This window comes from Mytilus edulis, chromosome 11 (assembly GCF_963676685.1).
Source record: "Mytilus edulis chromosome 11, xbMytEdul2.2, whole genome shotgun sequence".
Taxonomy (NCBI): domain Eukaryota; kingdom Metazoa; phylum Mollusca; class Bivalvia; order Mytilida; family Mytilidae; genus Mytilus; species Mytilus edulis.
This window is the reverse complement of record NC_092354.1, coordinates 72,722,286-72,779,968: the sequence shown is the minus strand read 5'-3', so window position 1 is coordinate 72,779,968 and position 57,683 is coordinate 72,722,286. Positions and strand designations below refer to the sequence as shown.

Here is a 57,683-nt window from a genome sequence, read left to right as displayed (position 1 = left end):
CATAGAACCTACATGTCCAAATACGCGTGAACATTAAGAAATAGCTTATTTTGAATAATGGAATCGATATTTTGAAAAATGGAATGGACTGCTGCAATCCTTCAGCCCCTAATTACATACATACCTTATACCTTATATAGCTTATTTATAGAAAACAAAAGACATATAGTCAATATGTTCCGCAACGCTTATTAGAGGAGTAACACAGACCCTTCGACCCCTTTATACACTACTTGAAAGCTTATAGAAAGAGGGATACAATGGTATATTAATAAGCTTTCGAATTAGGTATAATGTATATTTGGAATTAGGGGTTGAAGGGTCGCGACAGTCTATTCCAATATTCCAAACATCCATTCCATTATTCAAAATTGGCTATTTTTTAATATTCACGTGTATTTTGGCATTTAGGTTCTCAGTAACCTCTCTAACTGTCATTGCGGCACATACTGTTTATATCATTTTGTTCCTCTTTTAATAAGCTTTCAAATGGTGTATAAAGTTTTCCTTAATTTGTGGCAGACGGGTCGTCGAAGTTCATTCCATTATTTAAAATCAGCTTTTTCATAATGTACAGCCGTATTTCTATTTTTAGGTCCTTCAATACTTCTCTAATATGCGTTGCGGAACATATTGACTATATAACTTTTGTTCCTCTATTAATAGGCTTTCAAATGAGGTCTATTAACAGCAAAGGTAACGTGAAAATAAAAATAAAGAATACGTTGAGTATTTTAATACTTATATATATATGTTTTGGTATTCAGGTCGTCCATACATTGTGCAAAGGAATTTCGGTTAAAAATAGTTAGGGAAATCCAAGAGTTTATTCTCAGAAACTAAATAAATGAATGAATTAAGTTAAAAATTTTAAAGAGTGCTTTGCATTTTTTTTTCAGATATTAATTTGAGTATTTGTAAGATAACAACAAAATGACGAATTCAGAAATACAGTTCAGTTTTATTGAGATAACGATATATTTTTATCGAGATCTCGATATATTTAACCGAGATAATGATTTAATAATCCGAGATCTCGTTTTAATAAATCGGGATAACAATATAATAATCCGAGATCTCGATTTAATAAATCGAGATAACGATATAATAATCCGAGATCTCGATATAACAGTTTCGTTTTCTCGAGAAAACGAAACTGTTATATCGAGATTTCGGATTATTATATCGTTATCTCGAGAAAACGAAACTGTTATATCGAGATCTCGGATTATGATATCGTTATCTCGAGAAAACGAAACTATATATATTAAACCAAGATAACAATATAATAATCCGAGATCTCGATATAATAAATCGAGATCTCGATATAATAAATCGAGATAACGATTTAATAATCCGAGATAACGATTTAATAATCCGAGATCTCGATATAACAATTTCGTTTTATCGAGATAAAGATATATTTTTTATCGAGATCTCGGTAAAACGGTAATGTTTTATCGTGATCTCGAATTAAAAAAAATATTTTCTAATGTTTTGTGTGTCCCCTTACGGCTTCCGTAGAAAGCAATATGTTTCATCGTATTCATTTTTATTTTATATTTTCAAAAGGAAAATACAAGGAAAACGGACTAAAAACAAAGTTACTTTTCTTTCAATTGATTTTCTGATTATGTATGTAAATAATTTCCTATTGGACTTCACCCGTTTCATCTCTCAGCTTGGAAAAACTAAGTTTAGTAGATGCTGTATTTTTTTCTTGTTGTAAAATCACAGTGTTTAGGTAGATTGATGGAAGTTAGGTACAAAACGAACCCCTGTGTCCATCCTTTCATATATTGTGTACATGATAAATATGTGTAATTGGATTTCATAGAGATTCTTTCCTTAGATTAGTTATCATGGTTATAAGGTTATTGCATGAATATTGGTGAATATTGTCCCGAGCATTTTTTTTATTGAATTTACGAGACTAAGGGAGCAAATGCTTTTACGAGATATAATATGCCACAACGCTCATATGGTGTAGCAAAATTGACTCATATCGGTTTTATTAGCTCTTCAACGTTTATAGATCTGCTGCAGTGAAATTAGTACCGTGAATGTTATGAAATTTTTTTAACATTACACATAACTGTATAAGATAATCTATACTATTAAACGAGAAGACCTCATTTTTGGTGTCGCTTCTCTTCTTTCCAGAATAAATTAATCAACACGCCTCTGTGTCCTATAGGTACAGTGCATAGTCGCATTTGTCATCCATTCATATGATTATTCAGATTGAGTTATTTTAGGAGAAAAACGAGAAAAAAGGCATCCGGATATTGTCCCGTCATTGTACGAAATTTTAAGTCAGATTAGACTTCCGGTTTGCGTTTTTCTGTATACTTTGAACATACATATACTACGAATAAAGTGTATTTTCAAAATTTTATCTGCTATCATTTTCAAGTTTACTATCCACGGCGGTCACAGAGTTTATTAAATAGAGAGGGTCTGTATACTTTATCAATGATCACCATGGATCGATTAGTAAACTTAGAATTGAAAGTTAATACGCTTTATTTAAATAGTAATGAATGTTCATAATATACAGATAAGCGCTAAAGTTATTCATGTGAACTTTTGATACTTTTTCTGAAATTCTCCTGTCATTAAATCTTTTACAAAATTCATTGATTACATAAAAAAAAGAAGATGTGGTATGATTGCCATGTTAAGACAACTCTCCACAAGAGACCAAAATGACACAGATATTAACAACTATAGGTCACCGTACGGCCTTCAACAAAGAGCAAAGCCCATACCTCATACTCAGCTTCAAAAGGCCCGAAATGACAATGTAAAACAATGCAAACGAGAAAACTAGCGGCCTTATTTATGTACAAAAAATGAACAAAAAACAAATATGTAACACATAAACAAACGACAACCACTGAATTACAGGCTCCTTACTTAAATAAATGTTCATAACATACTAAATGTATGTTCATATTGAAATTGATAGAAAACCAAAAATTGGGAACTTTGGTAATAAAGGTGGAGGTTAAAAAAACATTTTCCTGTCCCCAATAACCTATGACTTATGATACTTTTGCTGAAATTCTCCAGTCATTCTGTATTTTACAAAATTCTTCCAACAACACTTTACATACTTTAAACTACGCTCTGAATGCCCGCGATTTCGCGGGTGTGTTCTAGTGTAATTTAGTAAAATTACACATATGGAGCAAGATCTGCCCAAACCTCCGGAGCACCTTAATGTTTTGGTGGGATTTCTGTTGCTCAGTCTTTAGTTATCTACATTGTGGTTTGTGTACTTAATGAATGGCTGTTATTTATTTTGAATTTATTGAACCATAAAATTAATTTTTGACTCTTCACATTGAATAATCCGCGAAGCGGATTATGTTAAATGTGAAGAGTCAAAAATTAATTTTATGGTTCAATAAATTCAAAATAAATTATTGACATTCATTATAAATAAATTTCTATCAAAAATTAGGCTCAAAGATATATATCAATACGGATAACAACGTACACAGATGTTTGCGTATGAATACACAACGTTAGAGTGGGCGTGTCTTCATAAAAATTGATAACATTGAAAATAAAGCTAATTCTTTTATCAATTGCAACCAATCAGAAGACAGTAAATACACCAAATTTATTTATTTATGTTTGTCTGTTTGTGTTTTTATTTTTAGCCATGGCGCTGTTAGTTTATTGTCGACTTATGAGTGAATTTCTGTCATTGTATCTTTCGCCCTTCTTTTACTGTCAATGACCAAATATTTGTTCAATGATCCGATCTTCTCGCTTAGTGTTATTCATTTGGTTCAATTAAAATAATTGTACGAATTTATATTGGAAAAGAGTGGCTAAAAATACCAAAAGTCCAAAATAAAACTGACATCGCCATGGCAAAATTAAAAAAAAAATCAGAGACAAACAACGGTATACACATCTTAGAAAACGACCATGCAACACGCCCATAGCAAATATTGGGGATGATCACAGGTGCGTAGGAATGGTAAGTGGATCCTTTTCTACATGTGGCACCCGTCGAGTTGCTTTATTGTATTCCATTGTCACATTGAGAAAAAGTGTTGCTAATGTATGTACATTTTTGGATAAATCTAATTCAGGAGGTCACATTCGTGAACAAGGAGGACGGAATTGTTGTTCAATGATTTGAACATATACTTCTACAATTGCGAAACAGATCTCTCATTACAGTCAACCATGTCATGATGAAGTCCGTAAGATTTTCGAAGGGTTGAATTCAATATTACCCCTGATTTAATGGCTTCCTTGTGGGAAGCATACTCTATCAACTTAAAGAAATCATAAAAAAAAACCGTCATCCCTGAAATATCGTTTCAACTGGGAAACTGGGAAATATATAATCTGTATGTACAGTTTTGTACGTGTACACAGGAGCTACTGGAATTGGATATTGGTATATAGAAATGGATTTTATTTTCAAATTATCACACAGTATCCAAGGTATCACAGATTAACAAAGAGGGTTTATTTTAGAATATACCACATGAATATTAAACTAAGTTTAGTCCAAATAAAAAAACTAACAACTTGAAACCCTTTGAGATCTTGCTAAATCAAGATATGATACTAGTAGTAAAAGTTTATTTTAAAGTTAAAAAGTAAAACAATAAAACACCATATCTATACAAATTCTTATATAATTATATAGAACACATTAAAACACTATTTCTATAAATTTTCATCTTATTGTATTAAACACATAAAAATATTTCGTGCACATAGCATAAATCTATCTTCATTAAAAGCGCTAGGCTAACCACAGATTATTAATTATATAATAATGTTGTGTTTAACATTGGCTATGCGAAAAAAAGTAACCAGGGTGAGAGACAATAGTGCACGACCCGAAGGGGAGTCACCCTGGCTACTATTTTCCATAGTCAATGGTTAACACAACATTAATATCATTATTATACTGACTGTTTACTTTTTCAAAAAGTGCTAATTGTGTTTTTTTATGTAAAAAAAACTTTATAGTTAGAAGCCCTTTATGTAACTCTGCATATATATATATTATCAATTTTGATGATCCAATACCTATTAAGTTTACTGGTTGGTAGATTCTTATAGACACTATATATATATATATGGCGATCCGATGGATACATCTGTTGTAGGGTTGTCACTGACTCAGACGTACTTATGAATATAATTATTTTCTGTGACTGTATCTTACATTAATTTGTAGGATCCTTTACTATAGATAATTTAGCTGATCTGTAACAATAACATCTTCATGCCTTATATATCATGTACTGTAGTACGCCGCTAGATTAAAACTGACGTGGAAAGGTAACACATGCCCACCGAAAGCTCTTTTTTGAGAGCCCAGGTGGTCGTGTGGTCTAGCGGGACGGCTGCAGTGCAGGCGATTTGGTGTCACGATATCACAGTAGCATGGGTTCGAATCCCGGCGAGGGAAGAACCAAAAATTTGCGAAAGCAAATTTACAGATCTAACATTGTTGGGTTGATGTTTAGACGAGTTGTATATACATTATGTACACAGCCATGTATCACCATCATTGATGGCGATCCGATGGATACATCTGTTGTAGGGTTGTCACTGACTCAGACGTACTTATGAATATAATTATTTTCTGTGACTGTATCTTACATTAATTTGTAGGATCCTTTACTATAGATAATTTAGCTGATCTGTAACAATAACATCTTCATGCCTTATATATCATTTACTGTAGTACGCCGCTAGATTAAAACTGACGTGGAAAGGTAACACATGCCCACCGAAAGCTCTTTTTTGAGAGCCCAGGTGGTCGTGTGGTCTAGCGGGACGGCTGCAGTGCAGGCGATTTGGTGTCACGATATCACAGTAGCATGGGTTCGAATCCCGGCGAGGGAAGAACCAAAAATTTGCGAAAGCAAATTTACAGATCTAACATTGTTGGGTTGATGTTTAGACGAGTTGTATATACATTATGTACACAGCCATGTATCACCATCATTGATGGCGATCCGATGGATACATCTGTTGTAGGGTTGTCACTGACTCAGACGTACTTATGAATATAATTATTTTCTGTGACTGTATCTTACATTAATTTGTAGGATCCTTTACTATAGATAATTTAGCTGATCTGTAACAATAACATCTTCATGCCTTATATATCATGTACTGTAGTACGCCGCTAGATTAAAACTGACGTGGAAAGGTAACACATGCCCACCGAAAGCTCTTTTTTGAGAGCCCAGGTGGTCGTGTGGTCTAGCGGGACGGCTGCAGTGCAGGCGATTTGGTGTCACGATATCACAGTAGCATGGGTTCGAATCCCGGCGAGGGAAGAACCAAAAATTTGCGAAAGCAAATTTACAGATCTAACATTGTTGGGTTGATGTTTAGACGAGTTGTATATACATTATGTACACAGCCATGTATCACCATCATTGATGGCGATCCGATGGATACATCTGTTGTAGGGTTGTCACTGACTCAGACGTACTTATGAATATAATTATTTTCTGTGACTGTATCTTACATTAATTTGTAGGATCCTTTACTATAGATAATTTAGCTGATCTGTAACAATAACATCTTCATGCCTTATATATCATGTACTGTAGTACGCCGCTAGATTAAAACTGACGTGGAAAGGTAACACATGCCCACCGAAAGCTCTTTTTTGAGAGCCCAGGTGGTCGTGTGGTCTAGCGGGACGGCTGCAGTGCAGGCGATTTGGTGTCACGATATCACAGTAGCATGGGTTCGAATCCCGGCGAGGGAAGAACCAAAAATTTGCGAAAGCAAATTTACAGATCTAACATTGTTGGGTTGATGTTTAGACGAGTTGTATATACATTATGTACACAGCCATGTATCACCATCATTGATGGCGATCCGATGGATACATCTGTTGTAGGGTTGTCACTGACTCAGACGTACTTATGAATATAATTATTTTCTGTGACTGTATCTTACATTAATTTGTAGGATCCTTTACTATAGATAATTTAGCTGATCTGTAACAATAACATCTTCATGCCTTATATATCATGTACTGTAGTACGCCGCTAGATTAAAACTGACGTGGAAAGGTAACACATGCCCACCGAAAGCTCTTTTTTGAGAGCCCAGGTGGTCGTGTGGTCTAGCGGGACGGCTGCAGTGCAGGCGATTTGGTGTCACGATATCACAGTAGCATGGGTTCGAATCCCGGCGAGGGAAGAACCAAAAATTTGCGAAAGCAAATTTACAGATCTAACATTGTTGGGTTGATGTTTAGACGAGTTGTATATACATTATGTACACAGCCATGTATCACCATCATTGATGGCGATCCGATGGATACATCTGTTGTAGGGTTGTCACTGACTCAGACGTACTTATGAATATAATTATTTTCTGTGACTGTATCTTACATTAATTTGTAGGATCCTTTACTATAGATAATTTAGCTGATCTGTAACAATAACATCTTCATGCCTTATATATCATGTACTGTAGTACGCCGCTAGATTAAAACTGACGTGGAAAGGTAACACATGCCCACCGAAAGCTCTTTTTTGAGAGCCCAGGTGGTCGTGTGGTCTAGCGGGACGGCTGCAGTGCAGGCGATTTGGTGTCACGATATCACAGTAGCATGGGTTCGAATCCCGGCGAGGGAAGAACCAAAAATTTGCGAAAGCAAATTTACAGATCTAACATTGTTGGGTTGATGTTTAGACGAGTTGTATATATATATATATATATATATATATATATATATATATATATATATATATATATATATATATATATATATATATATATATATATGCTGTTTTATACCCTAGTCCCACTAGGCCACGATCGCACTACGATCTGTGAAAAAAATGCAAATGTTGATGATCGTAGTACGATCGTGTAGATCGCAGTAAGGTCGTTTCACGGTCGTTGTGAAGTCTTCAAGATCGTGATGAGCGTGGCCAACTTTGAACATGTTCAAAACAATCGTGGTGCGGTCGTGGCGAAATCAGATCGTAGTAGAAGCGTAGTGAGAGCACACTTAGGTCGTAGTAAGATCGCAAAGGTCGCTGTACCATCGTAGCGAGAGCGTAGCGGAAGCGTGATTCTATTCGGAGAGACTGCACTACGATCTCACAGCGACGTTATTACGACCTCACTACGACCATCACGTTCTCACCGCGACCAAACTACGCTTCCACTACGACTATACCACGTTTACGCCACGCTGTTGAAGACCATAGTACGATTCTAGCACGCCCTTGCCGTCCTCATCACGCTCTTCTTACGATCTGACTACGTTCATACTACGACCATCATTCTCATTGTCATTTAAACATAAAACGTATTATATATATTCATGTTTTGTTTGTCTGTGTGTAGTTCTTGTCCATTTTCTCTAACGGCTCAACCATGCTTCTCGTTTATGTAGATTAGACCGTTGGTTTTCCCGTTTGAATGGTTTTACACTAGTAATTTTTTGGGACCCTATATAGCTTGCTGTTTGGTGTGAGCCAAAGCTCCGTGTGGAAGGCCGTACCTTTGCCTAAAATGGTTAACTTTTATAAATTATTACTTGGATGGAGAGTTGTTTCATTGGCGCTCATACCACATCTTCCTATATCTATTGACACATCTGCCTGTGTCATCTCTGCTATCGTTCACTAAAATATCGTTATTTGAGCTTTATGTACCAGCAAAAGGTTGTAATTTAGATTGGAGTGGTTGGTCCGAAATCTTTTCTTAATCAGGATTCGTTACTATCAGAGCTCCCTCTGCTTCTATATCAACCCCTACCACCACGCCTACGTAATCTAGAAGGTTTGGTGGCTTGACTGTATTGTTTCCCAGAAATCTATGTACTAATCAGAAAAAGAAGGAATGGAATAGTATTGATATGGAACACGATGTTGACGTTATTACTGACAACGTAGTAAGACCGCGGTATGAACGTAGCATAATCGTGATAAGAAAGTACTATATTCGCAGTAAAAGCGTGGTAAGATCGTGTTGCAATCGGATAACTCGAGGTATGGTCGTAGTGAGAACGTGATGAGCGTAGACAGATCTTGTTAACAGGGCCGTAACTACATTGAGGCAAATGAAGCAAATGCCTCATGTTTTAAATTTCAAAAAAAACTATAACAAAATATTGTCTTCATATGACTGTCTTCATAACAAATTGTTTTCATTGAAAGTGTCTTGCAAGAAGCAAGTTCTCTTCACTCTCTGATGTCGCCCCTGCATATTTTTCGTAATCCATGTTTCTATTTTACTTTTGGTTTTCAGAGTTGATGGTCTATTGTTTGTACTTCTGTGTCCCGGTTTGTCTTTTGTTCATTTATTGTCCTACTTATGACTAGCCTGAGTGTTGATTTTCATTTGTAAACGGGACACACTGTGTAATGTTGCATGTCCACCGATGTCCAGGCATTATGCGAGAAAATATTTTATGAATATACGATGCTACTGGACACAGAAAAAAGTGGTCGTTTCTGCATGAAGAATTGAACTTAATATAAAAAAATACGAAACTGCCTTTTTTGTATATAAAACCATACCCAATTTTTCTTAGTATGGATTGCAAAATTAGGTATTTTCTGTAGGTGAGGTATGCATAGAAGTGATAGATAAGTATTATAAATATAGAAATTGAATATCTTAATCAACAACAAAATTTAAAAAAACAAGAATGTGTCCATAGTACACGGATGCCCCACTCCCACTATCATTTTCTATGTTCAGTGGACCGTGAAATTGGGGTCAAAACTTTAATTTGGAATTAAAATTAGAAAGATCATATCATAGGGAACATGTGTACTAAGTTTCAAGTTGATGTAACTTTAACATCTTTAAAAACTACCTTGACCAAAAACTTTAACCTGAACTTTGCACTATCATTTTCTATGTTCAGTGGACCATGAAATTGGGGTCTAAACTATAATTTGGCATTAAAATTAGAAATATTATATCATGGGGAACATGTGTATTAAGTTTCAAGTTGATTGGACTTCAGCTTCATCAAAAACTACCTCGACCAAAAACTTTAACCGGACGGACGAACGGAGGCACAGACGGACGGACGGACGGACGGACGGACGAACGGAGGCACAGACCAGAAAACATAATGCCCCTCTACTATCGTAGGTGGGGCATAATAACTGTATCATATATCCAAGCGCCTGTGGATAAAACTAGATAGCTGGCATGGTTTAAATTTAAGTAAGACCACCAATTTCCCGGTATCAAATCATTTGTTGAAAAAAACATCGACGTATTGCCATATGAGATCATATGACCTTTTACATTCAAGGGTTAAATTTGCATTAAGTCGTGTTTAGACCCTTTAACAGAAAATAAAGGCATATGAAGTACACGTGCACGGGAGCTAATCGCACACAATGTCAATGTATAGAAAAAAATACAAGTGGTCAAAGTTTTTATTCCTGTTCTTCATCTTGAGGATCTGGAGGGTCTTCAATAATGAAAGAATCATAAATACTGTAAAACAAGGTCAATCTGGTCCCTAGTGTCGATTTGAGCAGTACTAGTATTTAACGTATATTACTGCACTAATGACTGTCACTATATTTAATTAAATCTAGTCATAAAAAATCTCAAGTCAGCACAATACAAGACAAGAACAGACAGACAGACAGATCCGGTATTAATGATTATGAGAATTACGATTTTTGCTTTATCCTACATATCGGTCTTTTAATGTTTTGAATGTCCCTAAAACTTCAAAGTCTTAAATAACAATGAATCTATGTTTTTGCTTTGAGACCAGAATATTGTCGAAAAAATAACTAAAAATTATTTGCGTTTCTTTGTAAGAAAGAGTCCGGGAAACGCTCAGAATGCACGAATTTGCGTTATTTTTCTCAGAGCTTCCCCAGACCCCTCGCCAAAATTTTTTCGCTTCGCTACGCTCGGCGATTATATTTTGCCTCAGTATTAAAAGGGGCTAGTTACGACCCTGGTTAAGCGTAGTGAGGTCGCAGAATAAGCGCGGTGAGAACGTAGTATAATCGTAGCGGGATCGTTGTAGAAGCTTAATGAGGTCAGGACGTAGTAGCATCGTGAAAGCAATGAAAATTTACATTTTCATGCCGCTCATACCGCGACCTCAACACGATCTGAATTTATTTTAGGTCGCGATAAGCGTAGTGCGATAGTGGTCTAGTGGGACTGGGGCTTAAAAGAAATTTGATTTTGTCTACTTTACTGATAGAGAGAGTTACAAATAAATAGATTCAAAAGTATGTGCTTTTAGGTGAAATGATTGATTTTAACTCTTTCTAAATATTAATCATTATTGACTAGTTAAAGAAGTATAATTCTGCTTAAGGTTGTGGTAGTGTAACTTGCTATGAAATACCTATATCTTGTTTATTGTTAAAATTATGAACTTATGTTGACTGTTAGATGAAGCAGAACACTAATAGGCATCGTGTCATAGCTTTGATTGTCCGGTATTGTTTTGGATTGTGTCTAAACAATGTTAACATGGTTAACTCCATACCCCTACCCCTTCTTTTCCTAAACAATTTTCTAAGCACTCGGTAACTTACAAAAAAAACAAAACAGGGATGGGTTCATAAGTATTAAAGTATTCAATAAATGTTGGCTTCAACGGCAGTAAACAGAAGCAAACAAAGAACAAAAACGTTCTATAACAAACTACAGTTTATTAAATCTCTTACAATGTCAGAAAAATTTAAATGATATCTGCTATTTTCCCCTTATTGTTCAATTGTAATAGTTAATTAATTGTCAGGCTAATAAAAACAAGCCATTTCTCTGTCAAAGCAACTAAGCTCCGCCTTTTCACGTGAAATTGACAATGATTGAAGTGAAAATCAATAGTCTGTTACAACAGCAAGGCATACTATTTTCGCATAGTGCAGTTAACGCTATTTATTTCTGTAAAAAACTATACAAAAATAGTGCAATTTTACTATAGAAGGACTTTCTTACAGGAAGTATAATAATGATTTATATAAAGCAAAACAAAAAAAGCAAATACATAAAAAAAAAATAGAAAATAACAGACAAAGGGAAAGAAAAATAAATTCTTGATTAACATCAGTCAGGATTCTATTTCGTCAAAATTATCTCCCCAATACGCCAGTCAATTTTAATAACCGTAAAAAATTGAAGCCATCATCGGGAAAACGCGCTGACAATTGAGCTCTTGAAAAGCGATAAATATATCTACATAGATGTAGCACCATTACGATCCTTAAATGCCAGTTGTATTTTAAAAGACAAATGTACATGTATCTGGTAGCTATTGAGGATCATTTTATATACTATTCTGTAAGCAAACAATTTAAAAATATTTTGGCTTATCGGTTGTCCGGTGGAATTTTCGAAAATTCAAAAACATTAAAAAAAAAATCTATTTGAATATTTCATGAAAGGACAGACTAAACATTTTCAGAGGTTGAAGGCTAATTACTCTAGAAAACACACAGAAAAAAATGAATTGTTTTTGAAGTAATAAATTTCTAAGATACAGTTGAAAAGTCCGTCATCAAGTGCTTTTAATTAAAATTTGATATTCGAACACACCTACTCTGATTTGATGATTCATCAGAAAATATCTTTACTTGAACTATATATTTGATTTAAATACTGTGATTTTTTAATGTTATTAAATCAACCCGTAGCCTACATGTATAAAAATAATAAAATCTGAAGCGAGATAGTGTATCAAATATTTCTGCTTTTTATGTTTTAAACACATAATAGTCAACCCTAACACGTCCGAACATGGAAGGGTGCACTCGACTTTCTCTTTTCGATGCAATTATTGTCCATTTTAAGGGTTTAAAAAAAAACATTACAGCGGCAGAGATAAAGAATCTTTGCTTTAGAAAGATCAATCTATTATCTTTCTGTTTCTTTCCTGATAAAAAAGTAAATTTCTTTTTTCGGTATTTTTCTAATACTGTTTAAATTTTAAAGGTTAGTACCCTCATATTCTGAAACAAATTTGTCATTGTTTATATTTGCTTGACCCTGGAGTTTAGAACAACATGTCAACAATGAAATGTCATTCGAAGTGACTTTAGTGTTTTCAATTTGATTTGCAAGGTCAACATAGCAATCATCTAATCTTAAAGCTGACAGGAATTTGAAATATCCCTTTTCCTCAGTAAACATTAGTTTTTCCATAAGTTTTCTAATTTTGTCACTTTGTGCTGGAAAAGCATTTATAACGTCCTTGTCATCTATAGTCAATACATCTTCTTCGATGAGATGGTCGACTATATTTTCAATTTTAATTGTGGACACGATTTCAGTGTAGTTCTTTTGTAATCGAACACGGAACAAAGGTACTTGCCAGGTTGATAAATCTAAAGGATAAGAAAAAACATGTATTCATAAAATATTTGTACGTTAAACTTACACATTTGTGATGATCTACATAGAAACTTGTATATAAACATTGCATTGCTTAAATGTTATATGTTTAAGATCAGTTTTTTCTTTAAGTTTTGACAGAATGAATAATCGATGAGGTAGAAGTTTTTTATTTCTTATTTCTACGTTTCATTCATTTCGTTTTCATTCCATGATTTCATATTATCGAAATGGTAGCTAAACGTTTGATCACTAATGATATGTCAGCCTTGAATGAACTTGAACAGCGCATTCGTGATTTTGTCTGTCTACCTTATATTTTTGTTTGTGTCAGATTTTAGTTATCTCATTTGACATAGACATTGTACTACTATAAATAAGAAAAATAACATTTTTTTCCGAGTAAAATTCAAAACAGAGGGTTCCTTATTAAATTGCTAAATAAAAAAAAAAAACTCAAACACATCAAGCGAATAGATAACAACTTTCACATTTCTTACCTGGTATAGACATTTTCTTATGTGGAATATGGTGGATTAAACCTAGTTTTATAGCTAGCTAAACCTCTCACTTGTATGACAGTCGCTTATATAAAGGAGCCATTCTTTTTAAATATTTTGTGAATATTTGGTTTAACTTATATCTTGAGTTTCTATTGCAATGGTTTCAATCTATTTGTTCCATTGAGAACTTTTTTTTATGACAGCATGCAAGAGTTTTATAATGCAATTTAAGTCTTCATTTTCTCTCCTTGTACCTTGATACAGGAACACACCTATGCTGTTACATTACTATGTTATATCAATTATTAGATACACCTTGAACGTGCTAGCCTGAATGAATGTAAATAATTTACACGAACACATTATTGCCATTTGAGAATAATTTTCAACAATTTAATGTGTCTGGTATGTAGCTGTTTGATCTTATGTTATGGAAATGCTTGATGAATGCAGGATAACAAACTTCATTTAACGACAGCTGGGTGAAAGTTGGTATATATATATATATAGATGATGATAACAAAAAGAAACGTTTGAATTTCAACTATAGTTGATAGAAAGTAATTTATCATAAATCATTAACGCTTCATTTTCATATAATAGGGCAAACAGTTTACATTCTATCCTTATTTTATTAATGTAATATAGACAAATTTACAAATATTCTAAAGGAAAAATATAAAGTACCTGATTTTAAAAGCAAACATATTTACCTTGTGTATTGTCAAACATACTCTCTCTAGTTACATGATCCTGTTCAAGACATTTCGTCAATTTATGGTAGCCATGTTTACGAAGTATCTCCAAAAAAGCAGAATACACCGATTGTCCTCTGCTAATGATAATTGTGATAAGCCTTCTTGTTTGGTGTTGTTTGTCAGGATATTGTTCAATATAGCATCTGTCATCTGTTGATATCAGACACTCATTTATCATATCATCCAAAATCCTCCTTAAAGTTCCTACTTCATTGACTATTATTTGGAAATGACGATTCATCTTAGCCTCTAGTTCTGCTGTCTTGCAATCTAAAATAAGAATAAAAACAAATGGTATACGAAAAAACATACACTGAATTGGCGTAGTACTGTATTGTTCAAAAGTAATAACTATCTGACTAAACTCTTGAAATTGTTTCCAATAGCAACACTATTTATATCACTGTAATTGAAACCGTTAAAGTAAAATGTGATTGCAAGATAAAAATAATCTGACCAAGTTAACCATCAGAATGCAAATATATCAATACCGTTTTACATGACACCGTAGGACGTAAATCCAACTCATTCTACTACATCTTATTGCTTCGTTTTAATTTTTTTGACTCATATTCCAAATAATCAATATCATGATGTCCAAAATGATTGATCGATTGGTTGTTGATACTAACGTCATTTTCAGCTTTCTGTTCTATCTCTTTGTGATAAGTTGTCTTGTTTGTGGAAGCTGGAGTGTCCACAGAGAACCAACGAAAAGCGACAGTAAAACTGGCAATAGTAGTAAAATTCAATGTTAAGGTCAGAGCAATTGACTCGAGCGGGATTCAGAATTGCAACAGACATTAAGAAATAATGCATGGCAGCCGTAGATTTGTGTAAACTGATCGAATATAAATGCCCAACCCATGCCTTGAATTATTTCGATTCTAATAGGACAAATTCTGTAATTTTGTTAACCGTGAAAGCCCTATACATACGATATTTTTTTGGCTGTTCCATTTTACGCAATTTTGACAATTTAGTAATAATATATAATTCAATGATTCCAACGTAATTTTATTCGCTCTGGGGCGTATAAAAAACTTTAAAACGCCCGGTATTTACATTAAATTTAGTTTTTTGTTTACGGAAACATACTTGTGATGTCACCTTATTTCGTTGCCATGCCAAGACAATAACATTATTTCCCGGAATTTTGGTTTTATGAAATTATATCATGAAAAATAAATTGAAATGGACAGATTTGTTTATTTTGCTGTAGAATAGAGACAACAAGTGAAACTGCGAGCTACTGCTCACGGATGATACCCCCGCCGCAAGTGGATAATATTAATAGTGTAAAAATATGCAAGTGTTCAGTAAACAGGAAGTTATCTAGTAATGACTCTGAAAACGCATCACACGGTATAGCTGACTTATATAAACATTGAAACCAAATTTCAGAAATCCTTGTATTGTAGTTCCTGAGAAAATTGTGACGAAAATTTTTAACTTGGCTATCTTGGGTAAAATCATACAAGTGTTTGGTAAACAGGAAGTTGTCAAGTGATGAATCTGAAAACGCATCACACGGGAAAATTTTTAACTTGGCTTTCTTGGGTAAAATCATACAAGTGTTCGGTAAACAGGAAGTTGTCAAATGATGAATCTGAAAACGCATCACACAGTATAGCTGACTTATATAAACCCTGAAACCAAATTTCAGAAATCCTTGTATTGTAGTTCCTGAGAAAATTGTGACGAAAATTTTCAACTTGGCTATCATGTGTAAAATCATACAAGTGTTCGGTAAACAGGAAGTTATCAAGTGATGAATCTGAAAACGCATCACACGGTATAGCTGACTTATATAAACCCTGAAACCAAATTTCAGAAATCCTTGTATTGTAGTTCCTGAGAAAAATGTGACGAAAATTTTCAACTTGGCTATCATATGTAAAATCATACAAGTGTTCGGTTAACAGGAAGTTGGTGAGTGATGAATCTGAAAACGTATCACACGGTATAGCTGACTTATATCAAGCCTGAAACCAAATTTCAGAAATCCTTGTAGCGTAGTTCCTGAGAAAAATGTGACGAAAAATATTCATGGGACGGAAGGACTGACGGACTGACGGACGGACAGACAGAGGTAAAACAGTATACCCCCCTTTTTCAAAGCGGGGGAATAAATATATTGTATCTGAATGTTGGCCTTCTTAAATTTGGGATTTTGATGTTGAAAATCCAGAATATCTGGCAGCATGAATAAGTTGATCGTAACATGGAACAGCCGTTTTAGTGTATTACTGCGTTTCCGTTAAAGGTAGATATATTGTGATTATACTGGTTGACGATAATAGTTCGTCATATTGGAATTACCTTTTGATGACAATTCAGCTGTTTCTGTAGTCTTTTCATCCTTATGAGTAAAACAATTAGAGATTTTGTTGAAAAAAATTCCAAACATATACATATTATCATGATTATAGTGGCATTTGATTTCAGTTAGATTTTGAAAATATGATGAGTTAATAAATTAATGATTGTCTATTCATCATGGCGCTTTCAGCTCTCTCGTATATATCGTGGTGGACATTTGAATTAGCACAGAGAAAACCAACGACCTACTACAATAACTCCAACTTTATATCAGCCTTGACAACCGAGGAGGCTCCCGCAACTAAAAGGTGGTGTGTATTATATTTTACTTGTTAATATTTGCTTCAAGTGACTCAATAAGGATTCAAAGCTGTCAAATACAACTTGAACATTGGTATCTATACCTTTCAGGAAGCACATACTTTTATATGTGTTTTCTTCAGGACAAATATGTTTTTTTTTTTTTTTTGTAAATGATATACTGATAAAGCTTAGTTCAAATAGTTTGGTTAGCAGTTTCCTAATTAAACAAATCATCTGCTTTATCTTTGTCTAGCGTTTACATATCTCGGTTAATAATGCTCGCCAATGGATGTTCACACTTCACGGACTTACCTAACTAGATTGTGATCTTTACCGAAAGCTTTTACTTCTAAGTGACCAGTGATATGTGTTCACGATCTGATATCTCTAGACACCATTCAAGTCGTGTGTTTTGTAAATTTACTTACTGTCGCCTTAATTTAAATTGTTTTCTTAAAAACACTAACATGTAAACTTTTCTTTGTTCTACATCATTAAAACGTCTTTCTTACGGTAATTGATCTTTAACACCACAACGCAAAACAAAGAAAGAATACATTGTTTTTTTGTGTAACTTGTTTAATATGTGGATATTATCAATACACTATGCGTCAAACAATTATAAGTATTTACCTGAAACCAACAACTCAACATCTCTTTCGACTTGTGTGCCTTTTTATGTTCATTGCAATAATAAGCTTTGGATTCCTGTAGTTGTGAGACATCTACCATACCATCTTGGTTATCGTAGCTTCCGAAAATACACTTTATTTTTAACGTGTACACAACATTCATTTTGTAACGTCGTATGACTGCATTTACTGATGACTCTGCTTCTTCCCAAACTCGTTCATTTAACTGTACAGATGGCTCCTGCCAATACCATACTTGAAATTGCACAACATTACGAAACACGCAAATGGCTAGCTTTATGCATCCCGTCTGGTCCAGATTGAATACACCCATGCCACGGTACAATGCTAACTTGGTAACCTTTGTTGAAGGTTCAATGCTTATCTGGTAACGGCGAATGTATCCAACCAATAAATGGTTGAAAAATGCTGGAGGGAGGAAATAAAAATCCATGCACAACCATGAGCTTCGTGTACACTCTATATCAGCGACATTGAAATTTTCTACAATATTTCTAATTGGTTTTGTTTTGATCAAACTTGGAACGTAATAATCGATCGACTCCGTGTATGAGTTGATGTGGGCATCGCTGAGAACCTCGTCTGATATTTTGACATCAGTTGTTTCCAGAAGATTGCTTCTCTTCCGTCGTTCACCAAGGTTTAGATTTAATGAGAAAGATAATTCATCCAAACAACCAGCATCACTCTTTTCTTGTATTTGTGAATCGTTTGTATTTGGAACACTTGGCTTGACTATTATGTCAAACTTTTCCATAACGTTCAAGATATGATCTTTATAAGTGAGAGAGTTAGATATGCTTTTTTGACCAAATATCTCAATAATCAAACCTTCCGATAGTCTTCCTGACTTTATAAGCTCAATCCAGTCGTTATCGTGTAAGAGTTCGTTTTCCCTTTGGAATTTAGGGGCCGAGATGAGACACTTCAAGACATCAACTAGCCATTGGGGCTGTAAAATAATATATTCTGGAATATCTTCAAAAAAGATTATATTCCCCGTTTCATGCTGGTAATTCAGAAAGAGAAAAATTTCTTTTTCGTCATGAATTGCTGGATCAACCATTTTGCCTTGCTTTATGACGTCCCGATACGATATCACGGGTTCGTTCTCCTTCATCTTTAAGGAATCTAACCGTTGCTCAAGTTTAATCCAACGAACAGGAAGTTTTTGACCCCATGTGTTAACTTTCGAAGCAAGATCAAAGATTCTGTCTCGGAGAACACCAAACTTCTTCTCCTTCGGAAGTTTATTGGATACTATTATAAAATCTTTTATGTGTTTATGTTTCTGGTGGCCTCTTAGAATTTCATTCAATTGCTTCTTAATTTCGTCTCTCCTAGATTCCTCTTTTTCCTGAAATAATGAATAACAAATGAGCACCGATAGTTCTACCAGAACGCAATTGTCACGACTGGTGTTAAACTGTACATACTAAATTGCGCATTGGTACCATAAGAAATGAAAGTATCGATAAACAAAATGTGACTATTCAGCAGATCTGAAACACCGAGAAATTTTTAAAGAATAACTAATCTGATAATTAACCCGAAGCGCATGACTTAAATATTGGTGCTGTGCGGTCACGAACTGAAATTTTCGATTTTCGACTTTTACAACGCATACTGTTGTATAACGTCAGAGGAAATAAATAACCACGTTTATTTCACATGTGAAATTATTGGTTTTTATCTCACTTATAAATCTATGTAATTCATTGCAATAAATGTAATAATACCCTATAAACAAAAATCAGATAACTCCTAAATAGAAAAACGAATTAATACATTGTTAAATATGACAATAAATGCCATGCATGGTTGGTACAACTCAAAGTTATGTCAAAAGGGAACTAACTCTCATGTATATCTAAACACAGAACATGCAGAAGTTAGGTAAAATAAAAGGAATTTATAGACTAACGAATGGATTCAAAGGTTATCATTGCATCATACTATGTAGTCCAAGAATAGATTGCATACCTTTAATTTGTCACTGCACGTTCCTACTACAATGACTGATGGAAGATTTTGTTCCGATTTGTCGTCATCTTGCTCTGACAGGCCATTACAATTCTCATTTTCGCTGTAACAATGAATAGCGTCCATCCAAAAGTTGACATACTCTGAAATTACATACGATATTACGGTCAGTAGATAGTGTTTAGCAGATAAATTGTTAACACGTTTAATCAACATATAACATGTATAATAGTGTCATTGTTTTTTTTTACCTGGTTAAAATATTATTGAGTCACACGTTTATCCTACCCCAAAATCATCAGAATTTAAGAGTGCTTCAGCTTAGGAATTTATAATGAAAGGTTTCTTTGTTATCAATTAAGTCTCAAGTCACTATTTGAAATAATTTGGCAACCTTGGTTTTTGTTTTCCCGAATGATAATATTAATATTAACGTAGCTTCTGTCCGGTGTATTTCTGTATGATTACAATGTGAAAACACATAAAACAATCTAAATATTTATAGAGAATTCAATAGAAACGAAGTCTCCCTAATTGAAACAGTGATTTTATAACACATAAACCTACCTCCGATATGTTCCAGAGGAATTTCGGCTAAATCTGTTAGAGTGTCATCCAAGTCTTCTGATGTAAGGGACCCCTTTAGGTCTTTACTAATATCCAATACTAATAAATAGATGGCATGCTTGTTTAAAAATGTTTGGTGAGTGGCGTAAAATTCATACTGACCGGCAAAATCTAACATGACTACCTCAGCAAATTCATCCATCGATTCTTCAGAAAATTGCAGTCCATCAAAGTCTTTCAGCAAGCTTTCTCCTGACTTTTGAACTGTATCTTCAGCGATCGGTTGCCTATTGACTTTTTGTTTCTTTTCTGCTACATATTTCGTATATCCAGTGTTACTAGATGTATCTGTTGTCGATATACCGATGTCTAGACTTTCATGTGATTGCACTTTTACTTTCTCCTTGAACTCAAACTTTTTATCAAAGGATATATTGTCACTGAAAGATTTATGCCGTTGTCGAATTAGGTTTTGACATAAACGCCGTTGCCGATCTTGTTCTGCATGGTCTATTAACTCTGAAATAAAAGAAACATGTTGATATAATATCATGTAAAAAGTTTATGATAATTGAAAATTCTGAATAAATCGGAACCAATTTTTTTTACAGATATCCGGACGCAGACACCATGAAATTGAAAGGGAAATATATAACAATGCAGTATGCTTGTATCAGAATTTCTAGACGTCTAAGCTCTTTATTATTACTAATAAAAGAGGGACGAAAGATACCAAAGGCACAGTCAAACTCATAAATCTAAAACAAACTGACAACGCCATGGCTAAAAATGAAAAAGACAAACAGAAAAACAATAGTACACATGACACAACATAGAAAATTAAAGAATAAACAACACGAACCCCACCAAAAACTAGTGGTGATCTCAGATGCTCCGGAAGGGTAAGCAGATCCTGCTCCACATGTGGCTCCCGTCGTGTTGCTTATGTGATTACAAATCCGGTAAATAGTCTAATTCGGTAGGTCACATTCATGAAAGGGAAGGGGATTTTAGTTACGTATACGACGTAAGGAACATATCCGATATCATTTGTGAAACGGTTATTCTATAACGGTCAACCAACTCGGGATGGCGTCCGTAAAATTTACGAAGGGATAAAAGTTGATATAGCTAGAGTAGTGTCAATGCTAAGGAATGCAACAATAACAAAATTTGTAAGGGTTACACGGAACCCAGTGACTCGCCTACTTCTGCTGTAAATCGCAGGCTAAACAAAAATGAGGAAAAAAATCAATAAAAATGTTCCTCTTGTTACAATCTTTTGATTGTAAGAAGCTTCTGTCCAAGTTTGGTAAAAATTCAGGACAGTTTATGAATCTAATAAATGTTTTAAAAACCTTAACTGCAGACTGTACATGTATGTAATGTTAACTGGAAGAAAAAAGTTCAATACGGAAAAAATGGATTTATTTTTTTACAAAATTTATTTCTGGATACTATCTTATGATCATAAACAAGCTTCTGTCCAAGTTTGGTAGAAAACCAGTATAGTTTAAGAAAGTTATTAAAATTTCAAAAACTTTAACCACAGAGTGAATATTTGTGGGTGCCGCCGACGGCGACACCGACGACGATGGAATGTAGAATCGCTTAGTCTCGCTTTTTTCGACTAAGTCGAAGGCTCGACAAAAAGCATATAATTTGGCAATGAGATTTCATGGCTTCAATGAATGTTACAATGTTCAGGAAATTTGAGGGCGTAATTTTTTTGTATTGGAAAATGATTAAAGTAATAATACTATACCGGTGTTGACATGAATATCAATAATATGGTAATTTTTATAGATTTCCTGGTTACAAAACTTTGGAATTTTTGAAAAAACTAAGAAATTTTCTTATCCCAGGCAAATATATTTTTGGCACGCCTTTTTGGAATTTTAAATCCTCAATGTTCTTCAACTTTGTACTTGTTTTGCTTTATAAATATTTATAATATATATAATATATGATATTAACATCACTGATAAATTTAATGTAGACGAAACGCGCGTCTGGCGTACTAAATAATAATTCTGGTACTTTTGATAACTATATACCGCTATACTATAGCGAAAACAAATCTCGTTCAAAACCCAAACGCATGGAAAATAAATTATGTATAAGAGAAAAACAACAGAACAACAGAAACATTGAGCTTCTACAACATGTACAATAACAAACATACACAGAAACGAACTATTTGATAACAACTGTCATTTTCATAAGCTTTACACAATTCTGGTCATAGGACAGTATTTTACATGTTCTGCAAAGGATTTGTCTATCAGATTACAACAATTATTGCCGCAGTATATGAGGTTCTCCAGAATACTGTCAAACAGTTTACTCGTATTTATTGACCATAAATAGGCAATATATACGGCTTCATCTGCCTCATTTATAGAATCATACCACATAACATAAGCATTTCTCAAAGAATGTAGGACAAGCCTTCCTTTTCTGTAACTGACTGTATTACGTTAGAAGCCTGTAATTCAGTTTTATTCGGTGGTTACTGTGTAATATAATTTATTTCGTTTAATGTTTTGTTGAAAAAATCATACCGTTGGTTTTCTTGTAGAAACTGTTTTGCATTTGTAAGTAAGGGGCAGTATGGGTTTTGACAGCTTTACTGTGATCTATAGTTGTAAACTTCTATGTCTTCTGGGACCGGTGAGGAGAGTTAACGTATTTACCACATCTTCTTATTTGTAAATGTTTCATGAGAACACTTAACTTTTGAATAGAACATTTACTGTTAGCTGATCGTGTCGGTTCATTTTATTTGTTTTTGTAATGAATTTGCCACTGGACTATAACATAGGATATTATTTTGAATCGCTTTGATCAAACGATCGAACCAGGGTTAATCGATCATTGTCTACATAACAAAATGCATATACCATGTCAGGAATATGACAGTTGTTATCAATTCGTTTGATGTATTTGAGCTTTAGATTTTGACATTAGATTATGGACATTTTCGGTTTTGAGTTTTCCTCGGAATATTTGTGTGATTTTACTTTTTACTGTTGGTATAATAATTGATTTCTCATAAGATTCTCGTTTTATCACCGAAAAAAGATATTGTAATTAGCAGGAGTAGAAATATAAACTTGTTAACTCATTTTTACTTATCAAATGCTCATTATATTGTACATTTATTACCATCAGAAATTATCCATGTCCGATCGCTCAATCTAACTTTACACCTAAGAACCATAATATTGATACCATTGGTGCTTACAACATCTTTTATGTCCTTCTTCAATAATCTTCGCATTAAGCAAGTCTTTCCTACACCGAATGGACCAACAATCATTATGCGTATGCAATGCCTAGCCTCCGTTCCGCCTTGTAATATGTCTTTGTAAAGATCTCCTGCACTTTTCCCCATTTTCCAGATCACTGGAGGCGTTTGATCTTTCAATAAAAAAATGATTAAATAAAATGTAGAAAATAAGCAGCAATGCTTTTGAATTTCCCTCTGGTATGTTTTGTCACTATACTATTGGCTTTATAAATATTTTGATATGAGCGTCACTGATGAGTCTGATGTAGACGAAACGCGTGTCTGGCGTACAAAATTATAATCCTGGTACCTTTGATAACTATTTACATTACAACGTTACCGAGGAATCTTTAATTTCCAAAATGTGCATCTGGTGAAAACAATTTGGTATATGTTAGATAGAAATACTGCAATACTGGTCAATCAAGAGAAAAAGTGAAAATGCTAACAAAATTGTATCGTTCTTGAAAATTGCAGATTAAAGTACATGCGGAATAAATATGCGCTTCCAAACTCAGAAGTGATTGACACAAAACGTGCTATAAAAGTAATAATCCTGTAACAAAAAGTAACAAGTTGTTTTCAGTCCCGAAGTGTAATAGAAAAAAGTCAAAAGGTGTATACTGTGTGTGTATATATAGAATAAAGGACTTTTTGTTTTTGATACTGACTTTATCACAGTAAAATATCAGGTGAGGCCGACGTGCGAGCCTGATATTTTCTGTGATAAAGTCAGTATCAAGAACAAAAAGTCCTTTATTCTGTTTATCGGTAATTTAAAAAAAATAAAAATTACTACAATAATAGAGAAAATAACAAACTAACTTCTTTTTCGCGTCGAATCACGGCGAATCACTATTGACGTCACAGGCTGCATTACGTCATTTGAAATATTGTCACAGTGCAGTAAACATGGCGTTCCCTTGCACAAAGTATTGAAAAGGAATTATTGCACGTGTTTCATTAATATTGCAAATTGCAAATCTAATGGTAGCATACTGGTAAGTCAGATTTCTTTATTTTTCACAAAGCATCAACATAGAGGGGGATAGGATGGTCCTGATCCCGAAATCCCGAGTTTAAAAACATGAAATCACGAGGTCCCGAATTTAAATCACAGGAGTTTGAAATCCTATCAATAAGTGGTTAAAAATATACCAAAGTCGACTATCCCGAAATCACGAGCTTAAAGACACCCGATCCCGGAGTCTCGATTAACGTCCTATCCAATCGAGCATAGTAAGTCAGAACATTAGAATGATACGATATGAATCAGCAGATTTTTCATCGATCATTATTTTTAAGTTAAACGACGTCAATTATATTTTACTTAAAGCTGACTGTAATTTGTAAATTATCTGAACAAGCTCATTTCTTGTCTTCTTCATAATTATTTCAAACATTTTAATAGATGGTGCCCCGGTAGTCCAAATAATTTGCGTCCCAGAAAAAAATTAAAATAGCCTTGCCAGACGTTATAATTATTTGGACTAGTGCCCCGGTTACCCCCTTTTTAAAATTTATATTAGATCCGCATATGAATAAGTTAACTTTTTTGTTCTTTGTTCTATAAATATCTGTCTTTAAATTGACAATGAAACCACATCTCTTAAAATTGTATATGATGGTCCCACAAAAATGTTTTTTCTAGCTTCTCTCATGCACAGGTACTTGTGGACAGGATACCCTTTGGGTGCCCCTGAGTGGGAATATCCCGAATGACCCCCCATGTAGTTTAATTTTGATTTATTTTTTATTAAACGTTTATTTAAATTGTTTTCACTGGGAATATATGTCGAAGTTACTGACAAACAGCATTTGAGATTTTTGCCAGTCGACTGATATGTATATAGAGAGCAATTTAAATAAACGTTTAATAAAAAATAAATCAAAATTAAACTACATCGGGATATTCCCACTCAGGGTCACCCAAAGGGTATCCTGTCCACAAGTATCTGTGCTCTCATGCGATAGCGGTACCTTTTTTATCACTATTTATGTGTTGCGTTTAAATATGAATTGTAACACTTTATAGGGACTGAACAGGTAAAACAAATACTTCTCAAGAAACAGAAAAAGAAAACTACTTAGAACGGCACCAGGCTATGTATTGGTATGAATAAAAACTCGGATTTGAACACCATGCCATCATGGACTTGTACTTCATATATCAATTATAGATAACGCATTTTTTTTTAAGTTTGTCGGCTTTTTCATACATTTTTTGTTCACATTTTCACAACGAAAAAGGCTAAACTAACTTTGTAAAAGTTATAATCAATGTCAAGTGTTTCATTTGCCAAACATCTCGTGCGTTTCTGTGATAAAAATCACGCGCAATTTTGTGAATGAAAGGGGAAAGTAGATCCTTACGCGTTGCATTCGCGCATGTCATTTGCGTACTAACCCAATAATTTTTATATCACGGCCAGTCCATTGATACTGACATTATCAGCGAGTATACATCAAAGGAAAAATGTATAAATTACCGATAAATTATTATATAAGTTATTTACCATATCTTTATCAAAATGGTATGTATGAAAATATTTAACACGCATTTTAAAGCATGTACATGTAGTACATTTTGTACCTATAATGTTTCTGATGGTTTTATTAGGGCCTGTAGTTTGATGCTGAAAAACCTTTCATCCATTCAGCTTTCCAAAGAATTTGGCTTGATTATGTTTGATAAAAGAAATTAATTTCACATCTGCCATTGTTTTTTCGCAATTCTACTGCGGACTCAAATGCGTTATAACCATCGGGAGCAACTGGTTTCGTTTAAACATACATCTTCTATCATGTCAACATATGAAGTCATCCCCGAATTTCAATTCCTCAATCTTAAGCATTTATAATGAAGTTAAATCAGGCAAAGTTATTCAGATATCTAACAGTTAACCGATTTTTATTCATTTATAAGTGAAAAATACATAATTTGCAAATCAATGATAAAACATAAATGAGAAGAATCAATAAACATTTTACTTTCTAATTTGCCCAACATGCCAAAATGTGCATGTTCATTGCAAACTATACCACGGCCGCGACTTTATGATGTAAAAGATATTTGTATAAAAGAAACCAAACGTTTTCGTCTTGATAATAACAAGAAACACATTAAAGTACATACAACAGTGTACATATATGGATGTATACCTGCTTCTTGAGAAAAACAGAATGTTTTGAGTCTGGCTTTCAATTCTAATATTTCTTCTGTTTCAGTACTATGATGAAACTTGTTTTCTATCACTGGAAAATATATTGAAATACAAATATAAGTGTTAGATCAGGATTTATAGATTCTTTTTGTCGAATGTTTTGTGGTCTAAACAGGTTGGGGAAAAAGTATTTATTGATTTAAAGGTGTACTACCTGTGAAAAGACAATTCTTGTATATACTTCTGATTTACGAAACCTGCCTGCCTCGTTAAGAATGACACAGCAGAAAAGTGAAAAGGTGGCAAATTATTACGCTTACAAGGATCAAATCAAATGATGTATTCTGTTATGTGTATATGAAAAACAACATCAAAACTATTCTGTTTAGTTCAGATTAGAATAAATCTGATTGAATATGTATATTTACATTGTTATAAATATGATTTATATGTTAACATTTTTTGTAGTGACCATAATTATGACAGGGACAGGTTTAGCTAGCTATACAATCAGGTATAATCCACCATTTCCTAATTAAGAAAATGCATGTACCAAGTCAGAAATATGACAGTTGTTGTCCATTTGTTTGGTGTGTTTTATCTGTCCTTCTTTCTTTTGGTATCAACATCAAAGAAAACGAAGAAAACTTGCCTTCATTGTACTGGATACCTAAATTACACAAAACTCCATCTAAAGAACGATACATAGCTGGGTCTTCAAAATGTTCGACTAAACATCTTTTTAAAGTACTGACTACTATTCTTTCTACAGTTAAAGATGGGCTTCAAAAATATCGTGATGAGATATATTCTACCAGTGGTGTTAACCAGATGTTGATTCTCAAAAATTCGAAAGATCTACTGCTTAACCTTCGATCACAATCTTTGCAATTTTGCAGCAACATAAAAACTTTTGATTTTTCTACGCTATATACTACTATTCCCCATGCTCAGTTGAAAGATCGATTCACCATCTCATAAAACAGAGCTTTTTCTATACAAATGGGAATCGTAGATACAAATTTCTTGTTTTGGGTTACAATAATTCATATTTTATGAAGAATTACACTGAATCTTCCAGAAAATATACTGAAGATGATATTATCAAAATGCTGGACTTTTTGATCGACAATATATTTGTTGAGTTTGGAGGATTTATATTTCAACAGACAGTTGGTATTCCAATGGGTACTAATTGTGCACCCTGCTGGCTAATTTGTTTTTGTACTCGTATGAAGCAGAATTCATTCAGAACCTTCTAAAAGACAAAAAGAAAAAGCACCTTGCGAAATTCTTTAAATTTACTTTCCGATATATTGATGATGTTCTATCATTAAATAACCCATATTTCAGCCAATACCTACATCTCATATATCCCAGTGAACTTGAAATTAAGGATACTACTGATACTAGAAGGACTGCTTCATACCTTGATCTTTTCCTCAATATGGACGTAGATGGACGACTTCACACGAATACCTATGATAAACGGGACGATTTCAACTTCCCAATTATCAATTTCCCATTTCTCAGCAGTAACATACCCTCTGCCCTTCGTATGGTGTTTACATATCACAATTGATACGGTATTCTCGTGCTTGTTCACACTATACAGACTTCATATACAAGAGTGTGCTCCTTACGCAAAAACTGCTCCAACAAAGTTATGAGGAGGACAGATTAAAATTGACACTCCGTAAATTTTATGGACACCATCACGAATTGGTGGATCCATACGATGTATCTTTGACCAAACTAACTAAGGACATTTTTGCCACATGGTAGATTGTTGTTTGTCATTATGTCGTGTAATCTTTTAATTACCAAACGTGACTTATTCCCGATTGTGACTGTTTTGCTGGGTGTGAATTCGCATTACTATAAGACGTGTTACGGTACTTTTCTATCCCAAATTCATGTATTTAGTTTAAATGTTTAATGTTATATTTGTAATTCTCATCGGATTTTGTCAAATGTGTTGACGTCTTTTCTATTATATTTATGTGTTATGGTAAATAATATTAATCACCGCATTCATTTATGAGATTTCATTTTTGTTCAACGTAATCAGTACGATATTTTACGTTTGAAGTAAGATTCAAAACAAACCGGCCATAGCTTTATAATATAGTTAATTGCTACCTTAGTTTGCTATTAATAAATATTAAAATGTGCATTGTTATTAAATGCAATATCAGTATTTAGTTCAAATATAATCTTAAATCAATCCTAATTCTATCTTATTCATTCAAATGACGTCATTTTTCATTTTTTGATGATCTGTTTTTCAAATTCAAATGACGTCATCATTTTTTTGTCATTTTTTACAATTTCAAATATGACGTCACTTGGCGTTGAGGTTTAAACTTATTCGGATGTGTCTACATTTTGTGTTGCTAATGTCTGGTTATGTAATGTATTTCAGTTGTTTCCTGTAATTAGTTAATATTTCAGTTCTATCATGTACAGCTTTTATTTAGTAATTTTATAGATTTACTGTTTGCAAAAGTATAAATTATTCTAAATAATAAGGATGTTCTGGTAACTAACAGAAAACCCTTGCCGTTTTTGGCACAACTTTTTTTATCTTTTGGTCCTCGATGCTGTTCGACTTTTTGCTTGTTTCGGTTTTCAAACTTTTGTATCTGGGCATCACTAGTAGATCTTGTGTGGATAAAATGCACTTCTGGCGTATTAAAATTTTCAACTTGTTGCCTTTTGTTGGCTGTTGTTCGTGTGTTTCTTTGTCAATTGTATTCTCCAATTTATTTATATTGTAGTCCTGTGGTGTTGAGTTATCATTTTAATGTTATATTTCACATGGCTATAAAAGGGGAGGTTTGGCATGTCACAAAACCAGGTTCAACCCGTCATTTTTTTCTTTAAAATGCCCTTACCAAGTAGTCAGGAATATGGCCATTGTTATATTATAGTTCGTTTCTGTGTGTGTTACATTTTAACGTTGTGTCGTTTGTTTTCTCTTATTTTTGAGTGTAAATTCACATTGCGATAAGACGTGTCACGGTACTTCATGTTCATGTATTTGGTTTTGATGTTATATTTGTTATTCTCATGGAATTGTGTCTGATGCTTGGTCCGTTTCTGTGTGTGTTACATTGTAGTGTTGTGTCGTTGTTCTCCTCTTATATTTAATGCGTTTCCCTCAGTTTTAGTTTGTTACCCCGATTTTGTTTTTTGTCCACGGAGTTTGAACAGCGGTATACTACTGTTGCCTTTATTTAACTTTTGATTTTGCCATGTGATAGGGACTTTCGGATTTGAATTTGAGTTCAGTATTTTTGTGATTTTATCTTTTAAAACTTGTGTCACTTAAATCTAAGTAAAGAATTGATTTTTGTTATGGCTATTTGAATATCATCAACTTAGAAATTGTGAAGAAAATAAACGTGAATTATTGTACCTTAAGTTTATAAGGAGCAGCGACTAATATGCAACACCCTTTTGATATCAATTTCTTTTATAAGTGAAATGATAAAGCCAAGTGTGATGGAAGTGTCCTTAAATACAAACAACCAATCTAGATATCAATTGTAAGCTTAAATTTAAACCAACAAATAAGAATCAACCTACTTGCTTTTAAATCCTCCTCCTTGTTATTTTCTAGAATCGATGTAAGCAAATATTTTGCTATCGATTTTTGTTTGATATTTATCAGTGAACGGTACATCAGTGGCATGCTCACTATATGTAAATCTTCAGATTGTTCAGTCCAGAATTTCAGCATTTGCCAGTAGGGATTTTTAAAATCACACTGACTTGGCATTCTGAGTGTCTTCGGATCGTATCCAAGTGCATTACCCAGTACCTTCCAGTCTCTCATACCTAATGGCAATACCTTATCAACTATGAAGGAACGTAATATTTGTTTTCCTGTAACAAAACAAATCTTATTATTTTTTATCAGTTGATAATAGAATTTATTGCACTAATGACCGTACTGTTACAGCTTTAGTGGCACGGTACACTGGTATTGTAGTTATTTATATAAACAAAGTTTTATATATATATAGTATGGTTTTATTTAATTGTATGCTAGCATATTATAATAATATACGATGTATATTAATTCGTCATATTGTATAGTGTTAACTTATATGTAACCTCTCATAAAAACCACGCAACTTAGAAATACCGAACTGATAGAAAAGGTTAAAAGAATGCCATGTTATCATCTATGCCGAATAACAATGGTGAGAATTGTTGCTACGAAATGGTAAAGATATTGAAATTATGGATATTTTCTCTAATTCTCTATCGATATAAACGTTTCCCAACCATCAAATTTTATTTTACCAACGTATGGTTTGTTTGATCTCAGTTCTGCATTGGTCAATATTTGACTATGACATTTTGTTTTGTTCTCCCCTAAATATCCACAAAAAACACATAAAAATGAACATGCTCGATGGCGTGCAATAGAAAAACACACCTGAAAGCAAAATATTTACAAAGAACGCTTAAAATCTTCTACATATCTTTTGAAAAAACGATTTTTCTCCACTACAAACAGCATGCAATGTTTAAAACACTCGTCAAGCCTCTTTTTGAATTCGAAAGTTTACTGTCTCGAATGGAGTCATTTATTGTCACATCTGATCTAATGATAGGTTCTATATCATATGAATCACAGATATAACTATATCTCAAATGTTTATATTGATTAATATGTAACATTTATTTGGATCTGTAGTTTACATTATATATCTGCCAAACACTATAACTACACAATTACCATGTTGATCAAATATTGCATGTAGTTTTGATTGTTCATCTGTGCTGGCTTGCTGCTGCTTCTGGTCCGGTACTGTTTCCTAATAAAAACGAAAACATTGTCATATATGTTCACAAACAAAAAAAAAGGTCCGGTAAGACCCCTTTTTGGCCCCAAAATATAGCAGTTTGACCAAATTGTTTAAATGTAAACTTTTAGTTATCTATTGGACAGTAGAATGCTTCTGCTACATAAATATGGGCTGTTTTTGACAATACAATGCACATATATCGAGTACTAGCACTACTAAGTCATGCTAAATTACTGAAATCTTCACAATTCTATCATTTTAGTTAAATTTTAGACGGTTTTCGCTTAAAACGAAAGTGGCCGCATTCGTGTTCTTCCTTAATATTGGAATGAGAGTTGTATTTTATGATAATTCATAACATTTTTTAAGGTTTAGGATGAACACGGATGCGGCCACTTTCATTTTTGACAAAAACCATCTGAAAAGTGACATTTTTTAACAAATTTGGTAGATTTTTTTTATTTTGAGCTTGAATCGGATCGTTTTTAATGACTAAATCAGTTAAAATCTTTCACAAAAACTAACTGAATCAAATGAAATAGACACTAAAGTGTTTAAAAAGAGGTCAAAATCTTTCGTCAGATGAACCTGAAATTTGAGGCCAAAATCGGTCCTTACCGGACCCACCTCTTTAAAAAAAGTAATATGTTGAAATAAATAAATGACATCACTGCAAAAGAGATCCTTTTTCGTCTGTTATTGTTTTCATAGCTTTATTGCAAATTAATTATCGATGAATATCCTTCATTAATTTGTGAAATGTTTATATACTAGTATGTTTCGCCTGGTATTACCGTTGTTATAGTATGGAAAGGGCATTATGGCTCAAATATCATAACATGTCAATTTAGAATGGTAAAGTTCAACGTAAACAGATCATTTGCTTAAAAATAATTTTGTAAACTTATACTGTTACTGACTTATTGAAATGATAAATTTGTAACCATCGACGGTAAAACCAATAAATATATTAGAAGGTTTAGCAATATACAATATTTACAAACGCAGTCAAGTAAATTCATATCAAACAAAAGATACAGTGGTAAAAGATAAATATGTATCGTTTGCAGTATATAGAAACATATTGATTCTAGAATAACAAATATTATCATAATGTTACTTGTTCTGCATGCTTTTCTGGTATAATTTTCCGCTGAAGTATCCGCGCCCCTTTCTTCATGAAATTTGCAATGTTATCACCTACAATAAATATCCTCTTAATTATTTCTTATTTTGATATACATTTTCAAACCAACATTACTAGAAGACCACATTTGTGGTCTAGCTTCACGCTTGAATCTCCAAATTTTGAGATTTCAATATGTATGAGACTGATAATTTAAATAACGAAAAATATATGATTGTGTTACTGATTTTTTTAAAATAATTGATTTGGTTCCTTCAATTTTTCATCTTTGCCATATGGAGAGAGATGACCATTGCATTTATCTTTTTTATAAAGAGATATTACTGAAACTTTCATTTATTACTTGTAGCAAGAAAGCAAATTCGGTGACATGATTCGTTTATCAACTTTTTCAAAGCAGATTATTTAACCCATCTTCATATACTAGTATAGATTTATTTCTATTCACATTTTTTTAGGACTTTATGTAACTTTTTGCTAGCAAAAAAGCAAAGTGACCCATATAGTTTATTGTGTGTTTGAAATAAGCATGGTAAAATTTACATTTTGGCAAAATATAAGAATATATAATCGTTGGGTGATCCACCTTACCCCAATGTTCTGAAAATATTTAAAACAAACCAACTTCTTTAGTAAGCCATGTACTGACGCGACTATAGTGAAGATGAAAAACCGTGATATCAGTAAATCTATATTATAACAATACAACCACATTGTAAAAAATTAATTCTTCAAAGTTAAAGAAAAACAGATTAAAGCGCCAATATATTATATAACTTTTGATATGTCAAATTTACATTACAGTGTGTAGTTTGCACACCAGCTTTAACTTCCATTTCAGACGCCTATGAATTTATGTATTTATACAAAATAATAAGGTTTCATTCGAAATGGACCTGCTAAAAAGACGTTTTTATTAGATGGTTGTATTTTGGGAAGCTGTAAATTAGCAATTTGATAAGCAATGCATGATTTGTGATATATTATAACACAAACAGACATTCTTGACACCAATTAATAGCTAAATTTGGTTGACATTATTGATAATGTAATGAAAACAAGTATTGAGTTTTTTTTTAATCCTATCTTTTGTTATGTACTGGGGGAGAAACCGGTGCATCTAAAATATAACAATGACAATTAATATTGCGCTTGGTAATTACAAGGCACATGCATTCGATTAGTTATACACTACAATTTACAATCTCAAGGAATTGGTGCGACAACAACTAATAAATGAGTAAGAACCATTAAACTTAAGTGTAATGATAATCAGTAAAAGTGTCTATATTAAGTCGACTATAGTGAATCAATTAGAATAATACAAATCAAGGTAACCAGCAAATTGAGGAAATCTTGAAAAGGACCGAGGCGGGTGTCGCGACAGGGTAAGCATCTCCTGACATGTATTTGTCCCCCTACCTAAAACATACATTGGTAATTACGTATCATATGAAAAGTGGCTTCTGTTTTTGTTTGAAGTTCTAATTATTTTCTGAAAATATTGTTTGTTACCAATGCTAATGGCATAAGATTTAACTACGTCATTTATTATTTAGTTGATGATTCCAAAAATTACTAAAAAAACCAAACATCTAAATGTTAGCAAACTGCACTAACATAGTTCAGCCTACTCGTCATGTTGTACAGTAAATAAGAAAAATCCAAAGGAAATATTCTAACAAAGTACAAGAATATTGTCGTCTGTTACTGACTATAATAATTGTATTTCGTTCTTTTTTTTTCAAATAAACCAGGCCGTTAGTGTTCTCGTTTGAATGGTTTTACATTTGTCATTTCGGGGCAATGATAAACTAAATATTCGATGCGGGTTCTGTTCATTGTTGAAGGACATTCAGCGACATACAGTTGTTAACTTCTATGCCATAACGTCTATAGTTGTCTCATTGGCAATTATACCACATAACAAATTTGTCAATGCTAAAATGAACTGGTCGATATTGTTGTTTTATGTTAATGTATAATATGAAAGTTAAGAATTTAATCACTTACCAACATTTGCTCTTTTCCTTTGAGGATTCCTTGCCTCCAAAACAACATCCGTCTAGACAAATTGATAATATAACATTAAATATAAAGTCAGACATTGATACATATATATTTGACAAAGTTATTTAATTAATCCCAAATAACACAGATATGTTGGTTATGTAAGATACAAGACTATAACGATTTTAAAATTTAAATGTACATTATGAAATCGTACTTTTTCTTATTTGAAAACACATCAGTTTGAACAAATAACTTTCATGTGACCGAAAGCAAAATATACATTACGTATAGTAATGCGTATCCGTTAGGTTCATTTTTCTCTTTAGAACTTTCTAAGTGCTGAAGAAATTGGCTGTAATTGTTCAAATTTTTGTCCGTTTGTTATTATTTACATTTTGTAATCAATCCACTTAAATGCTTATTCTGTTTAAATTATCAAACAGAACAATTTTCAACAAAATCTTTTATGAAGTATAAATTAAGAATCTTAAAGAATAAATGAACCTATACAATATATATGAGTTAATACAATTCAATTCACGCCAAAAGAAGAAACGTTTTAACTTTGAAACCATTCTGCATCATCTGTTCCCATATTTTTTGTTTTAATCTGCAATGAATATTCCAGTGACATCTCTTGTTTTCCCTTACACAAACACTCCAAATACCATCATTATTATGGAGACAGTTAGTGCAAGATCAAATTAAACATCATAAACAGTATTCAGGCTGCACTATGAAATCAGAAGCAAATCAGACATGATCGTCAGTTGCAAGGTAGTAGTGATAAAATCTAAAACATCTTTCGATATGACATGTACTCTTCATTTCATTAAGAAAAAATCAGATGCCATGATGTATGGTTTCAAATTTTGTGATCAGATAAAATCATAAATAGTTCACAGAATATTTGTTTTAATAATATCAAAGAACGAATAACTCAAAATGCTTATAATTGTTCACTTATTATACATTGCGAATAGGATTGAGTGTTGTTTCATTAGCACTCATACCTTCTTATCTATATAAATAAAAAGCCCAAACTGTTACAAACTTAAAGAGTGTATCAGTTCTTACTATTTTTGTAATGCACTCTTCCACGCCTTCTTTAGTTTTAAGTGAGATTTCACAGTATTGGTGGTGAGAACAAAGGAACATTACAGTAGACTTATTGACCTTTCTCTTTCTTGTGATATCTAAAACAAAACTTTTGTTATCGTTTTTATCGTGATTAAAATACATAAAAAACTTTGCAGTGTAAAATACAAACATGCTATTTATCTTTTTACTAAATCACGGTGACGTGATAGACAGACAGGTAAATATACTTATCTCACCTCCTATACATTTCTAGGAATATGATTGGTTAAAAGCGGCCTCATGGAGACCGTGTATATTTGATATTAGGTTAGTAGGAAGGCGGGGCTTATTTCATACACGGTTAGAAGTGGTGTTACGTCCCTTTATATTCCATATTAGGTAAAAGGGAGGCGGGGCTGATTTCATACACAGTTAGTAGGGGTGTTACTTCCCTTTATAAAAACAAAACGGTACTGAGAAACAAATCTTAAAGGTTTCAACAGACGAAGAAATTCATGATTAAGATGGAAATTAATTCATAAAACGCATTTAAACCTAACAAGTTGTTATTGTTGGCATCTGTTTTTGTAGGCTCAATGGAAGTAGCTAGTTTCTTAATGCTAATGGTATCGAAGACTTGCTCATTTTGATGGGTCGCTAGTCTAAATTTAACATTTAAAGATAGTTGGTAAGATAAATTCGTTACATAGTGTGCTAGTGACGTAATACGGTATATATGGGGTCAGTAAATTCCATATTGAATTTATTCGAGCTTCGCTCTCACCCCATATGAAATTTACTGACCCCATATATTAGGTCACTAGCACACTATATAACTAAAAATATCGATACTCGCTACTAATGTTGTTATATTTTTTGGACAACAAAATTGTAAATGTAGACATTGAATGGCATTGATACGATACGGATTTTATGCCTGAAGTATGGGGATATTATAATAGCCGATTGTAGGTGATGATTGGGCTGTGCTAAATGTTAAAATATATTTATATATTGTTTAATGTCATAAGCCTCAGAACATTCATATCATAAAAAGAGATAATGTGGCATGATTGCCAATGAGATCAAATGACACAGAACTTAACAACAATAGGTCACCATACGGCCTTCAACAATAAGCAAAGCCCAAGTCTTCGCTACTCATGGCCGGTAAACTGAATCTGCGTTAGAAAATCGTCAAATGAATGTGGAAAATCTTCCACTAAAGTTCTGTTTAAGAACTAATTCCTAACCATTTTGAATTGAGCATAGAGCATGAAATGAACGAATTATATCGATTCTAATAGGACAATTACAGTAATTTTATAAGTCGAAAGGGTATGAAAATACGTTAAAAATGTTTGATTGTTCTCGCTACTTCACATGCATTTTGTACATTAAAGTTTAAAACTAAAAGCAGGGTAAATATATGTTGTTTAATAAACAATATCTAAATATATACACCTGGAAAAAAGTATTTCAACACTTCCATTGAAAACAATGTAAAATGATATGACTGTAGAATGTGTATACTATGGGTCCTTTTAATCCGCTTATGGTTCAAAATTGAATTTGTGTTATCAACTTAAATTTCAGGCAAAATTAAGACTAGAGAGACGCATTATTATAGCCGTACTGAAAAAATCAATCAAGCTTTATCGTGTCTTCTATACCGACATTTTATATAACTAATTATTACTGCAAACTAAACATCTGATACAGAAAATGTGTGTTAAACTTGGCATTTCAAACAGGTCTGAATGAGTTTAATGCATAACAAATCTGTATTTATTGCAGAACTAATGTTTTTGAAAAAATTGAGTCTTCACAATTTGGGTTTTTTAGTGGAAAGCGGGAAAAACTATTTCCTTGCAGCTGCTATGTCCTAACTATATAGCATCAAAATTGAATGAAAAGTAAGTTGATACCATTAATTCAAATTTACAACATTAACGGATTGAAAATATATGGTAAAACCCAAATTATAAACCTTCTACAATCATGTCATTTAAGTGTTGCACTACATTTTTCCAGGTGTATATAATAAAGGTTTATGTAAACTGCTAATTATAACATTACTCGGCACTTAAATAATAATTTCTATTAGAATAAGACTGAAAATAACGAAAATATATTGTGATAATTAGAAAATGGCTTTGTTTACAAAGCATAATAAGGGCGTCATTTGACAATATTTCATGTGATTATGGACTTTCCGAATAGATTTTCCTCTAAGTTCAGTGTTTTTGTGATCTTACTTTTTTCATAAATGATATTCCCAATGTTCTACTGAAAAACAAGTCTTGTAGAGAAATTATAAATCTGGTTAATATTTACTCACCTGATTGAACTCCCACAATGATTAATTTTGCATTTTGTGCATATCTCTGACATTCCTCGATCCATCTGTTGTTTATGCTGTAAAAAGTATGATAATCGCCGACATCAAATGCCAGAAGCATAACATCTGCATTGTCATAGTTTAGTCGTCTTAGGTGTCCCACTTCTATGCAATCCTGTAGGTATATCATATGGTTACTAAGGGACCGTTCAATATTTATCAGATGGATGGGCCGGTGCATTCTTAATATTGATTCATCAAAAAAGTTAATGCCCATCCTTTTAAATTCTGAAAAAAAGTCCTCGCCCATCTAAAAAAATCTATAAAAAAAGTCCTTGCCCCTCTAAAGCTTAAAACAATCAAAAAATATTAAAGTTCTTTTTCTATTTGAAAGTTTGCAGGTTTATGTCTTAAAATCAAAGAATAGACTTTGGTGTAAATACAAAATTTAAAATGTGCTAGTTAATTCCATATATATATAAATATTTAAGTGTGTATCAGAACCATACATTTTATTGTTTTTAAAACCAGCATGAATATACATGTATATATTTGATTTTATATTTGCAGCCTCAGACAATGTCAGATACAATATTGATTTAAAATAAAGGAAATAATTTAAACTAAGGGACAATAACTCTTGGACTAGTAAAAATATTATCATATGCTGAATTACTAATTATTGTCTTAATAACACAGCATGTTAAATATAGTTCAAATACCAATGTCCCTTTATCTAATCTTTCAAAAAAGAAATTATGGTCTTTTTAAGCAATTTAGGCAGACATATTTTTGACTTTGATGCACCCTTTTTCACCTATTAATTAAATCCGAACATTTAACAGTAAAACACCAAACAACCTGGCATTCTGTAAGATTATTATATAAATGAGATAGCTGTAGAGTTATATGAAGATCTAAATTGATTTGAAAAAGTTATAAAAAAGTTTAAAGACTATCCAATGATTTGGCCTAAACTGAAAATTTAAGATTTTTTTTAACCTTTTTATTAAATCCATAAGAATGACACCAATTCACCAAACTACCAAACAACCTGGTATTCTGTAAGATTAATATATAAATGAAATAACTATAGAGTTTTATGAAAATCCATGTTAATTTGAAAAAGTTATAAAAAAAATTAAAGATGACTTTCTGGATTTAGCCTAGACTGAAAATTTTAGCTTTTTTTAACCTATTTATTAAATCCATAGAATGACAGAAATAAACCAAACTACCAAACAACCTGGTATTCTTTAAGATCAATATATAAATGAAATAATTGTAAAGTTTTATGAAAATTCCAGTTGATTTGAAAAAGTTATGAAAAAAATTAAAGATGACTATCTGAATTTAGCCAAAACTGAAAATTTTAGCTTTTTTTTTAACCTATATATTAAACTCATAGAATGACAGCAATTCACCAAACTACCAAACAACCTGGTATTCTGTAAGATCAATATATAAATGAAATAATTGTAGAGTTTTATGAAAATGCCAGTTGATTTGAAAAAGTTATGAAAAAAATTAAAGATGACTATCTGAATTTAGCCAAAACTGAAAATTTTAGCTTTTTTTAACCTATTTATTAAATCCATAGAATGACAGCAATTCACCAAACTACCAAACAACCTGGTATTCTGTAAGATCAATATATAAATGAAATAATTGTACAGTTTTATGAAAATCCATGTTGATTTGAAAAAGTTATAAAAAAATTTAAAGATGACTATCTGGATTTGACCTAAACTGAAAATTATTGTTGAGACCATGTCCCTTATGTTTTTTGTGCCTGCAAAAGGAATTTCCTCCACACGGATAAAATTGAAAGCAAATTTTTTTCAAATAAAATAAGTTCTAGCCCATCCACTATATATATTAAAAAAAGTTCTCGCCCATCCAAATATTTCCACAAAAAAAGTGCTTGCCCCGTCCCCATTTTGCACCGGCCCATCCATCTTATAAATATTGAACGGTCCCTAACTTATGTTTACATTTATTCTTATATCTTCCAACCGCTTAATCATTTGATCTTTACTTTCAGTGTCTTTAATTTGAGTTTGAACTATTCTTTTCCTTTTTTTTATGCATTCATATTACTTATCATTGAAATGTTAACTATTTTGTATACAGAGATACCGACACAAACAATTCGTAATTAGAGTGTTTAAACTACAAAAAATGACCACAAGTCCTGATATGCAGTACAAACAGAGACCTCAATTTCCTTCACACAATCCTGATTTTTTATAAAAACAAACATCTTATATTTATTTTATTTTCAGTCCCATATACACAGCTTTGTTCATTATAATAGTTGATTGATGCATATTTACGTGAGCTATTTCAAGTTGTTGCTACGATAATGTTCAATGCATATTGAAATCGTCTTTTTAGTTAATGCATCATGTGCATCATTCACGACATTATTAACCAATAAAATTATAATCTTATTTCTTAGTTGTTTCAAGTTCAAATTTTTTTCGGTATCACCCCCTGTGCCTTAATTTTGAAAAACCGGGAGGATTAACTGTCTGCAAAATCATTACTCTGCACTAAAGTAATACATCTTGTTTGACAAAAAATGCCAAACGTCTACTGTATTTCTCCTCCTATCAAATCCGACTTGAAATGAAAATTGTTAAGGGAAACACTACCTTAGGATATCAAGATTCACAATAGAAATGCACTCTTACGGGTTTTTTTTAAATATAAAATTTATCAATATCAATGTAGTATTTCAAACTCCTTTACTATAATAAGTTGGCTTAAATTGTCATATTTCTATGTATATAAAATATACTTTTATTAAATCCTTCTTAAAAAGTTACATTTTTTCGTTCAATGCTGAACATTTTATATGCATTAATTTACATTGGTCTAATTTACACTACAATGGATTCATAGGTATCAATTTACTTGAATAGAGAAAAAAAGACATTTTATTGGATACGTAAATTCGTTGATGGTTTATCTGATTTTGACTATCCATTTGGTATCGTTCGCTTCTTGAATCGCTGTCGCATTTTTATCATAATTTGATCCATTGTCCATTTAAAACTGAACCAAATTTCTTTTCGTTTGTCATCAATGACACGTTATAAAAGTTACCAATTTACTCACTATTTACGAAATGTTGATAACTTGTAATTCAGTGAAAGTGCACAATATATATAATACTTTCTAAATTTTATTGAAAACTAGAGAAGCTTCTTTACCCTGACTGTAACTCTATACATGTATTTTGAAAACAGAAAAGTAAACAATTCCAAAGAATACTGATTTTTGAATGCGTACTGGAAGTTCTAATATGATTTGATGAAGAGATTTTTTTAAAATTATTTGGTTGTAAATGACTAAAGAGTGACATTATTTCCATGTACAAAAGATGTGTAATGTGGGATAAATATTGTTTACGCAAAGTATTATATTAATCAATATAAACATAATTCAATATAAAAATTAGTACTTACCGAATCTACTGTATTGTATAAATGGATTTCCACCGTTAATTTGTCAGAAATTATTCGATTGCAAATGAAGCAATCCTTACCAAAATGTTCTCCATAATAATCCCCGCCGGGTGAACATTTTGTCCCTGATAGAACACAAAGAAGGTCGGTCTTTTTAACAGTTGGGTCTCCTAGGCACACAACCTTTATGATTTCCATTTTTTATTTATACGTATCCACATAAAATGGTAGTCAAACTCTGAAACTAGAACGGATGAAAATATCTCTGAATAATATATTAAGTGCAATTTTAAACTAGTCTGATACAACAACTGTGATCTGTTGAAATTCAAAAATAGATGTACATGGACGAAATAATTTGCAAAGTTAACGCAATCTTTAGGCATATCTAGGTATCATTTAAAAAGTGATTGAAAGTAAGGGGGGAAATCATACTTTATAGAATTATTGTAAACATATTGCCTATCGCGGCTCTCACTCCGGATACATCTTCATTTGAAAGCTCACAGACAGAGACTGTCAACTACGCAGAAACGTTATGAGCAATATGAACAAAAGGGATACCGTTAAAAAACCACATTCATTTAAGATAAAAAAAAATATACGATGGAAATATTCAGTAAAATAACTAAATTTGCAGACACCTATAACTAATTTACTGATATCTATGGTAGATTTTTAATTAAAAGAAAGTTTGAATAAAGATCTATTTTGATATGAAAATAATACAATTCGATTTAAATGTCATTTCCAGCGTCAAATGATAGCTTGCTGTACGCTGATTACCAAAATATATGATTCTTGAAAAGTTTTTTTTTAAATAAGGTAGATGAGTCGTTACTTCCAGTTATAAAAATGTCATTTCCGCTTTATTTGAATATCTAATTGACACTGATTCCAAAAATATATGGTTATATATACGTTTATATTATTTAAATACATAAAAAAGCTACATCCTTTTTACACAAGGTCACTTCCGGTCGGATTTTTCAAGGTCAAATGGCTTGCAACCTAATGCAAGAAGTCCCATGGCCTTAATGTGTATACATATGAGGTAAAAGCAAAGGTCAAAATCTAGAATATCAAATTTAGCTGTGACCTTGATCTTGTTTGCAAGGTCATAAACCTAGGACCCCAGATCAAAAGACATCCGGCGGTCTTTATTATGTAGGGTTGATATGTTATATCACCATACGCATAATTTTAAATATAATAGAGAAGAAAACTCCTATTTGATATGTATATACCCTTTCAACCAAAGTGTAGCTGTTATGACATGTTGCAACTAACATATAAGTTAAAATATGTTGACGATATTTTATTCAGTTTTTGAAAAGAAGTGAAAATGAGCCAAAATCTAGAATATGACCTTGACCTATTTTTCCTTGATCAAAATTTCTTATTCTTTTACCAAGGGCCTCAAATCAAAATATCCTAGGTCTTTATTACTTATGATTAACCAATTAGAAATGCATATAACTTATCTCCAATGCATAAGGGGAAATAAATCGCATTTGAATCTCTATACCGCTTCGTTCATAATTAAAGAAAACATTCTGAGCATGTAACGAGCAATTTTGGAAAATAATGTGTTGTAATCTTTTACGTTTGCAAAGGAAATGCACACACAAGAAAAACTGTGTTCGGGGAGAAAACTCTTACAAAGCAAATTATTCGGCTGAGCAGGGTCAAATTAAGAAGCGCATAATCTGTTCGATAACATATACAAAATATCTAAACGACATGTTGCGAAACAAAATTAACACACAAAAACAAATTTGACGGAAAAAAAATAATATACCAGCTTTAGCTGTCACTTTAGATAGAAGCATCGTTTTGGAATAAAGAACGATAACTCTCTCTACACGACCCATCGTCACTCTCGTTAAATCTCGTACTTATTTTTTTTAATGGCTGCCGAATTTATCATTTCATCGCGATCTTGAAAAACGGAACAGAATGAACAATTTTGATGTTAAATATGACATGAATTTTTATTTGTTTACAAAATCAAGAATTAAGAAATTTTGGTTACTTGGACAACAACATCTTACGCCATGTTTTATCGTCTGCTTGATCTTTCGATCGTTAGTGACAGAGAAAGCTAATTACCTAAATATCACAGCTACTTCAGTTAAAAGTCACAATATCATAATTAATGATCATATTTATAGTGTAACAGTTCCGTTTAGCTATGCGAACATAGAAAAACCTTCTGCAAGTAAAACATTTCGGGAGGTAGTGCTCTCTTTGACCATGACTACTATTATTCATTTGCTACAGAATTCCCGATATCAAGTAACATTGAAATTACGTTGTTTATACTGTTGTATGTGAACACGATTATTCCTATAGCTCACAGACAAATGCAGGTGAAATTTCAAATAACATTACTATTGACTATTCAGTAGCAGTCTCAAACTTCAAAGAATCGTCAGGAGCTTTCCAAACGTAACAAAACAAAAACAAATATTCAAATTCACAATCTTCTTATAATTGGCAAACTCTGAAAAAAAAATCGTGTCATTAATTATGACACTGTCACATAGCTACCTTATACAGTCCCATTAGGAGATGGAAACTGTTGTATTTTTTTACTTCTCTAAGTCATTTGTAAGTTTGGTCATAAATGAAGACTTGAGTCTGAGTGATACAATAGGTATATTGTTTGCACCCATATTGTCCAAATTGGATTTTATTGGAGTTACGATTACCCATGATAATACCTTGACTTTTGATAGGTCATGTTACTTGGAAGTATGTGGGCTACATCCTTTGAAAGTCAAGCTGCCGACACATTTGCAATAAATAAAAATTTGCCTCCCGCAGGCGTCTGTATATTTTATGCGTTAGTTTAAACCTGATCAAACAAATTCACTCTACCAAATACTTTTATCAGGTGCACGTTTCAACCTATTAAAAAATAAACACTAATGACATAAGTTAGCAACTTCACACCTACAAATTAATTTTCATGATTAAAAGAAAAAAAAAGTACCAACCAAAAAGCAATAAAATGCTTAGCCGAACGCAGCCTGATACGGCTGCATATGTAGATTTAGCATACACAACAAAATAATGTCTGTTGAAATCAAACATATTTTAATTTTGGACCCTTCAAATTTTAATATTGACTAATTTGAAACAGGTATCATCATAGCCCGAACACTTCTATTCAGTAGCAGTCTCTAACTTCACATCTCCTTAATTTTATATGATAGTCTTGGAAAGATGTTGAAAATATGTACATTTAATTTTTTTTTAGCTGATCTCATGTGAAATTGGTACTTTTTTGGTCACTATTTATGTGTTTCGTCTAAATATGAATTGTAACACTTTATAGTGACTCAACAGGTTACATAAATACTTCTGAAGAAACATAAAGAGAAGACAACTTGGACTAGCACCAGCCATGCCAGACAATGTATGAATAAAAACTCAGATCAGAATAGCATGGATGATATGTTAGTTAAATATCATTGTGAGTAGTAAGGAAAGCTAACAATAATTCTGCAGATAATGCAATTTTATCATGTTTTTCGTACATTTTCGTACATTTTCACACAATCAGTGAATCATTCAAAAAGGCTAAACTAATTTTTAAGTGTTTCATTCACCAAATAACTCTTGCGTTTCTGGTAAAAACGTCATATACAATTGTGTAAACCAGAAACAAGTCATATGCAATTGTATGAATTAAAGGTAAAGAAGATCCTTTTGCGGTGCACTTGCGCATGTCAATTGGGAACTGACCCAATATATATTTTTAATCATAACCAGTCCATTGATACTGATGTCGACATTATCAAGGAGTACATGTACACATCAAAGGAAAAATGCAAAAATTACTGATAAAATAATTTACACACCCTGTTTCGTATGAATCTCCTGTCGTATCAGTATTTGTTGCATCTTTATATAGATGAGAAATAATCAATGTACAAACGGTAAATGTTTGGAGAAAACCCCCAAAAGTTATGAAAAAACAACCCAAAAATGTTGATTTTGGCCCTGATATCTAAACTGTTGGTACCATAACCCCCAAAATCAATTCTAACCTTCTTTTTGTGTATTGAACCTTATGCAAGTTTTGGTCCAATTTCATAGTAATCCATTCACTTAAACTAAAGTTATTGTCCAGAAACCAAATGTGTCTTCTGAAAACCACGACGACATGATAGCATTACTCGAAAGCAAGTTTTTGACATACACGTATTCCCATTTCCATTCTCAATTTTATTTTGCCGTTAAATAAAAACTTGAAAAGTAAGCTAATAAAACAAAATGCAAGAAATGACATAAAACTGACTCTTAATTAGTACATGACATTGATGTAGAAACCCAAAATCGGAAGATGATCAGGAATACATTTATACTGACGACCAGTGTTATCCTCTTAAATTTTAAATAGCATCCTAGCAAATAGCAACATCTTTAGATTATCAACTATAACAATCTTATTTATGGTTCCTTAGGCTTAGATGAAAATGATCAAAACATTATTCTAAATAGGCTCACTGTAAATTCAAACTCTTCTTCTAACAACCAGAATGATCCTTTTCATGATCATATATAATTAAGAGCTGCAGGAAACTGGGATTACAATACGAACATCCAGATAATCAAGAAAGTACAAATAATTCAACAAACAGAAAGCGTTGTTTGCAATACAAAATAAAAAAAACAAACAAACAATAAAAACAGCCACAACTTTATAATATTGATGAAGAAAATATTCCAAATCCACCACCTTGTCATGAAAATCAACAAAAAAAAAAATGATTTAATAAAGTTATCATGGATTGTATAACAGTTTTCATAGTTTTGAAATTAAACAAATGTCTTATTGTTTTAAATTTTGTAAAATTTGCAAAGAAAGAAAAATGGATATGAAAATGACACAAGATAAAGTATGTTAGCATTGTTATTTATAAAAATCCCCAATAAATTCATTTTCTGCAGAAAACAATAAGGAAGCAACCAGTCAGCTGGAAGGGGGGAGGTAGTTTTTTTTTAATCGAGTCAGATTTGTTTCACCAAAGCGCTTCAACGCTATCAATCAAAATTATTTGGTCAAAATTTAACACCAGACGGTATCGTGAAGATCTGGATTTTTTTCGTCCTCTAGATCTGCTTGAACAGATTTGTTTCCATCAATTTGGGAATCAGAATATTTTTTATGAGAAAAATATCATGCCCCTCCTGCCTTTTGAAGTTCAATGATCGTTCACTAACCATTTCCCATCTGAACTTATTATTTCATTTTAGACAAAAACTATATGTTAAGGTAGGTCATTGGTCCTGGACATGCATGTTATATTTGCCACTGAACGTTAAGCAACCAACAATAAATCAATATAAGACATAGTCATGGCAATAAAGGTAGCGCATTCCTTATATTGATTATTAAAAACAGATTGTTTTGAAATCAATTGAAGGTCTTTCCACTGCTAACGATTTATTTTGATGAGACAATGTTAGAATTCAGTTTAAAATGTTATTTCAAGTGTCAAATGGAAGCTCATTACTTGCTGATTCCCAATATATATAGTTTCTTTACGATTTGTTTTAAATAAGGGAGGTCATTTGCTACATCCGGTCAGGAAAATGTCACTTCCGGTATAATTTCAAAAATATACTGATCTATAAATTTTTACTTGAAATCAATAAAAAAAAATCGACTTCTGGTTCACATAGGAAACTTCCGGTGTGATTTTTCAAGTTCATATGGCTTGTAACTTTTTGCATTAAGTCCTATGGCTTTATGGTGCCTACATATGAATTAATAGGAACAGTCAAAATCTAAAACATTAAATTTACCTATGACTTTGACGTCAATTAGAAGGTCATATCGTGGAGATAACTCTCACAAGAATAATAATTCGGGTAAACAGAGTCAGTTTAAAAAGTGTATAACCTATTCGATATCATATACAAAAAATCTAAGCAAAATATTGTGAAACAATGATACTGCGCCAGAAAAAAAAATTAGGCAAAAGAAAAACAAATTGATAATCAGAACAAATTCAAAAGGTTTTTCAACGAAAAAGTAAAAAGACCTAATAATAATCAGAATGAACAAGTGGAAATACGAAATTTCAAATAACAATGGCATTAGGCATTGTGAGGCAAACATTCATGCATACAAATTTATATTGTTTTATTGAATAATTGGGGGAAGAATTTACCACATAATCTGAACATAGGCAAACATTGTATAACTGATGTTGTGAGACATTTTCACAATCAATAATTTCATAAATCCATTTCAATACAATAAATGTAGTCTCATCTTTAACTATCCTGTAACTTTATGTTAAAGGCTGTAGAACTAAAAAAAGTCAGGTTTATAACAAACCATTACTTTGGGACATCGACATCAAGTTAGTTTATAGTATAATAGCAAAGAATTTGCACAGTGTTCTACAAAAAACAAGAACAAATGGTTTTTGCCACTTTATAAGCGCCTTTTGAAAACTAATTCCAATCAGTGTTAATCTGAACCAAGTTGAAGGCGTTTTCGAAAGTACGCCACGGTAAATAGCATTAACTTCAAACTGTTTTTAAAACACAACATACATACACAAGGCGTACATTCATTTTTGATCGAAAAGGGAACTTTATATAATAACACTTTCAAAATCTTTTGTCATTCTGATGTCGACTTAAAGAGTGGAATATCGAATTTTAAAACTAAATATCTCGAATATTCTCGAATTATTTAACAATTAAAAAACGTCTGACTAAAATCGTTGTCTAATCTTTTAGAACGTTTTCCTATTGTTAATTCTACATGCATGTACGGTTTGGTTGTGGTGAACAATGCATTATTGATCTGATATTTGACAATTTAATTTATAAAACCGCCCAACATCTGTCCAAAATCGTGCAATAATCATTTCGAACGTATCCCTATTGTTTTTTTGGACAGGGTCTATGATTTTGTTGTTTATTACAGTGCATTATTCAAAATCCACTATAGATTTAAGTTATGTTAATGTATAGATAGCCTTAACTTGCATGACTTTTAAAAGATTGGGTAACAAAAAACTATTACACACAGTAATTGTACATTCCTTCATGTTGATCAGGATCATCTACCCTTCTTCGTGTTCTTCGTTAAGAATTCGTAACACTCCATTTTGAATTCAAAGTGTGAGGAGAAACTTTATTTAGGTTTTTGTAGGGTCGTAACTTTTAAAATATGCTCAGATAAAGATCTGCGATGATTAAAAAACAATTCAACTTATAAATGAAAAATGATCATAATTTCATGTTAAAAAGAAATGGCATTCTGTCACGGTTAAAGTTGTATGCTGTCATAAGTTGAAAGAAAAAAAAATCGTCACCATTTTTCAAATACATCTAAATATCAAATTGTTAATCTTGGTTAATTCTACTAATATTTTAAAGGTTGACAGTCTAAATATTTCATTACAAGAAAAAAAATTGACAGTCTAAATATTTCATTACAAGAAAAAAAATTCAATCAGGAAAGCATAATAATTGGTGATTGAAATCATCATTTATTTATCAGCGAAAGTGTGACTGGAATTTGCTGTTTTGATAGTACGGTAAAATACGTTGAATATAACGTACCCTTTGTTGTGCTACGCTAGTTTGACACACCTGTTTTTGGCGATATTTTCATATTATTGCATCAACTTATTCTGCTAAAATATTATATATTGGTGAATACATTTGATTTTGGTAATTGAAAGAGAAATATATGGTATATTAAAAACACCTTTAATTATAAAATCAAATATTGTAAATACTATAAATATGTATACAACATCCTCACATAGTAAATGAGAAATTAGTATTTTGAATTTGAAAATAACTGACAACTTGAGCCAAATGATACCGGCAGGTGAGTTGGAAGTACAAAATGTTCAAAGTTTCCTTCACAAAATAACTTATGAGTACATACATTTAACACCATGCCATTCAGCATTGTTTGTATAGTTAAGTTGTTTTTTTAATAAACCAAAACAACCCTCGTGCTTCTACGAATCCAATCAAACAATATGTTGACAGGTGTTTGTGTGTGTGTGACCACTTAACATATCCACTGTTTTAAAACCAAATGCAATCATTTCAATATAGAGAAAAGAAAATGTTTGTTGATTGTATATTCCGTAAGATAAACCCATCATAGATACCAGTTACATTTTGACGCAAGACGGGTGTTCTGTCTCGCTCGAATAAAAATCGAATTAAAAAGTCAAGGAAGTTGAAGCTAGACTGTAGCGATAAACCCTCAAATGTGTCAAGTGCTAATAAACTATACCAATCAATGGGGAAACTAATATATTTAAAGTAATAGACGAAAAACAATTATGGCAGACAACAACCAACACCAACCATTGAATATACAAGCTCCCGACATGGGACAGGCACAGACTAATGTAGCGGGTTAATCATTTGTATTAGCGCTCAGTGTCAATCTTACTTTGGACAGTGAAATATATTCATGTAATAGGAACAAACATTAAACAGTTTGAAAGAAATGTACAAGTACCCGGCCACGTCCACTTGTATTTCTATCCATCTGATGAGCCTTTTTCAACTGATTTTTATAATTCGTTCATATGTTGTACTGTTATACCATTGTGCCAGGTAAGAGGAAGGGTTGGGATCCCGCTAACATGTTTAACCCCGCAACATTCTGTATGTATGTGCCTGTCCCAGGTCAGGAGCCTGTAATTCAGTGGTTGTCATTTGTTTAAGTGTTACATATTTGGTTTTCGTTCATTTTTTGTACATAAATTAGGCCGTTAGTTTTCTCGTTTTAATTGTTTTACATTGTCATCTCGGGGCATTTTGTAGCTGACTATGCGGTATAGGCTTGGCTCATTGTTGAAGGCCGTACGGTGACCTATAGTTGCTAATTTCTGTGTCATTTTGGTCTCTTGTAGATAGTTGTCTCATTGGCAATCGTACCATTTCTTCTTTTTTTATATTTACTCAGGAAATCGGCAACAAGTGCATAAAACACAACATGTATCGATATGAGAGTAGAGTAGTCTATGTGGCAATTTCAAACTTACCAATCATATCAGGGCTTCTATATTCCTTGAATAATTATTAGGACCAACTACTGTTTTAAATCTAAAAGAATCGTAACCATCCATTTTGAATAAATCATGTAACAATATGTGGGTTTTTGAAGGTTCCTATTTTTAAACATAAGGTCAGATAAAAATCTGCGATTTAAAAGCCAATATAAAAAGTAACGACATTCTATCATGCTCAACATTGTATGCAGTCATAGGTTGAATTAAAATGTATTGACTTTGAAATTTAACACACTAATCGTTAGATTCACATTGAACACATGTTGTGGTAATTTGTCTCGTGTTACGTAATCGTTTTTGGATATTTTAAACCTTAGAGGCTATCCATTGTCCGTTTCACATATTTCATTATAAAAACAAGTTAATCATAAATCCATGAATACTTTGGAAAGAAGTCTGCATTACTAACGTATAAAATTGTCAAATAGTATAATACTATGAAGAACTCAAAAGTACATTTTCATATTAGGTGTCCTCATGGGTGACTGAGATATAGAGATATGGTTACCATTTCCTCTGACCGGTCGTTAGACCCTCGGCAAAGTGTGGCGTCCATTTGGTTGTGCCGGATGTATCAAGTTCGCAGCCACGTTCGGTCAAAATGGGGACGTTAAATCCAATTCCCCGTGAAGAGAAAGCGCCACGATCTCTGCACGTTAGGAAATCTTGAAACAATATTTTGAGGGGTCCGTAGGTGGCGTTTCTTTTTTGACAAAAACCATCTGAAAAGTGACGTTTTTTGGCATATTTGATAGATGTTTCATATTTAAGCTTAAATCGGAGCGTTTTTAATGACTAAATCAGTTAAAACCTTTCACATAAACTAATTGAAATAGACACTTAAGTGTTAAAAATTTGTCCAAAATCTTTCGTAAGATGAACCTGAAATTTGAGGCCAAAATCGACCCTTACCGGACCTACTCCTTTGTCAAAGTTTATCTTTTTTTTCTCAAAAGAGCAGTAAGTTTGGATAAAACAGGAAAAGTGTCATATTTTATGTTTCTATGTATCTGTTCTTGTTCACTAAAAAGATCCGTTTTGTTTGGATAAAACAGGAATAGGTTCATATCATTAATTTGTCAGATGCAGTCACACTTTCAAGCTAATTTTACAGGTATGAATTTGGTATGAAATCTTAGTAAAGTTAAGTTCGTGTAGTTTTCTGTCAACTAATAGATACCTCATCACTACTTGTGTATGACCATATGAATCACTGTACAACATGTATATATAAAACTGAAGATGAGTTTCATTTTATATGTGAATGCCATTTCTATCAAGACGAGAGAGAAAAGTTTCATGATGACATTGTTAATATTATACCATGTTTTTGTAATTTAGATAATTTTGATAAATTTAAATATTTAATGAACTGTTCGGAGACTGATGTTCTTACCAGATTTCTTACATATATAGACAAATGTATTTTAATTAGACATTCCTCAGTGTGAATAATTGCATAATATTGAAGTGGGAGTTTTGTCTATAGCTTTTTATAAGTGTCACAATTGTTGTCTGTTATGTTTTATTTTTTGTTTTGTCTTGTATATCGAGGGTTTAATGCATCAACCACTTAACTAAAAATTTTGTAGTTTTGAGATTTATTAATTTTTTAAACACAAAAGTATTAAATAATATTCCCTAAATTTTTTAGATCAATTGGTCATAAAACAAATTTTTAATTGACATGTTCATCAATCTATTATAAGTTTGATAACGAAATTATGCCAACATGAACGACTTATCTCGTATTACTATAAGAATGAACGATTTATTCTTAAAATTAAATAGCTTGCACCAAGCGCCTCAACAAAATATCTAACTATAAGGTGTGTTGCATTCCTATTAACAAACAATGTTTGAAAATGCATATGCCTCAACACTGTAACAAGTACTACCTTCATATTGCAATTGACATTTTGATTTATTTATTTCAAAACCTAAAACCATTTCCCCCACAACATCAGATAATGTGTTGCAGCTGTTAAAGAAATGTGAATATCAGCAGGTTATCAAACAAGCAAGGTCAATTAAGTGTTACTGGCATGACCTCATATTAGATAATATAAACATCAACTGAGATTAAACCAAGTAATTGTTTTGATTGATGATGGGTTTTGACATGGAATTTTGATACTAGTATTCAGCAAAAAAGCTGCAAATTAGAAAAAAGGTTTGTATATTTTGTTTAAAAATAATGCATATTGAAATAAATAATTAATTTTTAATTCAATTATACTTAACTTTTACATTTTAATTTACGTTTTTAAAATTGATATTATAACATAACATAATTATTTACGGTACAATTTATTTTTATTAAACCTGTTTCCTAAGAGAAAAATGTTTAAAAAGATAATAAATTAAATATGTTTGTATCTTTCTAAATTTCATTAGTAACGATAAGCGCATGTTTTTTTGTTTTAGCAGTCGCATCTATATTATTTGAGACAAGAGAAAAAAGAAAAAAGAAAAAAAAAATGTATGCCTACAGGTATTATTTGGTAAGTTTATACGGAAAAAGTAGTATATTGAAAAATGAATCAATGTTTTAATGTAACATACAAATTAAGTATCTTAAATATATGTTTTTAAAATGCAAAAAATAAATCGTAACATATGACTTTTTTTTTTTTAAAGATAAATAGACTGCATAAGTATGTAAGAAAATATATATCTATTTACTGTTTTTCAGCATTTCGAATACAAAACACTTGTACACGCTTATCTCATATATACAAAAATTATGTAACATTTAATCTAATAATACTAGATTATGTTTTTAGGAAAAATGTTTGAATGAAAATATCTGCATTACATTTCGTATCTGTTGTAGATATAAAAAAAATATGGCAGACATACAGTGGTCCTCAGATGATAACTTGGAGGACATTTTGATACGGAATCAACTATCCAACAGGCTGATGTCACTGTAAACACTGATACGGAATCAACTATCCAACAGGCTGATGTCACTGTAAACCCTGATACGGAATCAACTATCCAACAGGCTGATGTCACTGTAAACACTGACACGAAATCAACTATCCAACAGGCTGATGTCACTGTAAACACTGATACGGAATCAACTATCCAACAGGCTGATGTCACTGTAAACACTGATACGGAATCAACTATCCAACAGGCTGATGTCACTGTAAACACTGATACGGAATCAACTATCCAACAGGCTGATGTCACTGAGAGTTATAGAAAAGACGAGAAAAGGTTGTCCCGTGAATGTAATGGAGATACCTAAGATATTTACAGCTAAACAGACAGTATCTACTGCTAAAAAGAAAGATTTACTGAATCTTTGTAAAACTGGTGTTATTCCAAGAGAGTACCACAGCCTCTACAAAGGATTACAATCTGACAACAAAACACCAAATATACTCCCAGATCCGGATTTTGAGGAGGATGAAATTGACTCCGAAAAAGAATAATGATTAAAGACCGGAAACTGCATCAGTTGTCTTCAAAACAGATACAATCTAACAATCTTGGTGTATCAGATATATTAATACAACTTAAGGGAATATTAGGAAGAAGACTAATTGCGACATTTATAACATTAACTGATATAGTGAATTATGCATTTCATTTTCCATTCACGTAACCTTAGGAAACTCATTGAGTGTTGCTGTGTTATATTTTATTGTAATCAAGTACATGGAATTATTTTAGTCTAATTGCCACTTATGTTGAATTAAGGAAACATAGAAAGTTTTTAATTTAGTCTATAGGGAAAGTTTAAATAAGTCTTTATTCCTCCATTATTATTACAATTTTGAAATTAATATATTTTGTTTTATTAACAACATCCAATCTTTTTCTATTGGAACTTTTGTCTTTTCTTCTTTAAGATTCAGTGAAAACTACTTCACACAATACATTAATAAATTCAATTCCTTTATGTGTATATAATTTCATCATGTGTTTTAGAAAATAATAGTATTTATTATAAATATAATAAGGATTCATTACCATAAATTCTTTAAAATAATGCAACCTTTTAAAACAAACAAAAAAAAATGATTGGAAAATAATTCGTCAAAAAAAATTTTTTTGTTCGTGAATAATTATATATTTTTTTTAATTCACTTTCCGTGATTACTTTGTGTATAGTTTTCCCTGTAATTACATCATCTTATATATTGTTTTCTTTCACTTAACAATGTTTAATTATACCAAGTGTTATTTTGAATTTATTCACAGTATATAATTCAAAACAAATAAAAAATAATTAGTTATATTAATTCGTTTTTCAAATTCAACAATCTCTTATCGCTTGCAAATGCAATGATGCTTACCAAACAGCATTTAGAATATGATATACCACACAGGCTTAAATCTGTTATCACTAGTAATGACCTTGTGACACAAACATCTGTATTACTTTTTAATCATTATGGAATGCATATATCCGTTAAACGTTTCAAGTGCAATTATATCTTTTATCTGACAACCAATTAGCATCAAATTATAAAAGGATAGTAACTATGTCTATTTTTGCAATCTATGTTAATTTGATACATTTCTGTAGTAAAATAGAATTTACATTTACAGTCAAACTTTTTATGTCGGTTTCTGAAAAGTCACAACTTTCTAGATACGAGATTGTTGCATTTACCCATCGATATGTTTTTTAAACGTGTTCATGTGTTTCAGCGATGATCCTTTCGTACTGAATTTTATACATGTTATACTGAATAAAATTGAAATTAGTTACACCGTGTATCATCAGTACACCGGATATAGGTACTAACCAAGCGGGCATGATCGATTTTGACCTTACAAGGTAACGAAGATCTTTGTTTTGCTTTATCAATATTCAATGTACATTTCTCAAAATTTTAAATTCCTGCTCCCAAATAATTTTTGCATCGATTTTTTCCTATTCATAAAACAACTTTGATATTCAAATAAGAACAATTGACTTGTTCATGCGCAAATAGTTGTGAAAGTCAACACCCACTTTCAATTCGATACAGTTGTTGAGACATTTACATGTTTTATCTGAAAGAAACCTAATACAGGGAAACAGTAATAGTTACCAATCATAAATACTGTGATTACTCATTCCTTGAAACTGTTTGGGTAATAAACGAGTATATAAATAAAGTTTTTGAGTACGGTGTACCACAACTTAACTATGCACCGTACATAAGAATTTATGTGGTCATCTAAACACCGTACACAACGCTTCTTTAGGGATAAAATATCGAATAATAACATATTAATTGCAGCATTTCCAAACTGTCAAATCCCTCTTAAACTTGAAAATAAAAAAGTTTCATATGTGCGAAACGCTTACAAAATTTGTGTAAAATTCCAAATGAATATTATTCACATAAAATTAATTATATTGATATATGTCATACGTTACATCTAAATTCGTTATCAAAAGATATTTCGGCATGGTTGATAAACGCAAGAAGCTAGGTTCAACTTTGAACCTGTCTGTGTTTACATTTTCTTCAAATTGCAATGAATTCCGATCTTTCGTGATACGTCATATCAAATCTTACATTTACATGTATATCGAGGTATTAAAAGTGAATTTAACTATAGGAATATTTTTATTACCTTGAATTTTTTGTGCTGTAATAATTCACTATGGTTAATTGATAAAGCATCTATTTAGACGTTATTATATAACAATGTATAAACCACTTCAAAATTGATCAGATCATTGTGTATTAATTTGTTATGGTCACACATCAGCACATGTTTCTTATCTGCCGTTTTGTTTCATTAACAAATCCTAGGAATACATGCTGTAAGTGACATCTATTCTGACCCAGAGAAAAGAATTTGTTTGTTTTAAATGTGTTGCAAGGTCAGGGATGCCATGTGTTGTAAATCTTTGACTTTTAATTATATCAACACATAAAACACGTAAAAGAACTAGTATATTGCGATCACTTATGTGAACTTCAATAATTGATTACTTTTATTTGCCAGATGAATAAATTCTTTAATTCTATCCAAAGTTCAATGATATATTATGACTCCACTCTCCCAATATCTGCAATAATATAATTATTTACCATACGCTTTTCAACGCTTTAAATTACCAAATCGTTGTTCATAAATACACATACTCCCCCTTTTTCAAGTCTTTACATAATAAGTTGCCTCAACCAATAAATGTACACATATATCTTGAGGTCAACCTTGTTGTTCCTCCGAGATTCAATAACATTGTCACTTTGTGTGCATGTGTGTATTTTATCTTTTGGAATATAACAACTACGTGTATAACTATACATTAATTATATCTGATCTGCTTAAAAATCAAACAATAAATGAAAAATATACTTACTTTGCACTGCTGAGTGTAGTGTACGCGCTCAAGGCACCTTGGAATAAACATACGACTTTATGGTTACATGGTTTAATATAAACTAACTAGCATCTACAGCAATACACATGATTTTATAACAAGCATTAAAGATCATTAAGGAGAAATACATATCGTGGGAATCTAAGATAAAGTCATAACTCATGTCACTGCATCCGGTGATGCATACAGTTATAGTACCGACAGCTGATTAACGTAAACAAATTTGAACTGATAAATATCAACAATGTAAATACTACATATCTTTTCTTTATATTAAACCATGTAACCATAAAGTCGTTTGTTTATTCCAAGGTGCCTTGAGCGCGTACACTACACTGAGAGCAACTGTAAACTTGATGTGGTCGAGGATGTGGTAATCAAATTGGCGCAAATAAATTCGAAATGTTTGCCTCATACGCATGCGCCAATCAGAAAAAGATATCCGTTTCGAGTAATTGTCATATTTT

The 57,683-nt window shown here is 32.2% G+C and overlaps 1 protein-coding gene across 1 annotated transcript; it reads right to left on the bottom strand.

Moving 5' to 3' along the window:
- Nucleotides 1-7,813: 7,813 nt before the first annotated feature.
- On the bottom strand, nucleotides 7,814-57,465 carry LOC139496227 (uncharacterized). Its single transcript, XM_071284706.1, has 16 exons — nucleotides 57,196-57,465; nucleotides 41,788-42,031; nucleotides 38,315-38,489; nucleotides 35,971-36,089; nucleotides 34,894-34,945; nucleotides 32,854-32,933; nucleotides 31,664-31,742; nucleotides 30,502-30,801; nucleotides 26,909-27,001; nucleotides 23,623-23,877; nucleotides 20,455-20,973; nucleotides 19,888-20,030; nucleotides 17,885-19,261; nucleotides 16,949-16,988; nucleotides 14,582-14,896; nucleotides 7,814-13,358 (listed from the first exon to the last, which is right to left on the bottom strand). Exons 2-16 carry the CDS (start codon nucleotides 41,983-41,985, stop codon nucleotides 12,961-12,963), a joined length of 4,143 nt encoding a protein of 1,380 aa, XP_071140807.1. The 5' UTR covers nucleotides 41,986-42,031; nucleotides 57,196-57,465; the 3' UTR covers nucleotides 7,814-12,960.
- Between the last annotated feature and the right edge of the window lie 218 nt (nucleotides 57,466-57,683).

Bases quoted from the DNA above. Each gene is read 5' to 3' on its own strand.
- LOC139496227 (XM_071284706.1), bottom strand. From the start codon at position 41,985: ATGGAAATCATAAAGGTTGTGTGCCTAGGAGACCCAACTGTTAAAAAG. The intron at 34,946-35,970 runs GTAAGAACTGAT...CAATTTGTCTAG, and splicing joins AAGAGTGCATTACAAAAATA to ACGGATGTTGTTTTGGAGGC. The intron at 32,934-34,893 runs GTAAGTGATTAA...TATTTATTGTAG, and splicing joins AAGGAAAAGAGCAAATGTTG to GTGATAACATTGCAAATTTC.